Consider the following 60948-nt stretch of genomic DNA (forward strand, 5'->3'; position numbering starts at 1 on the left):
TCCAAGTAATCCCACACACATTCAGTGATGTTGAGGTCTGGTCTCTAGGGTGGTCAGTCCATTGTTCTGAGAACAGCAGCTTCTTTGAGCTCCAATTTTTTTTCTTTTTGTCTGTTTTCTTTTCTCAGTAAGAGCTTCTTGACAGCTTCACATCCTTTCAGACCCATAGTGCTGAGTTGTCTTCTCAAAGTGGAAGGATGGACAGCAACACCTGTGGATTTTTTCCAGATCTGAAGCAGCTTGATTTTCTCCTCTTTCTCAAAGATGAAAGCTTTAACTGTATTTTTTAAATATTTTGTTTAACTCCAGTTTTGGAAAGTCCTGTTTTTTTTCACTTACTTTACTTTGACGTTCTCTTTTGTATGCCAGTGTATTATCTTACATCTAAACTCGTAAAAAATGAATAACTTATGCTTTTGACTGAAAATTATTTAATTATTTCTGTTTTTACAAAGTACTATATATGTACATACTTACATTTGATAATTATATGTTCAATATAGGGGCGGCACGGTGGCGCAGTGGGTAGCGCTGTTGCCTCACAGCAAAAATGGCCTGGGTTCGATTCCCAGTCGGGCGACCAGGGTCCTTTCTGTGTGGAGTTTGCATGTTCTCCCCGTGTCTGCCTGGGTTTCCTCTGGGTACTCTGGTTTCCTCCCACAGTCCAAAAACATGCGGTCAGGCCAATTGGACATGCTGAATTGCCCCTAGGTGTGAGTGTGTGTGAATGTGTATGTCTGTCTGTCTGCCCTGCGATGGACTGGCGACCTGTCCAGGGTGTATCCTGCCTTCCGCCCAACGACAGCTGGGATAGGCTCCAGCACCCCACCGCGACCCAGAAGGATAAGCGGTTTAGATGATGGATGGATGGATGGATGTTCAATATATATATATATATATATAAGCTCCCCAGACACAAAATTAGTTAATAAAACTTGCTTTGCTTCCAGGCAAGAATTGCCTCTAGAAGTCAACACAGGTCCTTCACAACTCTCCTCAGGGAAGCCATTTTTATTCACAAACTATGAAACACGGCATCGGTCCCTGTCTGTCAGTTTCATTTTTCGGCCACAATTCTGAAGAGAACTTCCTGTAGACTGGGATTTTTGCCACTGCTGGTCGACTCGTATGACTATACACTTCCATACACCTGCAAAATCAAATACTTCCTTCACACTATGTCCTTTGGCACAGCCAAATATAATCACTCCTTTTTGCCAGTCATTGACATCCGCTTTGCGACTCATTTTCCACACATTGAACGAGACACCCTACCATACAAGCTGTACCACCTCTTCTCAATCTATGAATCCCATCACACACCCTGCAGGTATTTATAGACCGATCATCCTCGTGCAACGTCATCTGCAGGAGCCTGAAGTTACTACCACCTCAATCACACAAGGTGACTCATTTTTGTCCAGGGAGCTTAAACATACATATGTATATGTATACATACATATATGTAAGCAGTGCTAAACAACATATCATATACACTTGTATACCAGTTTTTGTGTCACACTACAATATGAACTTTTAGCTTTAGCCATGGGTGGCACAACACCTCCAAAAGTGCTGGAGCAAAATGTGTTGATATTTAAAAAAAAAAGAAAATAAAGCAGCTAACTGACAAATGACAAACTTCTCTGACTGGCAAAACACAACTGGCCACTGACTGACCAACTAAACCTTTCACCATCAAATACTACACATACCACGTGCTATGACTAAACCACCACGTCCAATAAACATGACATGTTCATAAACAATGTTACCGTGTGTTTGTGCTGGGTTCCACTAAATCCTTACATTATAAAATAGGAGGAGACAGTTCACTGGTTGAAAAATTAATGAGATCACTCATAATGCTGAACATGGCATCAGTTTATGGGGAAAGTCCTGTGCACTTTAATTAAAAGAGCCAATCAACTTTTTGGTAAAGCTGCTAAATCATCTCACTAGATACAAGCGATTATCTATTTGGGAAATGTCCCATCGCTGAGCTGAACTGCAGATTTTGATTGGTTCTTTCACTGAGATTGAATGTCTGTTTGTTCCTATAGGTCAGTGCTCAATGCAGTTTAGGGAAAGCAGAGGTTTGTTTCCTGATGTAAGTGTCCCAAACTCCCTAGGTGAATGTACACTTATGAAAATACAAAAAAACTACATGAATAATGTGTCTAATTTTTGAAAATGCGCTGTAAAGATATTTCAGAACATTTTTGTCTTTTTTTTGCCTTTGTAGGCTATTTTCAAACTCTTCTCCATTCCTTTAGTTAAATGCTTCTGTGTTCCACATCAACCAAACATTAAATTAAATCCAAAAATGTCAATGGAAGTGAACAGCCAAGTAAGAATAATGAAAATGACTTCATGCAAACTAGTTGCTATTAGCTCGTGTTTACAGGTAATATGATGTCATTTTTGGTAAATCTTTTAAACTCAGGAAGTAAAAGCAAATCTTTGGCCTCATTTCCATTGGCCTCATTTTAATACCAGCTTGTAATGTTATGAGGAGCAGACAAATCTCCCCACAACGTCAAAGTGTTCATCAACTTGGGCTCATTCAGTCCCCACAAAGAGCCTAATACATATACTCTCTCTCTCCAATACCAAAGCTATACTTGCTTAATTAATTGGACGTCCCAGACATTTCTGGAAGGCAGTTTTGGCCTTTTTTTCAGTTTGTGCTGCCGTGTTTGGATGAACCCAGTCTCTCGTTAGTGTAAATAATTCACCATTACCTTTATCCTGATGGAATCTTAATTGTGCTTCTACAGTGCTCTCCTAAAAGCCATTCATCAGTCTTACACACACACCGACACACTAAATGACATTTCCCTGAAATCAAATGTGCATTTGTTGCTTTTATTTTGATTTCCCGGTGTCCTATTGGTATTGATCTTTATGTCAATGCACCCACACAATGCTGGAAATATCACTGCGGTTAAGCCTTACGCAGCACTAGGCCACAATCATTTCAATGCTTATTTGCAAACATGTTGACATTTTATTTGCAGTTGCAGATCTATTTAATAGTACATTCTATTGTGGTGGGTGAGGTTCAACTCTGGTCCTGGAAGGCCAGTGTCCAGCACAGTTGGGTGATTTTTCTCCTCAAACACACTTGATTCAACTCACCTGTTAAAGGCTCCATTCTAGTCTGACTGAGTCAGAACTGTTCACAGTTGTGGTGATAGCAACAAGACATCTGCAGTGCTTGATGTCTCTGAAAGCAAATGTTTATGAATACACTGCCTGATGCCTGACATATTATCTTACGATAGTTTTTAGATCAGATTTTGGCCTGAAACATTTTTTTTGATCTGTACACTGTGAAGAGCTACACACAGGACATTGTAAGGCAAAATAGTCCCCAAAGGAAACTAGTACTAGTAAAATACTTACTCATATTTTAAGCTCCCCAGACAAAAAATTGTCACCTTGCATGTTTAAGGTGGTAGTAACTTCTGGCTCCTGCAGATGGCGTTACACGAGGATGATCGGGCTATAAATACCTGCAGGGTGTGCAACGGGATTCATAGATTGAGAAAAGGTGGTATAGTGCAGAGGATGTCTTGTTCGATGTGTGAAAAATGGGTTGCAAAGCAAAAGATGTTAATGATTGGCAAGAAGGAGTGATTGCATTCATACGGACAGTCATATGAGTCTACCAGCAGTAGCAAAAATCCCAGACTACAGGAAATTCTCATCAGAGTTGTGTCTGGAAGACAAAACTGACAGACAGGGACCGACAGCATGTTTTATGGCTTGTGAAAAAAATCGCTTCACTGCGGAGTGTTCTTTCAGAAATTGGTTGTGAAGGAGCTGCATTGGCTTGACTAGAAGCAATTCTTGCCTGGAATTTTATTCACGATTTAGCGATTTTTATTCATAAGGTGAATTAGTCACGCAAGGTTATATTTGCATTGTAGTCATTAAAACATCCAGTTCCTGTCACCACCACTGTAAAGAAATCTGATCTCATATCAAACCACTGTGAATAACTTTTGTTTACATCTCAAGGAATGAATTATGCAGAAAATTTGACAAATTGGAAGAATTCCCCTCTAATTGCCAGACTTCGGAACATGTCTTTAAGTAGAGGAATTAGCAGACAGTACTGGACGTCGGCCCTCCAGGACCAAAGTTGAACACTGCTGTTCAATAGCACAGCCTATAGGCTTACTTCCTTGCATTATGTAATCTGATTCAATTACACAGTCCTGGAGGAATGTGTGTGAAGCTGACAGAAATGTGTTTGTTGTCGGGTGTCTGTGGCTGAATTCTTTTCAGCTTCCTTGAGCTGATCCCACATGAATGTGTCTTTCAACATGTCTCATTCACATGCACATTACGGCACTAGCCTGGAATTTTAATTCCACCTTATGAGATGAAGAGACAACATGCTGTATTGAGCACTGTGCTGTTGCTAATAGGGGTGTCATGATACAGTTGTTTTCAGATTTGATGTGATTTTTGATACTTTATGTGTTGAATATTCTTTACATTTTTTAATGCTCTAATTATATATTACACATATTGGTTGGTTATTGGTTGGTTGTACCAGCTATCAAACAAAATAAGGGCCAAAAATCACATCCCCTAGAATTTATGAATGACAAGCAAACAAACAAACAAACAAATAAACACATTATTTTTAAGTTCAGTGTATATTTGGATAAGCCATTGGCTAGTACAGGGGTCAGCAACCTGCGGCTCTTTTTCTTCCTCTGCTGATCGTTCCAACACAGTTTTAACTATAATTGGTCTTAAACGCTAGAGTTCGTGTATATCTGCTAATTCACCTTTTAACTCTGAAGGTTGGCGCACAGACTGCTGGTCAAACAGCAACGCAGACAACAGTCTTGCCTAGCTAGTAGCTAATGAAAAGGCAAAGAGAGAAATTTAAGACGAACATTGATAATTAGAGACAAATGGACTTATTTGCATTTATAATCACTCCAGCTCGTTTCCTGATGTGTTTAATCTGCAACGAGAAACTGTCAAACATTAAAAAGTCTCAAAGCTGAAGTCAGCGTTCACCCTCGTTCATTCCAAAATAACAAGCTTCTTGTTCAAATTTTCCCATTCCACCTTAACTGTAATTGCTGCACCATTTAAAGTGGAATGGGAAAATTCGAACAAGAAGCTGGCGAATGAGGAGCTGACTTCAGCCTCATTCAAAATCAAACATTGAGTGACATTTGACAAGAAATTATTCCACTTTTGCTGAAAAGTTTCCTGCCGGAGATGCGAGAAATGCAACTATAGCTGAGCTAAAGCTTAAAGCGGAGCAAAGTAAGTCTGCACTTTCGTTTATATTATATTTTCAGCCTATATTTGTACATCAGCACATACTAAGACATATTTACAACCAAGATGGTAAAATGAACATAAAATGTTGTGACTCCCAATGTGGTTTGAATTTTGTTGAAAGGACAGAATGACTCTTCTTAATATTTGGGTTGCTGAGCTCTGGGGCTATTACAAGTGTTTACTAAGGTTTACACATTACTAAATCAAAACAGGTTGCACTACACAAACAAGTTATGTTTATGTTAATAGTTACAAAATATTTGAAGGGTTTCATTCCATAATGCATTAAAGAGCATATTTTGTTGTCAGTGGGCTTTACACATACAAGAAATATGAATACTATAGTATGATTAATACCACCTTCATTGGGGAAATAAATGTGTTTTCCATTATACATCAGCTGTTATTCTTCTTAAAAACTTGCTATTTCCAAAATTACCAATGGACATACAGTATTATGGAATTATGTCCTTTATTTACACCTCCGCCTGAGCAGATATAAGTTTGGGTTAACCAACAGAAACCCTGTAGACAGTTCAAAGAACACCAGAAACATGACCTGACTTTTTTGGCTAAGATAACTAAGCTAAAAACTGTAAATGCTGTATCTTGTGTTATTACCTACAGGTCTAGTGACCTGCTCCAAGGTTGAGGCTAACTTCCACAGCTACAGCCAGGATGCAGCAGCTGCCGCAACATCCAAACTGATGCTCCTGTCGTGTCAGTTGGCACAAAAAACCCCCTGCACATCTGGTTATCGCAAGGATATATTAAAGAACATACAAACAAACAACGGCTGTAGACACTTGGTTTTATTCTGTTCAAAAAACTTGTATGCATCATTGTCTCTTAACTAAACATATATTAAATGCAACTGAACTTTCATTTAAATTAAATACATTATGTTAATGTAGACACTCCATAATATATATGTATAAATCAATGTATAAAAATGTTTTGTTCATTGTAAAAAATATGGCAAATAGACAAAATGCCTCTAGTAGTAGGCCAGCATTGTTGCACTGTGATGTCTCATGGTAGCAGAGAAGTCAGTTCTATGCAAAATAAGTCAAAACATTTTGAAAATCAACAGTTTGTGCATTGTGATCATCTGTAGATAGACTGTAGGACATTCTTAAAATAACGTGACCCTAAAGCTGAGTCATTTGAGCATGTGTGCATGCATAACATAAACCCCGCCCCCGCCACTTTACTCTAAAACTGTGCAACCAGATGTCTAATTTTGATCACTGACAGTGGTTCTCATGAAAGATAGCACATGAGAGACCCTTGGAAGAGACGCATGAGCGATAGAGCTGTCAGTTTTTTCTGTTTTGAATGTTCATTCTTTCAAACTGCTGCTAAATTTTGTTGTTTACTACAGACATTATTTTAAGACAGGTTTCTGCTCTGAAAAGAAGTGATGCACTGAATTTATTTGCCATTGCTTAAATGTGCACATAATTTCCACATGAAGAAAATCTACTACAGCAACATAATTGCAACATAATTATTACCTTTTGCTTATTATTGTACTATGTATGTAATGTTTATGTATATTTTTACTACCATGTGTACTATTTATTGCACTCCCAGGACTAACATGAGAGTCTGTCTTAGTACACTTTCATATGATGACAGTGAAGTTGAAATCAACACCAGTTCAGACCAGTTTAGATCAGTTCAGCCAAAAGGTTGCCTCAGTTAGCGTTTTGGCCAGTTCCTAGCATAACACGCCACTTCCCTTCTGCAGAAGAGCACTCTCACAGCCACGGCTTTCAGCAGAGGTCATCACACACACACACGCTTTCTGGAAGCAGCTTTCATGTGCAGTACTAACCGCAACTTATGCACCACAACTGCTCATTCAAAGAGCATCATGGCCAGTAAGGCCAAAACATGGCAAGAACTAACACAATTCACTTTTATGTTGAGGCAAAATAAAGGTCATCATCTTTTCTAGGTTATCAGGGCCAGCTGCCCCAGGCATCCTGCAGCTTTTCTCCAGGAGGCCGATAGGGTCACACCAATCAGCTTTGTTAGGTCCTGCTACATATGGCATAAAGCTAACAGAGCTTTTCACAATAAGAACACCATAACAACAGTCAAACATGGTGGTGGTAGTATGATGGCGTGGAGATGCTTTGCTGCTTCAGGGCCTGGGCAGCTTGCCGTAATTGATGGAACCATGAATTCTGCTTTCTAACAGAAAATTCTACCAGTGTTACCAGTCAGTGATCTGAAGCTCTAGCACAACTGGGTTATGCAGCAAGACAATGACCCAAAGCACAAGAGCAAGTCCACCTCAAAAAATGGCTCAAAAAAAGTTCTGGAGTGACCTAGTCAAAGTCCTGACTTGAACCCCACTGAGATGCTGCAACAGAGCAGTTCATGCTTCAACAGCCTCCAATGTAGCCGAACTAAACCACATTTACTATACTTAAAGTGCTCGATTGCAGTTAACAGTGTCACAACCTGTTGTCAAGTTTAAGGGGGCAATTACTTTTTCACATACGTGATATAGGATTTGCAGTGGTTTATTTTTTCTTCAATGAATGAAATGATCATTTAAAACTGTTTTCGGTGTTTCCTCTTGTTCTCCTTTTCTTATGATACATTTTGTATGAGGACCTGAAACCATTTAGTGTGACAAATATGCAAAAACAGGAAATCAGAACAGGCAAATACTTTTCCACAACACTGTATAAGTAAAGAATGTATTTTATTATACTTTATTTTAATACTAAAATACAATAAAAAATGAAATTTTGACCACACTTTGGGCAGCCCTGGGCCAGTTTCACTGTCTTCACTCTCTGAGTTAAAGTTAACTCTTCAAACTGCAATAATTGCAGTTATTGGAATTAAGTTTTAAGCTTTATGAATGAATGATAAGCCTAGACTTTAGCAGGTGTGTTGCCTGGTATTACAGCTGTCTAGCAGCCCCAAGAGCTGTTGTCATTATTGCAAAGCCTCATCCCTTTTTGCCCTCTTTGCTCTTCTCTGCACCCCCTCCCCTTTTCCAGGCACACCTGGTTTGGCCGGCAGCCACTGCATCTCTGGCCCAGGCAGCGACAAGAACAGGAGGCCTTCTGTGTTCTCTCTGTGCTGATAATCATCGCATTACTGACATGCCTCCTGCGGGTCGGGCTGCGCTGCATCTGCTTCTCTGCAGATCAGTGGTGTCACACTCAGGTCCTGGAGGGCCACAGCACTGCAGAGTTTAGCATTCTACCTCATTTAACACACCTGGTGCAACCCATCAACTGATTACAAAGACCTTTATGAGTTTAATTCAGTGCAAAGCCGCACTCGCACTAGACATTCACATCCACTTGTGAAACGGACGTGACCGAGGCTTGTCCAGAAGATTGGCAACATAAAAATCCTGTTAGCAAGCTAGAAAACTTGCTAAACTAAAAAACATGAACACAACTATAGACAGTTATATACTGACAGTATAGTGCTGCACACTATAGCTCAGTGGTCTCTAACCCTGGTCCTACAGAGCTACCTTCCTGCAGAGTTTAGTTCCAACCTATATCCAATAAGCTGCCCTGCCCTTTACTTATAATTACTTCTAATACATCTGATCCAGCCAATCAGGGACTGTGAAAGAGGTTGATTGGCTGGAGCAGGTGTGGCAAATTGTGGTTGGAACTAGCCTTTGTAGGAAGGTAGCTCTCCAGGACCAGGTTTAGAGACCACTGCTATAGCTGATCTGTAGGAAAAATATCTAGATAACCAGGATTTGGCGGCAGTAGGTTGACTGGTGTGCAACTGCAGTTAGCCAAGGAGCTAACATCATAGTCAGCAAGCTGGTTAACTCGCCTATCAAACAAAGGTGAACAGAATTTGAACAGAAACACAGAGTGCTGCACATTGATCTGTAGCAAAAAAGTGTATAACTGGAACGGCTGGTGGCAGTGGGTTGACTTGTGTGCAGCTGATGTTAGCCAAGGAGCTAACCTCACAGTTAGCAAGCTGGATAGCTCGTCTACCACAAACAGTCAAATCATAAAAGTAAGGAAAATAACACTCGCAATGTTAAAGTCCAACGAAGTTTTGCACACAAAATTCACCCCAAAAGCTGAGCTGTAAGACCACTCAACATGTCGAACTGCATTGAAATGAATGTTATTTAGCTTGTGATTGCTAGTATGACAAACAAGACTGGTGATTTTAATCCACAAATTTGCAACGTCCATAGTCTGACCGTAGAAACTGTGGTGTGAATGGCCTTCTGTACTGAATCTGAGCTGCCTCAGTAATAGCAGTCATGTTCCCATCTACCTCACACTAATGGAATAACAAAACCTGCTAATAGACACGGCTGCACAGCATGTTGTTATTGTTACTGTCACGTAATGCTGACATGAATACCTGTGAAATTAAGTTTCAATCTAAGGCATAAATCAGAATTCGGGGAAGTAACTCAATACTTTATTCCATATGAATTGGCCAATCAAATCCCACAAATCACATTACAAACCCTCCTGTAGTAAAACGAATCCTGCTTAATCCTGCACAGCTGTGCTGCTCCAAGGCCTGAGTTTAACACCCTTGCTGTAGATGATCCAGGATGACCTCACCAAATGCTGGTACAGGTGTGCTTTGGACACCCAGCCAAATTTGGAGAGCCATTCACAAGTGTTAGTGTTATCTTCACCCAAGTGAGCCTGACGTAATGACCAATGTGTGAGGGATCTTCTCCAAAATGTTGGAAATTTAGTCACTATAATTAGTGTCTGAGGTACTGCTGCACAGAAACCGCAACCAGCCCCTTTTATTGTGTGCCTTCCTCTGGACCTGAAAGCAACAACAGTCCTAGAAGCAAAAGTGCCATATAGGTTCTATAGACCAGGGGTCAGCAACATGCAACTCGTTTACTGCCCTGTTGCGGCGCCACAGCAGAATTAGATTTCTAGGTACATCCTAGAATAATAAAAATAATAATCCTCCTTTGCAGTAAAATAAAGCTTTACTGATCTTTCTAACACAGATTTAACAATAAATGCTCTTTAAACACTGGAGTTAATGTATAACTGCTAATTCACCCTTTAACCCTGAAGGTTAGCATGCAGACTGCTGGTCACACAGCAATGCAGACAAAAACCTCACCTTGCTAGTAGCTAACGAAAAGGCAAAGAGAAAGATTTAAGACGAACATCCATAATTTGGAGACGCATTTATAATGACTCCAGCTGGTTTCCTGATACGTTTAATCTGCAACGAGAAACTGTCAAACACTAAAAAGTCATGTCAGCTTCTTGTTCGACAGCTTCTTGTTCAAATATTCCTGTTCCACCTTAAATGGCGCAGCAGTTACATTCTGGCGCATCAGGCGCCATTTAAGGTGGAACGGAAAAATTCAAACAAGAAGCTGGTGAATGAGAAGCTGACTTCAGCCTCGTAAAAAGTCGAACACTGAGAAACATTTTCCAAGAAACTGTTCCGCTTTTGCTGAAAAGTTTCCTGCCGGAGATGCGAGAAAAGCGGCTATAACTGAGCTAAAGCTGTAAGCAGAGCAAAGTAAGTTCTGCATTTTTGTTTATATTATGCTTTTTATCCTATACTAGGACATCAGCACACAATCAGACATATTTCTTAACATTTGGGTTGCTGACCCCTGCTATAGACAAATCACTTTTGGTGTCCTAAAGAACCCTTTCAATTCTTTAAGGAACCATTTTGTAAATATGATGGACAAGTGTGAAGAAATGTCCACAGAACCTCCACATACTGTAAAGGTTGTATGCCAATTAAAGTTTTTTCCCTTTTCTTTTCCAAGCCAAGAACCATGTAGGTTACCACGCTCCAGGTACCGTGTACCTTTGTTTTCAGTGAACTGCTCCTAGCCTTCTTCTGCAGGGTATAACTTGTCTGTGCATTAATTCACGCTATCTGGTTTCCTGCTATCTTGTTTTGCAGAAAGCCAGCAAGAGGCAGATGGTTATCAGGGCCAGCTGTCCTGGGCATCCTGCGGCTTCTCTCCGGGAGGCCACAAGGGTTGCAGAGCCAGGCCCACAGCAGATGGACACAGGCCAGGATCAATCTAGCAGTTCAAGAGGCGGCGTCAGACGGAGGAGAAAGGGGAAAGGTGGAGCCTCGGTGATACATGAGCGCAGGTGGTGGGTGAAAAACACTACTTGTGTACTTTCACTCATTTTAATCACACAGCATATTCAAAACAACGTAATCAGTATGACAGTATATAGGAGATTTTGTAGATTTTACGGTTCCCTTCGACTGCAATAAGAGAGATAAAGAAAGGGGGAGAGCAAGAGAGCGAGAGAGAGTGAGAGAGCGGGAGAGAGAGACGGTAGGGGGCATGATGTGTCAAGAATGACATTCACTGAAAATACAGCTTCTCACAATTTAACTATCGGGGCCGTAGTTACCGTCTGTAAAAAGTGATAGTCCGTATTCATAAAGAGATACAGAACTGTATATGAGAAATGAATAATCATCATCTTCTGAAATGATTGTGGCTGTGACTCACCAGGGCGAGCGATGCACTCATATAGAAAGATACCCTCTTGAGAACAGTGACAGTACTGAGTGTATGCTTTTGTTATCTCTATAGTGGTTTGGTTTGGTTTTTTACCGAGCAGCACAAAAGATGGAGTACAAAAGTTAAAATGGAAGCTTATGAAAGCATATAAACCTCATAGCTCCAATTTTACAATGATTTGAAAACATCAGCTGCCCTTTACATGCCTTATACACCGATAGAAATGAACCAAAACTACTCAGATTCTCATTACGCTGTTATACACATTAAAGTTCAGAACGTTTTTCCTTCTGCTACAAAGTCATCGTTCTTGAAATATGTGGCCACATTACGACAGCGACGATATGTGTCAGCCTTCCAATATCTAGTACGCCTTCCTGTCTGAGTCGATTCCTGCTGAGTCAGAACATGTGAAGTGAAACTTTGACAAGGTTTTCACATGCAGGCCTGACCATGACTGGCTACTGTTTACTTCCTGTCACTGTCCGTGTGGTGATGGAACATGGAGCTGAGCTTTTTTCTTTAACTGCGACACCTCCTCGATCTCCAGGATCCTGAATGGGGCTCTAATTCAGTCCCCAGACAGAAGCAAACAGATGATCACCCCCCCCTTATCCCCCACCCTGAAATAAAACAGTTCATGCTGCAGGGCTAATGAGCTTAAAAGCCCATCCGTCTTGCTGGGCGGAGGTGGTGCTTCTTTAAAGCTAAAAAGGCCGGGGTCAGATCTGGAGCTCCTGACACCGGACCCAGGCACTCCATCACCAGCCTTGGACCTGTCCGTCCACCCGCCTGGCCTAGCATCTGCTTTCTGTTAGCCATGTTAGCTGAGACAGTCCAGACTCCATTGTTCCATGGCTAATCTTCATCCTTGCTAGCAAGCTAATCCTTGCTCGGCTTCTGCTGACCCACAGCACAACTGAGACGTTCGTCTGTGTGTTTGGCTGCTTTTATGAGTAAAAAGCTGATGTATATTCAGTGACTTGAAGACGGAAAGTCTATCTGTTGTGGCTATGGCTAATTTGAGCCGAACCGCTTAAATTAGATGATGGTGTTTTGCTTAAAAGCTTAAATTGAAATTGGAGCATAATGCATGGAAAGTACATGAAAATAAAGACACTTGTAAGGCTTGTAAGTGTAACCCGAAGGCATGGGGTGTACCCTGGTGCTCGGGGCTTCCTGTGGGGGCTCCATGTGTCCCCCGTCGCCTACTGGGAGAGGAAGTGGAGTGTAAATAGAGGGATTCCCACCTCGGCTGGGCTGCTGTTGTTATTAAGATGGGAACTGAAATCTCATAATGGCCCCTGGCGAGGGAACCGTGCCCCCTGTGCTGCTGCAGACAGCGTCCGCCTGCTCGAAATCAGCTGAGGCTCTGTCAGCATAGCATGTGGGGAGACTTCCCCATTTAAAAGAGATTTGAAAGCACCTGTTCTAAAATCCAGCCTCTCTTACTAGAATGCAACAGTAAATCAAAATGTGTCCTTAGTGGCCAAAAACTGTTACCTGATGCAAGGCTAGTGATGTGCAAGAGATTCTCTAGAAACCAATCTAGGAACCAGTGTGGTTTCTAGAGGAAAACGAAATCTTGCATCTTTGCAGTGCTTAACAGTGCTTCTAAAGATGTACAAAGATTTGTTCCCTAGAAATCAGTACTGAAACCAGTCTGATTTCTACAGAAAACATCTTGCTTCATTGCGATAAGAACAAAGTTGCAAAAAAATAAATAAATAAATTATGTTGTGGAATCAGACTGGTTCTATGACCTCTTACCAGCCTTGCATCAGCTAATATCTTTTGTTGGAATAATTGTATTTTTTTAGTGGTAAAAGATATAGATAATTCTATTCAAACCATAACGCCACTGAAACTTTACCAAATGCTTCAGCAGTATAAATAATTATGATTTATATCGCTGCTGTCGGAACAAAACCTCGGATCTCCAAAATGAGAATGTTACAGGAGAAGGAAAAAACATACTGTACTTTTAATGTAAGTCAGTGGAACCAAGTAATTCTGAGCCATTTGTTTTGGTCCATTCGTCATGAAATTTACACAAAATGTAAAGATCAACTGCTATTTTCAAATCATGTAAAAAAATGAAAAACGCCAAAAATGGAGAAACGAGGTTTGGTTCTGACAACAACGATCTATCTATCTATCTATCTATCTATCTATCTATCTATCTATCTATCTACTTGAGTTTAATTAAAAAAACGCTGTTTAAATGAAAAATATGATGATTTTATGTGTGTACAACTGCTCAAAGCTGTGTTTGCTAGTCATGTACTGGATAGCATATTTGAGTTCTGCTCAAAATTTGCTAGAATTGTCACTGTCCGAATCAGTCACTACTGAAACATGGTAGTTTTTGAAGTTTCAGTAGCGTTATGGCTGTTTCGGTAGTGACAAATTTGAATGTTCAATCATTTATTTTAAAAAAAATATAATAATAAAAAATAAACACAATTGAGGAATAGAGTCACTCAAAATAACACATACAATAAGGTAAAATCTGAAAGGTGTTTTCAACTCTGACTCTGATCCACACACAATGTCAACAGCAGTCATTTCCAAATCCCTCTATCCTTCATCCAGTTCAAGTCTACCATGATCTGAATGCTAAATAAACACTGTGAGTTACACTGTGAGCTGCTGCTTTGTCACACTGGAAAATCTTCAGATTCCTCCATGTGTTCATACAGTGTTTTTAAATATTTCATGCTAATGTCAAGAAGGCCAGAATGTAACTGACCCAAATCTGGGTTTATCCTGTCAAGCCGCCATTGATTTAATCTTGCGATTTACAGAACCTTTTCCTGCTCCTGGAGGCAAGGAGAAATATCGGCAACGCGAGCAGCGGGCCCAGCTTGCAGTGAGATTTTTCACCCTTTCCACATTTCAGTCGAACTCATCTCATTTGAATGATTTACTCGCGCGCATGAAAGAGTGCCTGGTGGAGGGCTATTGATCGGGCAGATTTAGGACCTGCTGCTTTGGCTAAATGTTATTCCGCGCCTCTCGGATGCGCGTGTGGGAGGTCCGGCCATCTCCGATTCCATCATAAAAATACAATAATCCTCTGTGCTGTAATAAGGTCATACGGGCGTGAAAGCATGCTCTAGTTACTTACCTCTACAAGGCTGGCAAAACAACTGTGTGTCCACTATCATTTATCTTTAGAAAAGCGTGCACACGGGCAATGAAGGAGGCTCAGAGGCCCATACAGTGCATTTCTCATAGGGCACTACAGTGCTCAGCTATTCCTGCAATGTTCTGAGGATAAAGAAGATCAGGAAATCATCCTTTTGTGATGTGACTGCAGTTCGGTTTGAGGGAAGTGGTCTGACGATCATGAGAGTAGCATGTGGAGGTCAAAGGATTGCCCATCCCTCCCCCTCTTCCCTCTCTCCTTCTCTCTGTCTCTCTCTCAGGCCAATGTGCACCAATCAATACATAATATCTTACAAATTGAATTCGACCTAGATCGACCCAAAGGGGCCGGCGCACTGCTCTGTTATTTGTGGCCGACTGCACAGTAAATTCTAATGATTAGCATATTGTGTGTGGTTCAGGATGGGGGTTTCATGCTCGAGTTTGGAGGAAATGGAATGCATGGTTAGCAGCCAAAGTAAAAGCCAAATCTTATGTTGGTCACATGAAGTTCTTGACACATTGATGCTTGATGTTCTTGACGCATTCATAGAAACTCTTACGAAGCTTCGCAACATTTACTGAAGGTTGGATTATATTAATATTGCTCAATAGGTCGGAAACAACAACCACAAATTTAACACTGTGCTATTGTTAACTCGATTACATGACAAAAGGGAAAAACTACACCAGATCTTGTCTAATAGTCGCCAGGTTTCTGGCAACTATTTCACTGAGAATGTGGTATTTTGTATGTTCTTCACAGAAAATGAGCAAAGGCCAAGAAATCTGAGGCTGAAATAATAATAAATCACATCATTTTTTTCTTTTGGTAAACACTGAAAATGGTGTCTGGACATGTTTGTATAAAGTTCTTCACTAGTGAACTGGTACCTGCTGCCTTCTGTCAGGTTAAAGCAGAAACGTTTAAATGTGAGCAGTTAAACAACATTATTTATCCAGCATTTACATTATTTATTAAGCAAATGTTTTTCTTTTTATCTGAAAAAGAATATCCACCTCAAGGGAGCGTGCAAACCCTAGAATAAATTTTGGGGATTTGATATTGTCAAAATACGCATTACAATACGTGAAAGGAAACCAAGCTAGCGTGACCTTTCACACACATACAAAACAAATATGATTTGAGAGAAATGCAGTCTAAATTAAGGTATAAGGTATAACAAAAACATGTTAGAGTTATGTGTCATTTTTTGCCTGTGTTCTGTGAAGCTTGTCCAATTTGGCAAGGGCTGTTACAAAAGAAGATTTTTGGTCGGAGCACGGATCATCAGTCAGAAGTCCATATCTTCAGCAAAACTGTATATTAGCATTGTATTCAACTGTTTCAGTCATGTGACTGTTTTTTCATGCAGCGGCCACATAAATGACCGTCATTAATGACGATGGTGGGGAATTAAGCAACAAGTGTATAACAGCAGTGAGAAAAGGTGTTATACACCATGTACTGTTTGTGTCTCTCAGTCTGTGCAGTGTAATATACTGTCAGGACAAAACCTCATGCCTTCATTTTTGTTGTGTTTCATATTTTGACATCATTTTACATCATCAGATGACACTTTATATTGTGTCAACATTTCATGATGAATGCACCAACAAAAATGGTCCAAAATGACTTAGAATAAATAATTTCTCCATTAACATCCATTAAAAATAAGAATATTTTTTCTTTCTCCTTTAAAGTTACCTTTTCACAAGGTTTTGTTCTGACAGTGATGATATCTTTGATATCTTTTATTATTGCAGGATCACCTGGGAAAGCTTAATGCACTGCAAGGTTAATTATTACATTTATGTATTCTGGTCATATTTGGACATTGTAGGACAAACAAATGTACTAATGTGTTTACTATAGGTTTTTTTTTGGAACTTTGAGAAATTATTTGGAACTTAAAAATTTGGAAATTATAGTTCTTGAAATTATAAATGTCTGTGCTTTTGTAATTTTTGAGATTAAATGTTTCCACCTCACATTACAAAAATATCATTTAAAATACTTTATAACTTATTTATTATATGATAACATTAACATCTCAGTACCTTTAGTCAGGGAACACAACTGGACCATAATCCATTGAAATTATATTGTCTAAGTTGTGTTGACTCCACACACCCCGTCTCGTCTCCAGGCTTTTATTTTATTGTTCTGTTTTAAAACATTAGATTATGAAAAGGTTCAAATATAAACTTTTCACCTGGGAAAACATATTTAAGGTGCACAATTGGACCTAAAAACCACTGTTGTACCTTTGAGGGAACATTGACATTGTTTGTACCTTGATGAACGAAAAATGTACCTGCACAGAACCGTTATTTCTAGCAGTGTAGATGCTTTATAATTGCGCATGGGTCGTTATCAAATTAAAAGATATTATAATGAATAGTGACACTTGGGTTACAACATGTTTAGGAAGCATTATTAGTGTTTATAAACATGCTCACAAAGTATTGTTACCAAGTTACAAAATGTTAACCACATTTATAACGGCTTATGAATACGGGCTTCGTAGAAAGTGTTACCACCTAAAAGTAATGTTTACTCATTTGTAGTTGTAGTTAGCATACAGTCCACCCCCATGCTCTGGTGAACGCCTGTATGTTATTAAACAGAAGCTTCTGGATGGACGAGGAGTAAATTTAATGAAGAAAAACTATGTGACGAGAGAGAATGTGGCAGTGTCTACGAATAAAATTAAAAACTGATATAGTTACTCTGGTTATCTAATATTGAGTAGATGAGTCAGTGAACTGTGTGGACACAGCTATAGAGTTGATGAGTGTGATCAGTTTTGATGGCCTTTGTAAAGTAAACATTAATGTTAGTGATGCTACGGTTCAACAAACATTCGGCCCCATTTACCAAGCGTTCTTAAGAAGAGATTTCTTCTAAAAAGCCACTTGCGCAGTTTTGAGGAAGATTCTGACATTCACCAGTGTTTTCTTATTTGGGATTAGTTTTTAGCTAAGAACAGAATCTACAGACACTCAAGAGCACAAAGGTGCGAACATTTTTGCGGTTTAAGAACACGTCATGAATCTGACGCATATTTTTTTCTTTGAACCTTTCTCAACAACACATTTAAGAAAAAACGTAGGAAGATATTGCTAAATGAGGCCCAGTCTCACGTTAGTTAACTTACACAGGAAAACAGAAAAAAGGTTCATTTCTGTTTTCTGATGGTTGTTCTCACATAATCTGCAGGGCATACAGAATACATTTTGATTCTCCCAGTCATTAAAATGGCAACATCGTAACACACAGTGACGTCACATGAGACACAAATTCAGCACATCAAAATGGAACACGACCACTAGTAATGCATTCGTCATCATAGTATGTTTAGTAGCAGCAGTATGTGATTTTGGACACAAACCTAGTCCCATCTGCTTTGCTGCATTGGACACATTCATCCACAGTCTCCCTCCAAATGGGCCTGCTTCACATTGGTTCCAGTCTGAGGTGGTAACTGAAAGAAAATAATCTCCTAGCAGACTGTTTTGAAACAGCGTTTTGAGTAAATCAATGCGCTCCATTGACTTACTTTTAATTCGCACCAGATCCGTTTTACAATGCACGTTCAAACAAACACAGCTCGATGTCTGTTCAGAAATGAATAAGTGACAGTGATGTGCTGAGAGCGCACTTACGCGTCCCCTCTTATGTTTGTGTATGTGTGTACTTGTGCACTGCGTGCATGCACATATGTAAATGCGTGTGAATGTGAAACTGGGCTCTGCTTCAGCTTCTTGGCTGAAATGACACGACTGATGTTCCTGTGAAGCCTTGTGATGAGATGCTTACCAGAAATGACTTCAAAAACACACCTCCGACCGTACTGCGTACACTGCTTCAGCCAAAAATAAACCACACGCTGATGTCATCGCAATAGCCAGTATGGAGCTATTTGTTTTTACAGAAAGCCTGCCAAATGATTCTCTAAATAAAGCATGCCTGCATCCAAATCATTTCTCATGGTGAAAGTAAATAAATAAAAGGGAAATTGACAAAGCTGGGGCAGTTGGCCTGCACTGGCACAGACAAATACTTGCTTTGCATGAGCTGATTGCGTGCAAGTCTCTATGTGCACCCTTTGGATGGACAGATGCACCAGTGCATTGATTCTGGAATATTAGGATCTTTGTAATCAATTCTAACAATATTCAATTGCATATGTGCTTGTGTTTTTGGTAAAAAAAAATGCTTATGGTCAAACATAAACATTAAACAGCTGTGTTGTATTCCACTGTGTAATACTGTATATTGCATCCAATCACATTTATTTGTTTTGCACACTTTTAAAAAAAAATATTCTGAATCATACCGGTTTCATGTTGCATTGAATCACTTCCTAAAGAACCGTGATCAAATCGAATCATTGGGATTCAGATTTACACCCCTAATGCACACCAAGGTTAAAGGCACATTCGAGGCCATTCTATTGACATTCCCTGATCAATCGGCCAGACAGCCTTTCAGCCGAGCTACGCCAATACGTGCTGATTCTCCTGAGTCCCGAGCGGTATCTGCCACCTCTTTGGTCACACACCAATCACCAATCACCAATGGCCAAAGCCCCTCTCCCCCCATCTGCACCTGCCCCCAAAATCCCTATTACAAAATCCCTATTGATTTAAGCTCTCCATGCACCAGGAGGCTCCAAATTGACGTAAGGACAACTCTCCAGGGTTCTCCACTGATCCCACCATGAACAATTGGATCAAGCTGAGAGGTGTTTACTTCATGTAAAGGCTTTTCTTTTTTCGCCCAGACATGACCTAGAGCACTACGTTTAAAAATAGGTCAAAGAAGTAATAAAAATTGTTAGCGAAAAAAGAGGGAGCCTGAAATAACTTTGTCCAGATCGGTCAACAGATGTCATTTGTTAGTAATGGGTGGTTGCAGGCCCTTCATGACAAAGTGGTTGAAGACCTCTGACCAGAAAGCTAATAAGGAAATAGGAGGACTCTGGTGCATATATATACTTTGCAGTCCTCATAAGATCAGACTGGAGAACAGGTGGATGCAGGCCAAGATATTCTGAGATGCCCTTTAAAAGTGAACCATATACATTGAGGTAGCTGACATTTCAAAGTTCAGAGTCAGAGGACACGCAGCTGAAACATTTTAATCTATTTCACATCTGATTTGCAACTTAACTATCCCTATATTGGTACATATAGTGGCCATCAAACATTTGGGGACATGTTGCATTTCAAATTGTTTATAGTCGATGAGAATGCTCTTTGTTAGTTTAGCTTACATTGAAAATTGTTTAAACATTTGCAAAAATTCCTATCTTAGGAATAATGCCTAAAAGCACACTGTTTAAGAGTATAAACCACCTTCGGACCAAAGCTTTTTGTTTGTGCTTTTAACAATAGTTTGAAAAATAAAACTGAAAAGTCATTGTGTAAACAAAAACTGCTCTTCACACCATGAAAGACACTTTAACATTAAGTTCCATATTGAGGCAAAATAGACCCAAAGTATTAGCATGTAGCTTTGTGTTAAAACAACAAAATCTTTGCAGGTGTTTGACATGCCATTGTTTCGTGTTCTGATGAAGGCCTGAGATGGCCGCAACACGTCGGCACATTTTTATACATATTGCCATGTTTCAATAAAGGCTTTTTATACTTTTTTTCTTTTTTTTATACTATTTTGTCTTTTTTCCGCACGTAATAGAAAAGTAACAGTGAAAAACCATTAAATTCTTAAAAATAAAGGCCAAAACAGCTGAACGACTGACCTGCTAACCTGCTAACATCTGGGTGTCTTTGGTCAGCTAGCATGTTAGCTAGCTAAAAAAAGAGCCTACTTAGCTGCTTCTGTTTGTTATAGAAATGTTAAAACTCTTTATCTGCCTGCTAACAAGATAGCGAGTCGATTTCTTCCACACTGCCAAAAATAAAAATGCCACAAAGTGTTCTTTGGAGAAAAGTTATAGAAGAACCACTTTTGCTTCACCAAAGAACCAAAACTGTTAAACAACCATTTTTTACAAATGAGATGTTTGAATGTGTCTTTAAAGCTTAAAGTTCACAATATACTGTATGTCCATAATAGTATGTCCTTAAAATGCCAACTACATCCAAGCCAAGAGCCACTTAGGTGTCTTTTTTTCAAAAAAAAGAGCACTTGGAAAATTTTAAAAGAAGTCAATACGTCCCCAAACTTTTGACAGGCAGTGAACGTCCAAATAGCCTGTTCAAAAAAGCATGAAACAAAATGTTCTGTTCTGCTGATCAGTTATTTGACAAGCAAATGAACTGAATACAGATATAGTTTCTGCGTACTGGATGTTTATGTATTAACATCCACAGCTAATAACTTGGGTCACAGATGAGCTTAACATATGTCATTAGCTTTAGTGGAGTCACACGTCTGGTCTGATTCCAGTTGGCATATTTGCTCAGTGTTGGATGTCACTTCAGACCCAACTAAACACAGCTACAGGAGCAGCGTCCTCCGCAACCCCCCCACTCCTGACGCCCCAACCCCCAACCGCAACTACAAACACTTGCTGATTGTAATGGCACCTGCCTGCTCTCTCGTAGCCATGTTAAAGAGAGATAGCGGCCAACCTGCCCCCATGATGACGAGGCAGGCTGAATGAAAAGCATTGATCAAAGCAGTGCCAGAATAGTCTCTATATCAAGACTTAACCCCGCTTCTGATGACATATTCTGAAGGAAGGCAGATTGCTAACGTTGCTAAAAAAGGAAACTGTTTTTCTTATTTCAGTCATATAACAGTTATAACTGTCTTCAAATCATAACTACGGTGGAGAGAATGGATTACTCAAATGACATAAATGAGGAGGACAACAAGCTAAAAGCTAAATTTAGCAAGGTAACTACCAGGCTACCTTGCTACCTTACCTCATTTGACTCCTTTTCTCTGGCTAAAATAGTAAAAAAGCTCATCTCCGGTGTCTATTTTGTGCTGAATATAGGTATTATTACTGTTTTTGTTTTTGTTTTTTTTAAGTCTTGTTTAACCACCAGGGTAAGAGTTACACTAATGCTAGCTTGGACGTATTTACTAGCATGTAGATCAGTAGCTAGGCTAGCACTCAGGATTGGTTGACACCACAGGGATTCCCAGTGGTTATGATGCGTATTTAAGTAATGCATGCTGGTTATCTGGGTATTTCACTGGGTAGTGAAAGAACACTGATGAACAAAAACATGAAAACGATATAAAATCATGAATTCTGTCACAGCAATGAGGCTGATACAATGCTGAGCTCCAAAATACTGTAGAACATGACAAATTAAACTCTAGTTGGAACCACTTTATAAGGCCACCTTTATAAAGGGTTTATAAATGGTTTAAAATTAGTTTATTAATGTTTACTAATTAGGCCATAAACACCTTAAAAAGCTTTAATAAGCAGTTATAACACACAAATCAAAAGGGCAACAGTGATCTGTTGTTTAGCTTATAGTGAAACTGCATTCATTTATATACACTTAAAAATGATGGTTCTTCAAGGGTCCTTTAGTAAAGAACATGTTTCTGTATAGAACCATGAACACTTTTTGCATGATTGAAGGCTTCTTTGCATCATGAAAACATTCTTTACATTAATGTGCTGTAGATGGTTCTATACAGAACCTCTTTGACAAGGGTTCTATACAGCACCAAAAAGCGTTCTTCTATTGTTGCGAGGTCAAGCTTGTTACAATAGAAAAACCCTTTTTGGCGCTATATAGAACACTTTTCAAAAAGGTTCTATACAGAACCATCTACAGCACATTCTCCATTTATCTGAAGAACCCTTTCATGATGCAAAGAACCCTTCAATCATGCAAAGGGTACTTTGAGTGTTTACGGTTCTATACAGAAACATTTTCTTTACCAAAGAACCCTTAAAAAAAAACATAATTTTAAGTGTGTAGTTAAACAGCAATTCTTGCTGGTTGCTTATCTTACTTTCCCCCTTTAATAATGTGTTATAACTGTTTACTAATGATTTTTAAGGTGTTTATGACCTAATTAATAACCATTAATAAACTCATTTTAAACCATTAATAAACAGCTTATAAGGGTAGTCTTGTTCTAAAGTGGTATCCTCTAGTTTAACGCCAGAATGCAGCTTTAAGTTTGGATCACCAAACCTTACCCCCACTTTACATATTTACTACCATGCAGGTTCTAAATGATTTACTGCAATTGTCTATGAAATATGAGCCTTTATGGAGTTTAATTTTATTATAACGTTTATCTTGATTTTATACAGCTTTGTGAATTATTATCTAATCATCTACAGCTCTGTTGATTATTCTGATTCATTTTAAATTTCTTTACAGCTTTTTACAGCTTCTTACAATTATTTGCCACCATATAAAGCTGTAAAGTAGCAATATCATATTCAAATCAAAAATTCAGATACCTTCTGTTTTTTTTTGACTTGCAAGTATAAGTCAGAACAAAAACTATGTATTTATAAGCATAAACAAATCTTTGGCAGCATTGTGGTTTAATTTTGGTTTATTCCTCTTGGCAAACAGTCTTTTCAATCAATTTCCCAAGGTTACAAGGGACCCTCTGCAGGGCTCACAATTTCAAAGTCCCCCATAAATTTTCAATGGGATTCAGGTCAGGAGGTTGGCTCTGTCCTGCAAACACCTTCACCTTCTTTTCAGAAATCAGCCTTTAGGTTTTTTTCTTGGTTTGGCTGTCAAATGTCCATCTTCTCCCCAGATTGAATTTCTTGTCTGATGAGATTAAATTCTCCTCTAATATGTCCCAGTACATCACTAAATTAATGTTTCCTTTGATATTATGTAATGCCCCTGTACTGTCTGCAGAGAAGTAGCCCAAATCATAATGCTCCCACCATCATGCTTCACTGTGGGTATGGTGTTCTTAGGATCATACATGGAATTTTTCTTTCTTCAAATATTTCAAATGGTTTTCTTTTTGTTTCATCTGACCAGAGTATATCAAAAAAGTTCTGATTTGTCCAAATGCTTGGGTGAAAAGTTTAGACATGCCTCTCCGTGTTTCCTTTTTAGCAGTGGGGTGCAGGAATGGAGATATTTGTGGTGCAGTTTATTATTTATTGTACTCTGTCTCCTGCAAATCTTTTTGAATGACTGCTGGCTTCTCTCTTACCTTCCTTATCAGAGAGTGTGTTGTGAAATCGTGTGTGGCTCACCTGTCTAGGGAGGATAAGTTGTGGTTCCATGAACTTTCCTATTGCATGTTATCGATGCAGTTGTACCAACAGGGATGTTTAATGTCTTTGCTAGGGCTCTGTTGCTTTTCTGTAGCACTTAATAATGTTGTTCCTGAGAACTTTAGCAAGCTCCTCCACCATGATTGCTACTTGTTGCATAAAATCTTCTCAACTAGTGACAGTGTCCTTTATAATGACAGCAGGTGCAATCTGCACAAGAACAGTTTCTTAGCAGTTTTAATGTCTAGAACTTGGTTTATTACAAAAATAACCAAATCATTATCACCACCTGCCTAATATGGTGTGCCACTAAAACAGCTCTGACCCGCTGAGACATGGACTATAAGACTGCGGTGGTCTCCGGCACCAAGACATTAGCAACAGATCCTTAACCCCTTAAGTGGCCAGAGCCCACCAGCAGGCCCAAAGTTTAATTACACACTTCTATAACCTAAAAATAGCTCAGCCGGTTTGCACTGAAGTCCCTTTACGTTACGAATAATAAGCCTTAGTATGTAATAAGCCTGGGTTTTATGGGGTTAAGTCCTGTAAGCTGCTCCCAATCTGATTTATTGTTCCAGCACATCCCATTTGGAGACCAGGGCAACACCTTGAACTCTTCATCATGTTCCTCAAACCATTCCCAAACAGTGTATACAGTGTAGCAGGGTGCATTCTCCTTAAAGAGACCACTGCCATCAGGGATTACCACTGCCACGAAGAGGTGTACCTGTTTTACAACAATGTGGAGGAAGGTGGCATGTGAACCGATGTCCACATTAATGCTAGACCCAGGTTTTCCCAGCAGAACTTTGCCCAGAGCATCACACTCCGCTCCACTTGTCCTCTTTCCACAGTGCATCCTAGTGCCATCTCTTCCCCAGGTGGATGCCATCCATATGATGTAAAAGAAAGCTGGACTCATCGGCACAGGCACTTCTTCCACTGTGTCAAGGCCTAGTTCCCACTCTCGTGTGCCAATTGTAGTTGCTTTCGTCAGAAGACAGGGTTAGTGTGGACACTCTGACTGGTCTTCTGCTACACAGCCTACACTACTCATACACAGCAGAGTGCAACGCATAGTATGTTGTGACACATTCCTTAGAGTGTTTACTGTAACCATCATTAAAAGTGTCTGGGACTTGTGCCACTGTGTCACTTCAGGGCAGACAGGATTTCCTTCAGTGCCCTTGTGCATCAAGCGTTGGGCACCCATTTCTCTGTTGCTGGCTCGTGGCTTGTACCTCCATGGACCACTTGGTACTCACCTGTGCTGACTAGCCTTGCTTTTTCGGGGCTCTGATCGAGTCATCTGGCCATAATACTTTGGGACTCAGGTCTTCACCCCTGCCCATTTCTTCTGTCAACTGCGAGAACAAATTGTTCACCTAACTTCAAATATATCCCAGACCTTCACACAAGCCATTGTTATGAGATAAACAATGTTTTTTGCTCTTTCTGTCAGTGGTCCTGATGTTTTGCCTAGTCGGTGTATATTGAAATATAGCCTGAATACTTATTTCTATTCTTTTGAACATTAAACACATTATTTGTGTTGGATATATGCACTGACAGTATTTTAAATAAGAAAAACAAGTGTCAAAATAATCATTTCTTCATGCATACATCCACAGTCAAATGACTGTACTTTTGAACAGCAGTTCAAACAGCTGCGTGTGCATGTATGTGTTTGGGGGGGGGATGGAGGGGGTGGCACCAGTGTCGTTTCTTCTTCCCTTCTGTACCTCCTACCAACGACACATGCAAAGTTAAACAGAATGAAAGTCTCCATCCAAAAACGCTGAGAGTGTGAGACTAAACAATTGTTCTGAGAAAGTCATGGCCATAAATGGAAACCACGTCACCTCCCGGCTTCATTCAGCCTCAGCATCATGCACACCAACGACACAAAGCCCGACACCAGGGCTAGTAAACAGCCCCTACCCCACTGAGAATGGCATCTACTACTACTATTATGATCCTGTTGTTCTGCTTAATTAGACTGGACAGCTTATCTGAACTGAACTGAGTTAAATGGTAGGAATCCATGACCTTTTTCTTACACAAAGCACTTGAAATACTTCAGCTTCCTAACTTATCTCCTTATCTGCTGCAGCGCCAGAAGAAAATTATTATGTAAATGTTCCTCCTCATGATGGGGAACCGTGCCTCGCCAAGAAAAAGATTTTTTTTTTTCTGAGAAGACAGCGCCTTTCCAAACATTTGGCCGTCCTCTTCGTGCTGCATTTCTGAGCGAGCGTTTTAAAGTTCATCCTTCTCTTTGTTTATTTTATGTCTTGGGCAGCTGCTCTCTTGCTCTCTCTGAGCGCGAAATGACGTCAAAAGAGAACGATTCGCAGCAGCTCCACCAGGGCTCCTGCTTTCAGTTTGTTACCATAGCAGCAGCCCCACTTCCTGCCCGTGTGAGGTTTCCTGTGTTCATTCACTCTTGCATGTGTGTTCCTCAGCTGGGCTAACTGCTGTTAACTCTACCATAAAAGGACCAGGGCATGCTTTGAGTTCAAGAGTTATGGGTTACATAATGACCACAGACATTTTGACTTGATCGATTGATTTGACTTGATTTATTTATTAATTTATTTAAAATTCTTTTTTGTATTTTTTCTTTTTTTTCTTTTTATTTAATACAAATTTATGTTTATGTTTTTGTAGATTTTTATTTTAATTGATTCATTAATGCATTAAATTGGCTTTTTTTATAAACGTCCTTGTTAGGGATAGAAACTGGATACTGGGTGTTTATACAGGGATGGGGATACGAGGTATTTATTTTTATAGGTTTTCAATTTGTCTTTGTTAAAGAAACAATAGCACAACATAAATGGAAGAAAACCGAGTTGAAAGGAAATTATATTTAAATTGAGTTTTGGGTTGTTGTATTTACTTAAATTAGCTGTAATAATACACAATTACAGTAGGTTGTTGCTGTTGGAACAAAACCTTGAATCTCTGCTTGTGTTGTTTTTTTTTTCGTATATTTGAAAATGCTATTTATCCTTTATTGTGTCAAAATTTCATGATGATCAGGTCACCAGGAATGACTAAAAAAATGGTCTTGTTACATTAATTTACAGTAAAACGTCTGTAAAGTCCCCCCTTCCGTGATGATATGTAAGAAAAAGATTTAAGTTAAACAAGTTAAACTCAAATGAATATAAACTCTTCTGAGTAAACCCAACAAATCAGTAAATCTCTGTACTTTTCACACTCCTAAGTGAAGTTAGATGTTTTGTGTATTTTAAATGAGGGAAATTCTTCAGTTGTATATTTGCTCTTGATACGGATTTGTGTTACAGGAATGTACATTACTGAGCGTAAGCTCATTGTTGGGTTTTTACCTGTTATTCTTTTGGATTGTTGACAATGACCAGAGTCACATGCACAGATACCAGTTTTTTTTATCATACGTTTTGGGTCTTCACCCAGCTTCCTGCTTACCCTCTCATCTTAGGCACTTTTAACTCATTTCAGATAATCACAGCTTTTATGTTGTTCTGGAGGGAAACCCCCCTGACTTGCAGCAATACAAGTCATATCTCACACTTATACAGACGGCGGCACCATTATGGCACCTATATAAATGTGTACAATGAGGAAGGGGTACCAGTAATTGAATTCTGACAGTGCAAGATGACCCCACCATACATATAGAGGGACTGTGTCATCTGACTTCTCTTTCTCTGGCCATTTTTTTTTTTCTCTTGTTTCAAGATGCCAAAGAACATCTCATCAAGTGATCTGTTTCATGTGTGTGGGTTTTTCTGTATTTTCCACTTAATCAAACCTCAACGACCTGTACGCTCTTGCAAATGTGGCTTGCGACTTCAACCACAGCCTATATTGGGCCATACCAAGCTCTCTAATTGACGTGCTCTTGCGACTGTGGACTGACGCTGCTTCTTTGGTCCTTCGGAGGATATCGCCTAAAGCTCAAAACTGGCACCATATCAGATCTTACAGAAGGTGCTTAGGTATGATGTCAGCTGTTTTTTTCGGAAAGTACATGTCACAACTCCTACTGTCAGAGAAAAGTAGCTTCGAAATGGTGATTTGAGATCGGTTCGGCCTTTTGTTCCTGTAAAGGCGGCTCTTGACATTTCGAAGTCCTAGACCGGCGTTTAGCTGAGGCTTCGAGTGAAGTGGAGGCTGCGCTGGAGACGCAAATCAGCCTGCCTTGTTTTCACCTGCTGAGCGAGGAGCTAAAATGATGGCTTGGCCTTTAAGAAGCCCCAATCATTTCTACAGCAGGCCTCTCCAGCCACCACCCCCCCTCTTTGAGCAGCCCCTCACAACACAATTAAGTTCGACAGCTCCTAATTAGACTACATGTCTGGGCCTCTAACTGCGGTGGAGCTTACGGTTCAAGACGCGTAGAGCAACAGGTTAGGTCTTGTTGTCATGATCGGTAAATGAGATGCGATGAGGGGCGTGCGGGCAAAAGGCGGTGATTATTAATTTCTAGGGCATGCTTGTGGCTTGTGGCTGAGAGTGAGAGGAGGGAGGGTGATGAAATACTGTTGCTACACTTGCTAAAGTTCACTAGCATGTGCTTAAGCTTGTGCATGATGACCCTTTCGCTAGAGCGGTAGAGATAAGGATGCCAGACTCATAAGAACACTCTACAAATGTCCCTAAAACACATCTAACAGCAAACAGCGCTGCATTTGTGGCGGGAACTTGGGTGTGGGTGGACGAAACTGCACCATCATACACATTAAGCTCATAAAACCATTTGCATATGAGCAGCTGTCTCTTGGGGGTCTCTCTGGCGCTCCTCCAGCTTTACGAGACTGGTTGCGTATCCCATGGCTTCCTTTTCCAGCTCACAATGATAGGGCAGTGTTCAGTGATATGGTTAGACAGCTGGAACAGCATGAGAGACATCCAGTGCTGTCCTGCGCGATCTGGGACTTCAGTGAAAGACAGAAAAAAAAATGCATTGAAGGTTCATTTAGTTAAAACAGCTGCATAAATAAGGTCCAAGTGACATTTCAAACAGATTACCATTCTTCCTTTGCAACTGCACTGGGAACTGGCAAGGGAGCAACACGCTTTGTCCAAAGACTCCACTTGGTGTCTTGACAGTGAGACCCATTTCATTGTAAAAACTGGGGAATTCCACAGATTTTTTCAGTTTTGTCGTAATTAAATGGTTAAGATGCAAACAAAGTTATTCAGTGTGGTTTGATGTGAAATTCTCTGTTCTAGAGAGTGAGAACTGTTCACAGTGGTGGGAATAGGAACCAGACGTCTGATGCATTTAATAGCACTAAAAGAAAACGCTTTAAAATTTGTTTTGCACTGGATCCACGAGCCTTAGACTTACAGCTTATGCTGCCTAACTAAAAACAATAGTAGCAGCTTAAAGCCTGAATTATATCTTTACTTTTGTCCACTTTATGGACACTTTATGTGCACCCTGCTGCATAATATTGGCATAACCATGCCATAAACACAAGCCCAGATCATCAAGTTATGGGGACCAGGGCATGAATGTTTGGTGGACCTCTATCTGGCTAGCTTTTTTTGGTGGTCAGGGATTTTTTTATGATATTATAGCAGTTTACATGCAGGCTGTGCAGCACCACGACGCCAGCACACTAACCACAGTGTTAGTCACCACTATAAATTTATTTATTTTTTTTATTTATTTGAAGCCAAAAGTTTGAAGAACCAATTTGGTAAAATAAATCAAACTTCGCATTACTAATGCAGACATGTTGCTAATGTTTATATTCACAGCTTGCTGCATGCCAAGTAAGACCTGAGCTAAGTCCGAAACGGTGCTCTATTCACTACATAGTGAGCTATTTTTGCAATTCATTTTGTAATGTTGTCCAAAAACAGTGCAGAAGATCCAGTGTACTGCGATAAGTAGTGCACAACCGGAGGACCCTAGCAGATCGGGGATACCCATAATGCACTGAACTGTTTAAGTGCACTGGACCTTTTGCACTATGTTTTCGGACACCACTACAAAATGGCTGAACCCCAAACACAGTGCCCTATGTAGTGAATAGGGCACTTAAACAATCCCACAGTGCACTGCAATAAGTAGTGCACAACCGATGTACCCTAGCAGATCGGGGATACCCATAATGCACTGTGCTGTTTGAGTGCACCGGATCTTCTGCAGTATGTTTTTGGACACCACTACAAAATGGCCGGACCCCAAAAATAGTGCACTATGTAGTGAATAGGGCATTTAAACGATCTCACAGTGCACTATGATAAGTAGCGTACAACCGATGTACCCTAGCGGATCGGGGATACCCATAATGCACTGTGCTGTTTGACTGCATTGAACCTTTCGCACAGTTTTCGGACACCACTACAAAATGGCCGGACCCCAAAAATAGTGCACTACATAGTAAATAGAGCCTTAAACAATCCCACAGTGCACTGCGATAAGTAGCGTACAACCGATGCACCCTAGCGGAGATACCCATAATGCAATGTGTTGTTTGGTTGTGTAGTGATCCAGATATACTAATATAGGGTACAGTGATTAGGGGATCATGTCGGACACGGCACCGGAATTCTGTAGCTATAACGAAATGAAGAGTAGGTTCATGAACATTTTAGCACGCTTTTAATGCTGTGACAGTTTCTGCTAAAGGAAATGAGGTGAGGCAAGGGGCCCATGCATGAAATGTTCAGGGGCCCCAAAGTTCCTTGCTCGAAGCACTAGGTACAATAAGATATTCAGTGTCATCAGTGACCACACATGAAAAAAGCCAGAACATGAGCCAAATGAGACACCATCTTGTTTGGTCTCGTTTTTCCTACGCACGCCACTCGTATTTTCGTGTGTAGAACAGTCATCGTCACACGAGACACTTCAGCTGTGCATGCTGTGGCCGCTAAAAGAAGGAGAGAGAGGAGGAAAAGGACTATCACCCATGTGAAGAATCGTTGGGCCGTTTTGGAGCACAGCAGTGTGGTGGAGGGCTTTAGCCACAGCCGCGTCTTTCTTCCTCAACGCTCAGTTTCGATTTCAGTGCGCACTCCGCTGCGCCACGCGCACACCGAGCCTTTCTTCTCAGCAGCCGAGTGTGTGGAGGCAGATGCAAAGCTCACCCAATGCAGAACCAGGCCGTGGGTTCTGGGAAACACTCTTAACTGAAATCGTAGTATTACTGGAAACTTGAAAAGGTTGGCCCTTTGACCCCGCCTGCTAAAACAGCAATTATGCGCTGTAGCAGCCGTGTCGGAGAGTGCGGTACGTCCGCGCCGTGTTATCAGAGGCCAGGTCACTGACATAGATATTAAAACCAATCTACGACCAAAAGCAAATGCCAGTTATTTTTTCCTTCCTGTAAAATAGACTAGAAGAAACCACAAGGATGGAGTATCACAATCACTGCCAGAGGATAAGGCCTGCTGATTTGAATTCTATTCAAATTTAAGACATTTGTTGTGCGAAAAGGTGCTGTGCACTGCATGCATAGAGTAGAACTAGAGTGACCTGTAGTAGGAAAAGGGTTAAAGTGATGGTTAGGCAGAAAATCTAATTTACCCAATTTTCTCCTCACCCCAAATACGGTCAATCAACCAAGACATGTCCACTGTCTAAGGTTTGCTTCTTTAGTTTTGCACTTTAGCTACAAGGCTAATGCTAATAGGTAAAGGAGGAAGCCACTCTTGTGCATCATGCAAACTGCATCAATTTAAATGAGATCTTAGGCAAAAAGGTTCTATACTGCCAGAAAAAAACGTTCTGTGTTGTGTAACAATTGCGGAAAATTCGGTGGAATTTAAACATCATAATGTAAACAAAGTCATTGAGAGTGGTTTGGTGCGAAATGCTCCGTTCTGGAGAAAGTTACCAAGTCCTTGGCAACAGTAGTGGACGTCTGAAGAGTTTAATATCTCTAAAAACTCTCTCACAGAAAGCTGTTAACTGAAAAAGTTGGGAATGCAACGCCTGAGGCATGAGACATTGTCTTGTGATAGTTTTGGAACAAGATTTTTGTCTAAAACACAATCCATTCATAGTGGAGATGTACATGCAGGGTGTTCTAAGGCAAAATAGTACCTAAAAAAACACACTTTTTCAGATTTACCACTATTTCACCATTATCAGCATTACATGTTAATACTCAGAAGACACGTAGGTTCACTGGTCATTTTGATTAGTAAATAAAATGGCTATATTTGCTCTGTAGACATTAAGACCTCTGGTTCCTATCACCACCACTGTAAAGTGCTGTAAATAAGTAAGTGGAGTCAGTAAACAAAAAGGCTGCCACTAAGTTTCTCTACAATGCAATTTCACATTAAACCACTCTGACTGACTTTTTGTTCCATCTCAACGATATGCAGACTTTTTGGAAAAAGCTCTTTAAAGAACTGTGCACAACAGGTTCTCCATCATGGACTGCTGTTTTAAACATGCAAAATACCATTTAAATTTTAGTCAAGCTGAAAGCAAAACCGCTGTTTTTTTCTTTGTTAGTTGGTGTCCTTAGTCATATTAAACACGATTCATCTTATCGTTTCATTTAAGAGACAAAGTTCCTCTTTTGCCCATATTTTCCATCAAATGTCATGACTTTTGCACGCCTCCAAACTGTTTCCTAAGTTACGGCTATGCCACCGTGCACCAGTGGGCGGGGAGTAATGTTAAACAGTGATAATATGTTTTACCTCTCTGTCCCCCTACAACCACCTCTCATACACAGAAAACTTTCAGTGAGATCAGAGACCCTCACTAATGCCATGTTTTACGCAGAAATATGTCACAGTACGAAAGGAAAATGCACTGATTTCCAGTTCACATTGACTGTAAGTTCTGACTGCCCTTACTAAAAAAACACTGAAGAACCCTTATTTAACCCCTTAAATGACAAGGACCTGTTGGTGGGCGCAAAGGTTTACTACACACTTCTATAACCTTACAAAAGCTCAGCTAGTTTGCATTTCAGTCTGTGTAGTTACTGAATAATAAGCCTTAGTATGTAATAAGTCAGAGATTTTAAGGGGTTAAATCTCAAATAGACTTGTTTATGTGGTCTCTGACACTGAATGACACACTGTTATCTACTGTGCCGCAAAGCTAAATACAGTATCAACATTCTGTACTTTTGTCCACTAATTGGTGGCTGTCAGCTTCTTATTAGCTTTCTTTCGCTATAGTCATAAACACCAGTGCCCAAGATTTCCACCACGTTTCTCAAGATTTAGTTTTTTTTTTCCCTATTTCTCACTTTTGATTACACGCCCCACTTGTAAATGACTTAATTGCCTCCATGATTTCTGTTCTTTGTACACGCCTGACTTACCGACCAGGTAAAAGGAATCACTGTGTATACAACGTTGTGTAATGGGAAAATTTCTTTCAGAATTCAAACAGAGTCAAAAGATGGGAACATACTGTGCACATCATAGCAAATGTTTTCTTTAGCATGCATTAGCACATTAGCGCTCTGTCTCAGACGTAGGGCGACTCAAAAGGATCGTTTTCCGGCTGAGTGAAATGTTTGCACGATCTGGCTTGTTAGTTAGGATTTACCGTGAGCGCACCGTGTGATTGGCGGCGAAGGCTTCCACCATCTCAAACTTCAACCCCTAATTATCTCTCTTTCCCTGTTATTAGTGCAACATGAGTGTTTTTCTTTAAACTCCCCTACTCCTCTGCCTTCACAGAACTTTTCCCTCTTCTGTCCTGAGCCTCTGAGAAACCTGGAGACTGAAAGTGATGTTTCAGCCAGAAATGAATGAACAAATGTAGGTGATCATTGTTTGAAGTCTTATTTGTGCACTGAAGCTAAGAGGCTAATGTAGCAACTAATGGAAACTTTTAGGCCACAAATTAGCATGTCTGAATCATAACGCCCTTGCCTCAGACTGTGCTGAATTTTAATGTGGTTTGACACTGGATGACATACTGTTTTCTATAAAAATGGACCAAATTACAGTCCAACTTTAAGCTTTAAGGTGACTGCTAATACTGTTTTTAGCTATGCTAACAGAGTTGCCACTGTTTACTGGATCGTCCTTGACCGTGCTTCTCTGAAAAGGATAAAATCTTTCTTTCACACACGCGATGTCTCAGAATCCATTTTTATGTCAGCATTTCTTAGGATTTTTTAATCTAATCAAACAATTTGGTGCTAGGCAGCATTACAGCATGCTAACTGTGAAGATTAGGTTTTGTAGCTGATCTGATATCTATCTACCCCGCTGAAAAAGTTACAAACCATTAACCACACCTAAAGGTTTCTATTGCTTCCTAGTAATTTTGCCATTTCTTGATGGGCTGATATTACAGTGTAAAAGATTCTAATGGTTTAACAGATGTTCTGGGACAGATTCCAGATGCATTTGATGGTTTCCTAATAGAATCAAAAGGTGCCCTACAGGAAACTAGTGGTCTCTAAAGGCAACCAATTTCTGTTAGAAAGCAAAACCATCAGATTTTAAGTCTAATTGTTCTAATGGGCTTTTTAAGCAGGGTACCATGTATAGCAATGTACGCACAGCTAGCCATTCACTAAATTTAGCAAAATCAAGCAGGGGTCCGGGACTTTTGTCAAGGGCTAAGGTGTCAACTCTAGCTGTGTACCTTTGTCCGTTTTTACAGTGTCAGAAACCACACGAGCAAGTCTGAGATTACAAGTTGACGTGGTTTGAGGCAAGTGTGCGATGACGCATGATGCTAATGAGAAGCTATGAGCTTCCATTACTTGTTAGCTACATTAGCTCCAGTACAAAGCTAGAGAAACTCCAGCAACCAAACCAACCGAAGTGTGTTGGCTGTTTGACCACATTTGGATTAAGAAGGAAATTGTGTGAATTTGATTTTTGCTCAAACCATCACTTGAAGTGTTTCTCCAGCTCTGCTAAGCGTGCTTTAAAGCAGCCCTTAGCCCGCTGCACTAACTGGAGCTCAAACCCTGAGCTCATCCCCGATCTGTCAGCTTGTCTTGTGTTTTCTCCTGCAGTGGGAGAGCGGGCGGGCGGGCTGACAGATGGGGGGAGAACGTTGGACTCTCCGTGAGCATCCCCCCCCCCAGAGCCTGGCTCTGATCCGGCCCCCCTGCTGCGGAGCCAGCAGCAGCCACGTCCGCTTTCATACCACCTTTCATCATCTCCATACAGCTGTGCAGCCGCACGGAGATGGCGCAGGGCAGTGTGTGTGACCGCGGCGTCCTGCTCGCTCCCTCTGATCACACACTCCGAAGGGCTTGGTTCAGAAGAATGGATGGAAATGAGGACAACACCGGAGATGTGGAGAACAGCAACATGGTGGTAGATGCATTTGGTCCCAGATTACACAAACAGTGTTGCATTCAGTATAGTGTTTCATTTAAACCCCAAAAAGGGGGGTTCATTAAGGGTTCTTTAGTGAAGCCAGTGATCATAGTAACTCAAAGAAACATTTGAATGCATGAATGGTTCTTTGCATGGTTCAGTATCTAGGGCATGGTTCTTATCTATAATGGAAAATGCTTTTACTTCTAAAAATGGCTCCATAGGATTCCACTATTAGTACAAGTCTAAACAAGAGAATACATGCCGTATATCTCTCTTATCTGCTTACCGCAGGATTCTTTAGGTTTTAGATCATGTTGCTTATAGGTTTCTGCCTAAACATCTAAATATTCCTATTCTAATTCCAACTTCTGTGCCAGCTGAACCCCTTCAGTCTATTATTTGACTTATATGCTTGAGATTTTAAGAAGACTAACAGTAAATGGGAGATTTTTCAAAATATCTATTTAATTCTATCGTTGAGATGTAAACTAAGTCATTCAGAGTGGTTTGATGTGAAGTGGTTCATTGTAGAGAAACGTTCCAACTTTCCTTACAGTGGTGGTGACAGGAACCAGGGGTCATGATATCTTCACCTACACATGTCTTCGGAGTTTTTTATATGTGATGTTGATGATGGTAAGATGGTAAATCTTTTCTATGGGGCCTATTTGCCTTACAACACCCTGCAGGTATCCCTCCACTATGAAGGCATTTTACAAAATATGTTTTTAGGCCAAAACTCTCTGAAAACTAAGGCATCATGCATCGTATTCACAAGCAATTTGCGTAGAAAAACACCTGTGAAGAAGCTAATAGAGACACCAAACTCCTCAGACGTCTGGCTTCCATCTCCACCAGTGTGAACAATGCTGATTTGGTACGTTTCTCTAGAACACAGCATTTCACATCAAACTTCTCTGGAAGTTAATTGTGCAGAAATCTTGAAAAATTTGTGCAATTTCCCTTTAAATGAAACAATTTTTGTTTAATAAAATGGTTTTGCAGCCAGGTTTGCATCTTCAGTTTCCAAATGTATTTATAAGAAAGCTGCCTTCATACTGTGATTAGAAAGATGCTCCAAACACATCGCACACTTACAATGATTAAGATGTTTTAGTTATGAAGAATGACTTAACCAGCTAGTTGTTAACTGTAATCTACATTAAAATAATGTTGCATGGTTACAATATTTCATCACGACAGGATTAATTATATATCATTACTGAATGTAAATATTATACTTGCGTCAATTTTTGAACAGATGAGGTCAAAATAAAATGTTACATTCCGATTTTTTGCTCGTGAAACAAATATTTTTCAAATGTAATTTTATTTGACAGTGACATCATTTCATCACACGTTCATTAACCCTCTGCGATTCCATTAGCCCCCTGCAATGCCAGCACGAAGCCCCAGGTTGGGGTTATATCATAATAATGAATGACACAGACAATAAAGCTGTTTTCTTCCAATTTATTACCTAAAAAAGAAAATGTCCTATCACAAGTCACACTGAAATGTATTGCTTAAGAAAAAAATATATTTAGATATTTTCTTTTGTTTTGTTTTTTTTTTTACTTGGTTATTTCCATTATATTCCACAAAAACAAAAACAGGGGGGCATAGCCATGCCCCTTCTTCGCCTTCTCCCACTTTTTAAAAAAATGCACAAAGAAATACATAATTCACAGTTACCATTTTGGTTTTTTATAAATTAATACAGTCACACATGTGCTACACCGGTCTATAGCTAGAACATTGTATTTTTGACTCTTGTTATTATCTTTAATTGTTGGCTACAAGAAAGAACAGGCAACTCAAATGATGTGAACTTCAACAAACTGTATTGTAAACGCCCCCCTGCCCCACCCCACCCCTTAAAACGTCCCGCTCTCAAACTCATTTTTTTTTTCATTTTTCTTCTTTTTTTTCTCATTTCACATATAGGTGAGGCACACACAGAGTATATTTCATACATATATGGAAATTAAAAAAATGTTTGGGTGGGGGTCAGGGTGGAGATGAGGGGAGGGGTTTGTCCTTTGAAATCTTTTATCGAAGGAGGGAGGAAGTGCATGTAGTAACCTGTCCTTAAAGGACGTTCAGAGTCAGGGCACTTTTTAGCTGTAGCACTACAGCGGAACCTTCCTCACTAATTTTCATTTTATTTCTTTCTTTCTTTACAATTGATTTGTAAATTTGTTGCTTTTCAGCTTCTTGGCGGTAGGACAGATTAGGGTTTAAAGGATTTTACAACAAAGTATGGAGACCTGAAGCCATTCCTCTATATCCAGGTAGTGCTGAATACTTGCAAAAAATATATTATTATTATTATTATTATTCTACCAGAACTCGTATGATACTGAAGAACTTTTTTTTCCTCGATCACTGAAGGGCAATTTTTTAAGGCACAGAAGCCTTGACATATTAGAGCTTCCACCTTTAAGAAATGCAAAGAGTTGCCCAAATAATTGGAGAAAATGATGATGTTTTGGCAAAAAAACAAAAAACAAATCAAGAATATTGACAACAGCAAAAAAATGGAACATCCCTATCTAGTCCCCCAGTCCCCAAGTGTCTCATTGTGAAAGTTAAGGCCACTTGAAAAGAAAAAAAAAAAAAGACTAGGTTCCCCTTTAGGCAAGTAATCTCATTGCAAACTCAGTGAGTGCAATCGTGTTCTTCTTTTCACTTTTCCTTTCGTTCGTTTTTTTTGTTTTTTTTTACAAATTCTTGAGTACAGTTTTAAGTCAGTAGGGGCAGACACTGGTCCAACGTCCTGGGGCATGCTGTTTAGCTCTGTGGACCCCTTTTTGCTGGGTGCAGAAAAAGTTCAGTTGCTCTAAGCTCATCACAGTCCAGGAATGCTCCGTGAACACTGTGTAAAAAAAAACGACCAACACAAACAAAAAAGGCCTGCCACATGGTTTGTTTCGCCACTGATATGTAATGTCATCTCTAATTAGGAAATCCTAGTCAGCTGAGCAACTCTTTTCTTTTTTTTCCTCAGAAATGCATGCATTTTTTTTTTCTTTTAAGCACCGGTTTCTCTCGTTCTGTCGTTTTTTTTTTTTTCCTCCTACAAAAAGGTGAGGCTAATTCACACATTTGCATGCAAAGTAAAGTCCCACTTAGCAGCAGAACTGTCGGGTCTGTGGAAGGCCTAATTGGATGTTAGTGCATCTACCAGTGAGGCACTATCGAGTAGGTGAAGATGGCGACTGCAGGCCTATTGTTCTCTTTCTTGATCTAAGAGACAGGCTGAGGGGCCTAAATAAGGGCAATTTAAGAACAATTTGCAAAAGGTTTGCTCGAGAGACTAGCATCGCGTAGATAAGACAGGGTAGTTATCATGGGGAAGGATGGGGTCCAAAGTTTGTTAATCAGTATCTTCCTGATCGTTTCCGAGAAACGAATAAAAGCCTTGCCAGAATGAGCTATTTTAATGGACTCTATGCTAAAATGTACCTTTTTCTTCACAGATATGAGGACAAACTGAAAGGAACTCTGTGTTTAGATAGCTATACGACTTACACAATTTATTTCAGGGCTTCACCCAAGCCATATTCAGTAACTATTTTTTAAAGTATCATGTTAAAAAGGAAAATATATATATGTATATATATATATTTATATGTATATAAACTGACTGACTTTACAGTTCATCATATTTTGTTTCTTGTTTTTGGTGTTTTTTATTTCTGTTTTCTGAGAATAAATCCAACTTTAAACCTCTGTCACTACACCGAGCTGCATTTAAGAAGCATTTGCGTTGTTGAACATGCATTGTACCATTTCTTAGTTTTGTAAATCAAAAGATATGTGCAAATAAAACCTCCTCGTCCATAAGATCAAAAACCTGAATGCTATGTGGGTAATGCTACATATTTTTTCTTTTTTTTTTTTTCAAAAATAGTAAATTGATTAATAGTAATAAAAAGCATAAACAAAAGAAATAACCCCACCCATTTGAGATCTGCTTCATGGCTCCTAAAATTGTTTTAAATGCCCCTGTGGGAAAGAAAATAAAATTAGGTGGCAGCAAGACCAGTGAAGTTTTCTGGATTCGTGGTAGCTGCGTTTGCCCCGTGTTCTCCTTTGGAAAGGAAAAAGAAAAAAAAAATTAAGAAAAAAACCCCAACACCATTAAAGTCTGCTATGCTCATTTCTTGCGTTTTTTTTTTCTTCTTGTGACAGTGTGCATCTGCGTCCTCCGCGGTTATCAGTCTAATCCAAGTCCACCGCGTAATCAACCTGAAATTCGGTCCATCTCCTTAATGATACGCTGACGGGGACATTACGGTAAAATGTCAGTTTAACTTCCTTTGTGAAACAAGTCTGTGGTTGAAGGGAAGCATACAATGCTTTGAATTTTTCTCAGTCGTCACCAGGCTGAAGTTTCACACGGTTCCCCTTCCTGTACACAACACCCTATACTCTGTCGGCTCGTCTCCCTCCTCCATTAAGACGACGCGCCCTCCGCTTCCGTTTCAGGCCATGATGAACTCCGACTTCATGTCGGCCTTGACGTCCGGCTTCCACACAGAGTCGTCAAAGTCCAGGTCCAGGGAGCCCTCGCTGGACATGCTGCTGTTGCTGTTGCTGCGGCCGGCCTTGCGGTTGGGCAGCCAGGGGTAGGGGGCACGGGAGTCCCTCCTTGCCTTCCTGCGCAGACGCTTCTGCTGCATGAGCAGCTGCAGACGCTCCACCTTGCAGCGCGTGGCCCGGTTCTCCGTCTGCCGCAGCCGGTCACCTGGAAATAGGAAGAAAGAGGTGGAATTAGAGACATGGTCTGCACAAACAACTGTCATGCAACATAAAGGCATCTGAAGCTCTACGAGGTGGACCAAAATGTGGGACCGCTAGAACAATTCTGGACCTGAAACACCAGCATTTCTGCAGTTCTGAATCGCCCACCTGGGCTTGTTCACTTACCAAAAACGTAAATCATACAAAAACATCATTTTACACTCTTTTTTTCTAAACTCTTTTTATCCACTAGAAATATATAGGCTGTTTTTGTTAATACGCCTTCAAGGCTGATACATGTTTACGAGCTCTGTTCTGATTGGTTATCATGTATTGTGCCTCATTTAAAAAGCAGTCCGACCTGAAACACTCCTTATAACTTCAGTGTAAATGGGCATCTGCTGTAGGTTGAAAAGGTGGATATGTATAAATATGTTGTTTTTTTGTGAAGCAATAAATTCAACATAGGCTGTGTTTGCAATTTAGTTTCCATATGGGGAGTGAATGTTTACACACTACAGAATGATCCTTCAGGTAACTACTAAGAATTATCGTATGCTGTTATTTAACATTCAAGTTATGTGCAGCGTGTTGCCCAACCACATTTGAGCCCTTTGAGTTTAAGGGGTGCACTATGCACTATTTTTGTGGCTCTACACCAGTGGTCACCAGCCCTGCTCCTGGACAGCCTTTCTGCAGACTTTAGCTCCACCCTACTCCACCTAACCTGATTCATCTAATTACTGCCTTGTTATATTTGGGTTGAAAGCGAAACCTGCCAGAAGGTTGATCTCCAGCAGAGTTGGTGACCTCAAGGTATCAGATCCCACCTGAACAGCCTCAAGACAAATAACCACTTATTTTTAACTTAAATCTAAACTTATCGCTCCAAATTTGTGTTGGCGGTCTCACTTGGTGTGTCAGCCACCCTGCAGCTTCCTCTCATGGCCCCTCCCCTTCCTCTACATATGACAGCTTGCGACCACTAAGTGCAAACAGCGTGCAATATTCCGCACTTCATTTTTCCAGCGGTTCTAGCGCATCACCCTGTACAAACAGTGCACTAAACCTCTTTAGCATTTCCCAATGTGAGTGTGCAACTTGCTAAAAGTGGCTAGTGCTTTATGAAAGTCCTCAATTTGAGACACAGCCGCAGTGTTTGGGAAGTGAAGCTTCAGCATGTCTCAGCTGAGCCTGTGCAGTGCTAGCTAAGGTGACGGCTCAGAATAAATACACCAGAGCTTGAGCCGTGATGCTGATATGCTTTAAAGAGACAAGCTGTGATCTGTTCCAGAGGCTCTCTCTCTCTCTCTTTCTTTCTCTTTCTCTCTCTCTCTTTCTTTCTCTATCTCTCTCTCTCTGCAGACACATACAGTTGCACATGCTTGCAGTATCTAATATCGGCATAAAGCGTTTCAGGCTGTGGCCCCCCATGTCCTTTCTAACAATGCTTATCGGAGAACACGTTGATCAAAATGTCCTGGCGGATGTGACCTTGAGATCTCCAAGGAGGTCTAGGAGACAACTACCCAGGTTCCACCACAGAGCTATGTTGGTGTTTCTTTCACAGGTTCTTCCATGCTTATCACTGTTGCAATACTAACTGCATTTTTTAGCTGTTGATGTGCCGATTGGAAAAGAGAGAAAAAACCCTCCAGGGTTTTCTCTTCCCTGAGCATCAGACCGCACTATTCTGCCCAACCTTAATTTCATTTATAAATATATTCAGAAGGATGGAAGTGGGGGAAAAAGCAACCACAATCTATTAGCTAGCTCCATTAGGATCTATCCCAGAATTAAATAATGAAATAAAAGGGGTAGAATGTCAATAATCCAAAGCATGGACCATCTTTCATTGGATGCAGTCTGCCTCACACACACACCAGCAGCAGCAGCAGCAGTAGCTTTTAACATGGATCGATGGCAAATTAAAAAGACCTATTGATTAAACCTTAGCTCTAGTGCGGCAATCCATCTCCAGGCGAGGACACGGCTATTGGCTTTCAATAGAAAATGCAAGCGAATGGAAATTGTAAGCGAAGCAAGCCAGGCTTCATCCCCCCACCACCCTTTTCCTGGCCTAAGCTCATTGAACGAGTAATCACCCACCCAACCACCCCCCCCAGATTAAAGAGAGCCCCACAGCACATACACCCCCCCGCTACGTCTGCTTTAAGAGGGGAAGAGAGGTAAAGTATAGGAAGGTCCATGTTGTGGCATTCTACCCCAGTTGGATAGATTCTAAGGGTGGGGATCAGATATGTGTGGCAGAACCCGAATCAATCTCCTGCCCCATCTTGAAAACGGGAGATTGTGTGGGTTCAATTTTCCTTTGTACTTAATTAGTGTCTTTTTTTATCAAGGGGTATGATTCTTCCACGTAAAAAAAAAAAATAAATGCCGCCCTGTCTACTGCTATTGCTCCCCCATCAGCTATTCACTCGAGAGGACAGGCCGTATAAACAAAGGCTTCACTGCATTTTTGCATCGCTTCTCCTTCCAACTAAAACCTGCCATATGTGGCATGAGCACAAACAAAAGAGGGTGCCAGGTAGAGCATGAGTACCTCCCTTCATTCTGCCTGCGTACATACATGAGCGATATGGCCGAAAGTAGTTTGCGGCCTATGCTGAGATGCACTGGGCCTTTGTTCTGCTCCGCCACCCCCCCCACCCCACCCCACCCGACCCTCTGTACCCCCTCGCATGAGCTACCATCAACTTCCCCCTTTTCTAAGAGCAGAGAAAATAAAGCAGCGCTTCTATTTGTTCCCTGGCTCTCTCCTTCACGTGTCCTCCCCAGTAGTCCCAGTGCTGCTGCTGCAGGCGCAAATGTAGGGCAGTCACCCTCACCCTTGAGCATGTCAGGCTTGCCTCTCCGTGATAACTGCAAGAAGCAAGGGGAGGAAATAAATGCACATACTTTGCATGCAAGCTGATGTGCTCCAAGGGACAAAGCTAAAAAAAAAAAGAAAAAGAAAAGGCCAGAGAAGCTCATTAGGAGCACGGAGCACGGAGCACGGCATGCCACTGCAGAGGTATTGTACCGCACTCACAATAGGCTCAAAGAAGCTCAGGGAGACCCCTTCCGACCGAGCCAAGCTTTTTTTGTTTGACTGCGTGCTTTTTTCTTCTTTGTGAGAATTTGCGGCTCTGGACGGTGTCCTTTCCCACACATGGGTGCTAGAGACAGGGATGCCCTCCCAAATGGACTGGCAGTACCTGACAGGGCTGCATGATATATTGGTTATCAGGATATTGGCAACATTACGGTATACTGCGATATTAATAGACAACAATGTTACGGTATTTTTTTAGTTTAGTTTTGTCTACATCTTGCAACTCTGCCACCCGCGGAGGATGGCAGGAGCATACAGCTTGTGCTTTGGGGAAATGAGGACAGGACTTAACCTGCATGTTCACTTGCTCGCTAACATCATTAGTGAGCCTGTGTGCAGAACACTGTGGCCCAAAGGGAGGACTCCAGTCTCTGTTTATGGCGGCAGGGGCTATTATCTGTGGTTGAGCTGGCCTAGCCTGCAGCCTTCTTTTAGTACTGCCCGAACTGACATAAGTGTATAGAAAGAGCGAGAGAGAACAAGATAGGGAAAGAGAGGGAGAGAGAGAGAGAGAGAGAGAGAGAGCCTTGGGGAGAAAGGCCAGGCAGCAAGCGTGGGGGCTGGGCGAAGGGGAAGCGGGGATACACCGTGAACAAAAGCAAGAGCGAGCAGTAAAAATGCTTGCTTTCCCTTTCTGCTTTTCATGCTTTTAAACCTCCTGCCTTTTGCAAAGACTCGGGCACACACGCGCTTGAGGGCAGGACAGGAACAGAGTGATCTTTGCCAGCAGCAAATCATGAGTGAACGCGGTGCAGGTCACCAACAAGAGGCACGAAAAGTCGAGAGAAGAGAATGCCTCCCCCTCCTCCCCTCTCCCCCTCGCTAGCCTCCTCCGCCCTAGCTAAGTCCCTACGCCAACGCTGCATTGTCTCCGCGTGAGCTGTATGCTGCAGTGTCCTCAGTTACACGCAACGCAAACAAACCAAACCCAGAGCACTAAGCGCTAATGCAGACCCCAAAGCTGGTGCCCAAAGCCACGTGCAAGCGGGGGAGGAGCCGTTCAGCTGTTCAGTCTGCACATGACATATACACCTGGCCTTCCTCTCCAACCCCCATTCCTACCCCCGCTACCACCCACACCCCTCCCCCAGAACAGCGCTGCGACAGGGGCCTCCGAGGGACATAAAAAAAGGCAAATGAGAACAAGTCTAGAGAACAAGAGGCTGGAAAAGATTACACTGGAAATCCCTCTGGAATCTCAAAGTAGCAGCCGCTCTCTAACAAAAGCCGCCGCTTGGCTTTTTTCTTACGGCAGAACCGTGTTTTGAAATGGGGACAGACTCCGGCTCGCCTTGTGCATCTGGGCAAGGAGGCTGATGCATGAGAATGTATTGATCGCTGCATTGAAGGAGAAGGATTTACACCAGGCCCTCGTGCTGATCGCCACGTGAGGGAAGAAAATGGAAGGGAGACACGAGGAAAGAGTGGGGGTGGGTGGGGAAGGTGAAAGTGAGCGAGAGAGAGAGAGAGAGAGAGAGAGAAGGACTTTCAAGCAATCAATAAAGCAGCTGGCCCAGCTATAGGCATTGGGTCAGTTACAGAAGACTTGAGGGTAAGCAGTGATCTCAGCCCAGTCAAGCAGCCCACACTACAACAGCTGAGCAGCACCAGTGAGCTCCCCTCCATTGATCCATTAAAGATTAGCTTAATTAACAGTTGTCTTTGACTTGCTTGTTTGTTTTCCTCAAAAAAAAAGTTCTGTGATCTTTTCGAGTCGAGATGTTACAGCTCTCTCATCAAAGGGAGATTTCGCAGCAGCACATCACTGCTACACAGCACATCACTGCTACACAGCACGTCAGAAACTATGTCTACAGCTTTTCACCAAACCCTACTGATCGGACAGACTACAGTAAGGACCATGGCAAGCCAACATGAACAAGGCTACTTTAATGCACAGATAAATAAAAAGTCCTACAGACTTTCCATACATTAACGGACATGCCCAGCTGTGCTCTCAAATCAAAGCACGCTACTATGCCATGATCCAGCTGCAGCATGTTCCTTGAGAGCTGGAAGAGAAGCCAGCTCTGCCTCGGGGGGAAAGGCAAGCTCGGAGCTGCTACACGGCACAGGACAGGCATTGTGCTCAGCCATCTGGAGCTTTAAACCAGGGGAGCTTTTACCAGCCCCGCCATCTCCAGCCCCTCTTGGATGCGATGCCATCAATGACCCCACAGGGAGCCTGCATCTCAAATAACTGTTATTTGCATACTGGGAGCAATAAAGAACATCAGATAGGGGGTTCTGTACAGCCCTGCCCAACAGGAAGGGAGGCAGGTTCAGTTACGGCCCCGCAGCAGCCAACAGGCGGCCTGGGGGGCTTCACACACACACTTACTGATGGCATAGCTGCACCAGGGAATGAATTATTGAACTGCGGCCAGGCATGGGCAGGTCAGAGCTCCATAGCGACAGGGAGAGAGGCCTGGGGCACTCAAGCACAAAGAGATTTACAAAAAGTGGCAAGCTGGGGCTCCAGGAAAGAAACCAATGGTACTGTTTAAACGAGGGGCAGCCAAGGACAAAGAGAGCCGAGATTTTGACATTTCACGTTCCGCAGAATGTACACAGGAGCTGGGAGCATTTGCTTTTGGGTGGATTAAAGGAGTGACTTGAGGAATTTGAGCAGTCCCCACCCCAGTCCCCCCTTACTCTCTCTCTCGCTCTCTCTCTCTCTCATTCTTTCGCTCGTCTGAAACACAACTCCACCCAGGCTCTCTGTTCCCGAGCCCAAACTAAACTAACCTGACCTGACAGATAGTGAGGGGAGAAGAAGGAGGAGGGCATTCCTCCCCCTACCACCTGCCCCCCCAGCCATGTTTCAGACTAAGTTTGGTCCCCCTTTAGTGATTCTCTCGAGCTCTGCAGCCAAAGGACACAAGGACTAAAAGCTCTAGCTAATAGCTAATATTTTAGCCTTCAGGATCTCGTTCTGTCTTTTTGCCTTTCGTTCTCTCTTTATTTCTTTCACCACTTTTCCTTTCTTTCCCTCCCTCCCTCCCTCCCTCCCTGTGGTACTGCAATGGAACAGACTGGTGTTCTGCTGAGCTATTTCCTCACTCTGGTCAAATAAAAGGGCAGGCCCGCACTGGGCAGGGAGTGCTGAGACCCCACTGAGCACAGGACTTTTGCTCCCAGTCGCCAAACCCTCTCCATAGGTGACCTTCCCCCTCCTGAGGCTCATAATCTAGTCTAGTCTTACCCCCTCCCTGGCCTCCTCACGCATGGAGGCCACAGCCAGTCCAAGCCGAAAGTCTGATCAAATCATGGGGTGGGGGTGGGGGGTGTGTGTGTGGGGATCAGTTGCTTTCTTCATTCACAGACTACGCTTACACATACTAGAGGTAGATGAAGAAGTGACGGCCTCATGGAGACAGCGCAAGTATGTGACATTTCCAGGAGCCGGGTTTACCCAGAAGCTGTGGAACATGCTTAGATGTCTGTCTCCCAAGCTATTCCTGTAGTCCAACAGAAGCAGATTTCTGTGAAAACTATAACTGTCATAAAGTCACCAGATGCTGAGAAAATAAAGCCTCTCAAAGCCTGAGTCGGCTTTTTGGTCACCTGCTGCCCACGTCCCCCAAAGCAGACCAAGAAAGCACAAACTAACAGGCCAAAAAAAAGCAACTCTTTGCTGAACTACCCTCCCCCCACTTTCCAAAAGGAAGCACCAATTAATCAGTGAGCAGCCACTGGCCAGCTATAAACACAATTTTTTATGAATGGACTCTTGGTAAGGTTTTTTTTTCCTTTCCTGCAGCCCTCCAAACACAATGAGCATTCTCTTCAAGCTCATGTTTCTTGTATAAATCTCTCTATTTAAAGACCGAAAGGAAAACAAGGCGTCATTGAGGAGGCCTGGCTCGTGGTGCCTGGATGGCTTTTACAGATGGGGCCTGAGTGCTGGCCAGCCAGAGTGGAAACAGTAGGATGGTCCATTGACTGGAAATGTGGGAGTGGAACAAAGGCCGATGATAGAAGCAGGGGGTGAGCGCACCGAGCACACAGATCAACTATGCATTATCACAAAAGCATGGAGGATTCTCCACCCCCTGCAAAACAGATCAAAAATCATTGTATTGTTCAAATAATCAGTGGGGTTCTTTCACTTTTCACATTTTCACAGTGTTAATGAAATCAGCTATGCTTTCAGCAGTAAATAGACAGCATTGTTTCATTATCCGAAAGCACGGCAGCAGCTGTGTTCTCTTCCCCTCATACACTGGAGAAAGGTAATTCAGTTTCTGGAGACAAAGCAGGGTACCTGCCACACGCCCGTGAAAGATCTTAGCTGACTATCTAGCTCGCACCCCCCCCCATTCATTCTCTCCTAGAGGAAAGCTGACACCATCAGCACAGAAACAAAGCCAGACCTGCTGCTGCTGCCAGAACGCAGCCACTGAAGCCTAACAGAACAAGTCTGCCAAGGAAGGTATTGGAATCCCAAGATAGCGGCATCTATTCACTTCACTCTACTTCTCCTTTACCTTCTACAGCACCACAAACACCAGACTTAAGCTGTTCTATCAAATAGTGCCTTTACCCTTACCCTAAGGGCCTGTGTGTAGGCCCATATTTCAGTTGCTCACTCACATAACACACACACACACACACACACACACACACACACACACACATACATATATATATTTATATGAACTTCTTTTTGGCACATTCAAATGCCCATCGACTAAATACATTCCCAAAAGAAAAGAAGCGGATAAACAAATGTTACTCACCAAGAGGCTTGCACATTCGGACCTGGCTCTGGCATTGGACCAGGGGGTGGAGGGAGGGTTGGTTCACCGAGGGCATGGAGGTAGCTTCAGAGGAGATGCCGGCAAGTTCAGACGTTGCTGGAGGGGAAGGCGGGGGTGAGGGTGCTGGAGAGCCTGAACTGCCGCACTGTGTCTGGTAGCGGAGCTGCGTGAGGGATGCGGGCATGCCCTGGTAGTGGCGGGTAGCACTCAGGAGATCATTCAGGATCTGCAGGATGGTGCTGATGTCCCGTCGTGGGCGCCCGCTGCTGTCTTGACAGTTTGGATGCAAAGTGCCTGAAGGAAGAGAAAAGGCACAGACACAAAAAGTCACAACCTGTCCTGAATTCTGATTTTGAACGCAAGGCACTACTTAGACTTCCCGATCTACATCTTGAAGGGCATTCTGATAGGGCCAGAAAGATGTTTCTACAGACAGTCCTTCAACCTTTGATTTGACTTGCATGAAGAAGAAATCTCTTGACACTAAACACTAACTAACGTTGTATTACCTAATTATTACCTGACTAATATTCTATTACTTCACCCTGATAGCAGAACAGCTTAAGTGTCATGGCTATTATCAAGTTTAGTTTGGTTAGCTACCTAACATGTAAACAACTAGGGCGACAGTCTGACTCTGTGTATGCAAGTGTTCAAGTGGGTTATTACATTCGGTGTATCACACCCCACACTTTTTTCAGCAAGTGAGCACTATTATGTCTGTATGACGCAGATACAAAGTTAAGAAGGGTGGAGAGGAAGTCAGTAACAAAAAGAAATGGAACTGGGTTTAGGCCTTCATCATACTGCTCCTTTCCAGCACAGGAAGAAAAGGTAATTTGCTCAGAAATACTAGCTGCTCGGAATACCTGAAAATGTTCCAGAGAAAACTCCCGGAGCGTGGTTGACAAAGCTTTCGATGATAGCACCTGGTTTGCGGGAGCGCGAGGGAGCATTGCAGTTGCTGGCAGTCTTAGCAGTGCAGTTTGCCTGTGGAGGACATCGGCAGATGGTAAAAAGCCTGTCTCTATCTCACAGTCTATTTAATCCTATGATCCATAATAATCTTGCGGGATTTGGACAGAAAGGATTGAGCCTTACCTCTGGACAGGGGGCAGCAGGGCTGGGGCTGCTCGGGGAGCTGGGGCAGGCTGATGGGGGCTGCTGGGAGCGGAGGAGGCCATCCGGTAGAGGTGAGGGACAGGGCGGGGTACTGCAGTGTCTGGAGGCTGAGGTGGGGTACATGAGGGGCACAGAGTGGCCAGAAGGGGAGGGAGTAAAGGCTGCAGGGCTGGGTGGGAGTGTTGTGTGCCGATGGTGGGGGTGAGTGTGTTGATGTGGGTGTGGGTGCAGGTGTGGGTGTGGATGGGGGCTGTGCGAGACTCGAGCAGCAGAACCCACGGCCCCTGCCGAGTGTCCCGTCGTGCCTTCTGAGGTCCCACGTGAAATGAGGTGCTGGTGCTGCAACTGCTGGCTGCCCGAGTGCTGCGCTGCCAACTGCAGCTGGACAAACATCATGTGATCGCCTACTCGAAGGGCCAGGGTCAAAGGAGAACGGCCAGACAGGAAGTCGCTGACCTAAGAGCAGGAAGAGAGGGAAAGGGAGGATTTAGGAATCTCCCCAATGCGCAGCACTCAGTTTGAACAGATCTGTCAAAATAACTGAATGAATGCAAGATTGTGAATGCCGTTGAAGGAATAAGCACGATTATGCAAAAGAGCACACACAGTCACACACAAACACTCCCCCAGCCCTGAACTCTACCATTCAGTACACCCACAAAGGGCTAACTTCTGTCTGGCCTCGGGCCTGAAAAATCCACCATAGAAACAGGATGCAGACCCACTCGCCTTGCAGCCGCATAATAGCCGATTGTTTGAGGGGCTGGGACGGATCTGGAAGGCTTGCCCATTTTAGGAGTGCCCAGAATGGGAAGCAGAGCCAAGCATGGGGGCTCTGACCCCTACAAATCAGGAAGAGAAGCACACAGGGCTTGTCTTGACTTGGCTCCCCAAGCACACTCATAACAACTTCCCTCTTGTCCCGTCTCTGCCTCAGGCTTTCTTTGTAACAGCTGCCACTTACTGGTTTGGTAGGAGGACAGAGACACCTTAAATGGACAGTCTTGGTAAAGATCCCTTATTCTTACTTTTCTGATCTGCTTAGGTTAGCTGGAAAGTCACCTCTAACTACTATAGCAAGATAGATGTTTCAAAATGATGAACACCATGTGCAGCTTTTTAAAGAACCAATGAGTAACCCTGAATCTCCCTGCTTTTGAGAAGAGGTGCCTAACCAGTGCTGAAGGCTTCCTTCATTGGGTTGAGAATAGTGGCTCCAGTGCATTCAAACCTACTGAGAAATCTACTTGATGTTAAATAAAAAGCCACCAGAAAGGACCATACCAAATAGAACACTACAGAGGTTCTAAAAATGTTGATCTCAATTTAAATAAACTGCATTGCTGTTGATATCAAGTGAGAACACAGTTTATGCAGAGGGGCTATATGCACAAATTGTATAAGACAGCTTCTCCAAGAGAACAATTTGGTTTTGCAGTTGGCTTATTGGCTGATCTATTTTTCCACCAACAATTTACTCTCAGCAGCCGAGTGACCTTTACCACAGGAGCCAGGAATTAAGACAGAGAGGCTCTCCTTGCATCTTCATTATCCCTAAAGTCATGGATGTTCAGTAACTGATAATGTGTCCACACTAATCAAAACTTCATCCACATATTTTGAAATAAAGCTTATGTTTTGAACATGAGACTCTATAGGAAATGGGGTCTGTGGGAAACTCCATGCAAAGGTCAACAATGAGTCACCCCACGTGGTGGGCAGAGAGGATCCCTGCACTGATTGACAGCTGTCAGGTAAACTGTAATACTGATTTGCATCAGCCTACACGGTTCAGGCACTGGAGAGAAGTCCCTGCAATAGCTATATGAATAACCTTTTCTGAGGCGAGAGGCAAAGCCTCCGCATCAGAACGTGTGGCTCTGGCGCAAAGCCCCCGAGGAACACCATGCTTTGGGACTGTGAGTCGACGAGTGGGCACAGCAGACCCCGCATTAGCTTCACAGATCAGTCCCCCCCCAAGCCAAAGAGTCACACTGACTCATTCGCAAGGCCCAGACACTACCCACATAATGAGAGAGTGCGCTAACCCCAACCAACCAGTAAAAGTGGCCCTGAGAGGCGAGGACAATCTGCAGTCTGCAGGCGGCAGAGACATTCCCCACAGCAGTCCGCTGCTTGACTCAGAGTCAGACTGTCAATACATCGCCCACCACATGCTTCTCTTATATAAAAAAAACAAAAAAAACAAATGACCGCTGCAGGGCAATGAGTTTATTCTTTAACTGCCTTCTCTTGACTTTGCTGATATTACAGCCACCAGCAACCAAAGACCACAGATTTTATTCAAATGTAGGGTCTTCACCAATGGATGGAAAATAGAAACCAACTAAAATACATTAGAAATCCATCATGGAGAACACGCAGTAGCTGTCCAAGAATGATCTTAGTCAGCTACTAGACCTCAGCATTCTTCCTTTCAGTAAAAAAGACGAGGAAAACACATGTGACCTGTGGCTAGAGTCAGCCCTGACTTCATGGGTGTAAGAGAAGATGTATATGCCCCCGTTGGCCTGTAGCATCTAGAGCGACGGCCTGCAGCACCTGAAATGGGTCAGGCGCTCGAAAGCGACCGCCACAGCTCTGTTTAAACACTTCTCTTTGTTCTAAAGGCCACTGACTTCGGTCCTCTGGCCAGAGATGACAGATCGTGCTCTGATGGAGCGTTCTAAAACGACGGCATGAAAATGTTTTTGAACTCGTCTGACCTTCAAAAAGGGCCCCAACCTGTATCTTCCACCCTCGCTCTCCAAAAGGCCAGAAATAAGGCTGGACTAAAGCTAGACAGTGTTGTGACACAAGGCAGTTTCTAGAAGTGTGAGTACTATGGTTCCATATGTGCTTCTGCTTGGACTATCCTTAACCTCTAAGGACCTACAGCTAACCTCTCCTTACTTGTCATACTGTCTTTCTTGTTTTGTTACAGTGGCATTTTGCTCAGCAGTGGGCTGTGGTTGCTATGCAGTGAAGAGCGAGTGAAGGAGAGAGAAAGGAAGACGGGGGGCAGGCAGGGGGGTGGTGCTCAGTTGCGGGAGAAGGGGGCGGGGGTGGCAGCAGAGTGGAGATGCTGCTGGATGGTGATGAAATATTCAGTGAGAGTATGCCTCTGGCTTCTCATCCCCACCCCCCCAAACTCAGAGGCTAACAGTGTGTATGTATCAGGGTCCCTGCGGTTCAAGGAACTCATTTGCAGCCTTTCCTACTTGCGGCACACTAGGCCAAGAGCTGGAGCTTGGAACAACAGAACAGTGCCATTCGCCCACTGTCCAATGACTTCAATCCCTAATGGAGTGGCCGAAGCGGTCAAATCAGAAGACTAACCCTTTCAAATAAACAGAAAGTGCCCGTCATCGAGTCTTAAGACTAGGTCAGTGCAGAAAGTTCAAAACTACCTTATTAACCTCTAGCATTGACTAGCAGGTTTTGATCGCTTAAGGGGTCTATTGATATAGTCTCCACAGAGAGGCTCAGTGGGTCAGGATGCAATAAAAAGCCCTTGTAAAATAATCAATGGCTTGCATCTTTCTCCGAATCTTGAAAAGAACACCATCTTCAAAGATTTCACTGAAGGGACGCTGACCTACTCAAGGTCTGGCTGAGACAGAGATGGTTAGGAATGGGGAAGGTCCAGCGGGCGATGGCTGGATTTGATCAGCTGAATGATTTCCAAATCCAGAGTGGCATGCCTGATGGGCTGCCTGCTAAAGCTTCTGTCAAAAACAAAACCTTCTTTTCTATATCCGATCTGAACCAAACAATCAAATCGCTTTGAGGTGTTTCAAGGGCTACAAAGAAGCAATCCACTTAGACTTTGCTCTTAACTCCTGCTGGGTCCTCTTTCCCTCCCTGCCTCCCTCCCCCACTCCCTCGCGTTCTGCCTTCTGTGTGATCAGAAACATGAACTGTGAAGGCTCAACACCTTCTTACTCAGCCTGAACTGGCTCAAATAGGCGAGAGACTGTGTTATAAGAGACTTTTATTTCACACATCCATAATAGTGAGGCGCAGCTGTATTTCATAGATATATTTACATGCATTTAAATGCCATGCCATTGCTAGTTCAAATGCTAAAAGGCTATTGTGAGAGAAAACCTTTCCTTGGACAGCAAAACAGTGGTTTTGTTATAAGCCAATATTTTGTGACTACTCCAACCTTATCTGCAAATAAGCCTAGTCACGAAACCACGTCCTTCAGTTAAAGTGGCTGAAAAGGAGGGGGAGACATGCCAGTCACGAATCAGAGTGGTCGCCTGTCTAACCTTTAGGTTTTTGTTTTTTTTTTAGAATAAAAGCTTGCAATTGTACACACCCCTTTTCTCTATTTATTGCCGATCAGGAGAACGCAAACAAATCTCTCTTCCTGTTAACCACGCCATCCCTTGCGCCAGCTGATCATATAACACAAATTTGCATTACGTTCTGATTTCTGATGACAGTCATTTCGTTTTAATTGCTGTACAAGTCATCGCTGTCCAGCGGGGGGCCACGTCACTGAAACCTTTTGTGTCTTCCTCCCTATTTTTATCTCCTGCCAATATAGAGCATTCTGAGTCATCGCTGTCCTTACTGGTAATCTCATATACTCTCCATGAGAACCCAAGTAGGGGCATCAGAAAGGGCAGCTCTCCCTGCTGACAATATCCATCCCATCCGACCCCTCCCCTCGCCTTCCCTCTCACGCTCAGCCAGGGAGGGGGTGGGAATTACGAGAGGGGTGACGGAGAGGTGACTCGTCCTACATTGTTAGATCCCACTATTTGCATCTGTCCGTTTTCAGACACAATGACAAGCCCTGGCTCAGTGTGGACACGCTCTGAAGAGGGACGGTGGTTGTCACTAATGCAGGTGGGGAGTTATGACAGGAATATGTGACTGCGAAGAACAGTGAGACTGGGAAGATGCAGCAGTTTTGAGAGACAAACTGCCTTGTTATTCCCAGAGGACAGAAAGAGTGATGCACCTGCTTTCAGAGGCAGGTTAGCACAGACACTGCCAATTAGGGAACTCTCCAGCTTGGGGGAATGTGACACTGGTCATTATTTCTACCGGAGGGTCATTGAGACTGACGTTAAAACTGTTATGCACTTGCTTTTAGATCTCCTTATTTATCTGCTGATATCTATGGGCTGTGAGGTCATTTAAACTGATACCCAACTTGCAGTGGGGAAGGATGAACAACACTAATTTGAATCCTGTTGGAAGCGCAGTACTACATGCTTCGGTTCGGATTCCCTTTCCTTTGCCTTGGTTCGGATTCCTATTTAACAACGATGGGAGGAAAAAAAAACATGAGACGTCGCTAAGACATGTAAAACCACAGCAGCCTCAAATTACAGAGCTGCAGTAACAAGGGAAAATACTATCCCAATAATTGCCAGTCGTCCTTTTCCATCAAACACTCTCCATCTCATTACATGGAAGTCTAAGATAGATCTTTCTCAGGAAGCTACCCGAGTGCTCCGCGGCTAAAGCCCTTGGAATACTGACACTGCTAAATGGTGGCCTTATCTGCTGTAACTCTATGAGTGTGGTTCCGAGCACATCAACCTGATCTGCTTGCTCTCTGTGACACACGTACACATACAAATCAACCGCATAATCGGGTGGGTGGGTTTGACCCAGCGCTCATCTCGGAACTGAACACTGAGTTCAGTCAAGAGTCATTTTTTGTCAAAAGCTACTCATACCCCTCTATTTATAGCCATTCAGTCCCAAAATAACTAGCATGTTCTAAGAACTGAACTGACACAGCATATTGTAAAGGTATTCCTAGAAAAAAAAGCAACTGAAATGCATCACAACAAATAATAAATGAACCAACAAGTCATTACGACAGCTCAGAAACTGTTTCCGGCTAGCAGTTTGCTGGAAGAAGCCATGGGCCAGAGCAGGGCTGCATTCAGAGCCATATGAAAAGCTTTTCTTTAGGAAACAGACGACACTGCAGCTGCTGTGAGAAAGCGTGCAGCATGAGAAGAATGGTGCACTCCCCTGCCAACCCCCAGCACACACACAAAACCTCCCTCCTCCTCTCGCTCATACACAACCTTATTGCTCTGTCATCACTATAGGCTCTTTTGCTCTCTCTTACATACATACAAAACAAGGATCTCCAGTGTATATACACCTGCTGGAGAGTGACTGAGTTAAATGAGAACAGACAATGAGAAGCTGGCATTCATTTCCACCTAATTTTATTTACAACATGGAATGCCAATAATACTGTCTGCATCCAGAGCCAAAATATTGTCCAGCTAGCACCAAAGCACAATACAGGCCTCAACTGTAAATGAGCAAATCAGAAAAGCTGTATCATTATTAATACTGAAACAGTTAATAAAAGTGAGCTCGCTGGTTGTATTTCACAGCAACCCGACTCTGGGAGCATATGCTTGCCTTCAAAGAGGACTGGGGTCTTATTGAAGTGGGTGCTAGGTGGAGCTTGCCCTAGCTTGTCTCAGCTCAGAGATGTTGCCAGGAAACTGGAGGGTGTTTCTTAAAATATGCATACTAAGAGTGTTGAGGTTTAGCTACACATATACATCCATCTATTCAAGCACAGCTGCCTTATCTTTAGTACATGCATGACTTCTTACCTGCGTTTCTGTCAGACTCTCCAAGGCCTGCATCACTGACTGCTCGGGTCTTGATGCTTGAGACTTAAAGGAAAAGAGAATTGAGACTCAGTTTCTCTGGACAACGCTTTCAGACTGTGCATGCGTCAAAAAAAAGTGTCTGCTGCATGAAGTCAGCGCAATCATTACCATTAGACCTGCTTCAACCGTCGGGACGAGAGTCAACTTGCTCCCGTCTGTAATGCCCAAATCCTGAAGTTTCCCTGAACTCAGGCGCCTGCAGAGACGATGGAAACTCAAATAAGCATTCGGAGAGCGCTGGAAATCTCACGAGGTGAAAATAGATTACTCATTTCTCCAGTTCAATGCCAGTCAAATTCAAAATGTATGAATAAAGTTTATGTTATTACGTGACATTCGCGCATGCACATGATACACTGTAAACATTGTACTTGCTGACAGATAGTGCTATCAAACTATGACTGGCGGCTTATCAGCAACTTGGCCATGCAAATGTATTCACTCTGCCGCCAGACACAGTTTCTGTCACCTTACTTTATGATTATGAAACATAAATGCAGCAGTACCTTACCTTTAAACTGCTATTTTTGATTAAGTTGTAAAACACAGCAAAATGCAACCTTGGATTTATTACAACTATGGAAAACACTTCAAAAACAAGGCTAAGGCTTTTAATGTATCCTCTATTATTAGGCAATGCAGCAAGGCAACCCCCAAACTGCTGATGTACACATACAGACATGTGGCTAGGGCTAAATGTCACCTCCTGCTGAACAAAGGGACTCAGTGCGCTGCCTGGAGGCACCTAAACCAAGAAGAAGACATTAAGCAGGAGCCCCTGGTTTTAGAGGATGATGTAATTTGGTGGTTACTCGCGGAGGTCGTTAAATTGGCCTGATTCAAGGCGAAAACAATGCAACTGTTAGGGGTCATTTGCAAGTGACAAAGAGGCTCTCTCTCGCTCTCCTCCCAGTCCTACCACCTTTGTGCTATTGTTAGGCAGGCAGAAGAGCTCGCTGAAACTAACATTGCCCCCCTTTTCAACATTAGGGAGGAATATTCTAGCACATCATTGTGAGCCTCCATAGGGGCACCTTTATTGTCCTGCTTCCACTTTAAAATGACATCTGCTAAGCCACACTTAGTCTAATTGAGAGATCCATGCAGCCGAATCAGGGCACTATGCAGTATGCAATATGCATACCAATTGCTGGGCCTTAATTCTAGGTCCAGTGCAAAAGAATATACCACAGTATATGCAAGTGGATGATAAATGCAACTGTTTTCATTTAAATTTCACCCTAGTGAGTGGGATTTCAGCCCACTGGGTACAAAGACCAACCTAACTCCCTCAGCAAAACAACATACAATCAGATGATCACTTTTAAGGAGTGCTTTTGTGCTATAAGATACATGCAACTATACTCAGATAGTCTCAAAGGCTCAATACAGTGCATGAACCACATACAGGCTAAACATGCCCACCATAGCGAGCACTGTAAGCCACTTACTATAAGCTTCAAGGCTCCCGTGCTAAATCACATCTGACCTATTTACCTTTAAAAACCGCATGAGATGGAAAAGAAAGAAAAAGATAAAAAGGGAACGTAGGCTCGTGCTTATATACCTACACAACTAAGGGAATGAATACTCACGTCTCTTTGTGCAGCAGAGCGAGTCTCTCTTTGGGCACCTTCAGTCTCTGAGACAGTCTCCTCTTCAGCCCTTCCACCGTCTCCTCGGCCGGAAGGGACAGCTCGAAGCGCGTGCCCGTCGTGGACTGAATGTGCAAACTGATAGGCGGCTCGCCCGGGACGGCCTCGCAAGACGGAGCTCCGCGGCTCGCGCAACTCCGCGCGCTCGGCTGCTGCTCCATTCGGTAGCCTGCGCGTAACGGGAGGGTGGCAAGACGAAAGAGAGAGAGAGAGAGAGAGAGAGACAGAGAGAGAGATCAGGCTCAGTGTCCCTCCAAAAAAGGCTACCGGTCCCGTTGCTTTTCTGACGACACCGTTATGGCTCCCTTTGCCGTTCCAGCGCGCGGATAAAAGGCACCAGTATTCCTCAGAAGCACCTATTCCCGTTCTGCGAGCGCGTCGATGTCCACAGGAGACGATCCGGATTACTTCACCGTTGGCTGCCTTTTTTCCCCTGTTCTTTCTTTTTGCCTATAAAACACGACGAGTGCGCGCGCGTCGCGCAAAACAGACCGTTCATTGCGCGCTCCGGACTCCGCTTTTAACCGCTGTCGGTTTCGATAGACCGTACAGGCAGCTGCACACACAGCCAGAGCCTAAGCACCTCCCGCAAGCCGAGCTCCGCCGAAACGGCATCAAAATGAGCTTTTTTTTCCCTCCCCCACTTTACAATGCACCTCGCTGCCACCGTGTTACGATTCCACCCACGCCCTCCTGCGCCGCCGACCAATCCAAGGAAGCTCGGGCGAAGACGTCATTACCCCAAGCCAATCGGAGCCTTACGTGGACACTCACGTGGAGGATATGCCCCGCCTACACCCCCCCTCCCTCCGACACCTCCCTCTAAACTACGTCTTTTATCCTCATTGAGGACGAATCGCGTCTGAGTGGGCGGGGCTTGAGCGGCTTAGGAACAGCCAAGCTCCGCCCTCCACTGCTACACCATTCATAATGCAAACTGCTACCATAACAAAAGGGAACCCAGCACAAGCTCGACTGTTTCTGTTGTTACATTCAGCAGCATATACAGATGCTGTCGTCGTGCTAAAACTGAAGCCTGCGTAGCCGTAATCCTGACCTGCAGACAGGAGAGCAGTTAAACAGACACAATGCCAATGTAGGATACACCGAACACAATGAGGAGAGCCCTCTGTAGTTATAGTTAGGCTGCAAAGATGGCAGGGATCACGCTGGCGGTTCAAACAGGTCAGTGTAAAGGGCATTTTCAGCATTCGTCACTGAAATGAGGGCAGCAAAATTTCACCCTCACGTCACTGAACAGTGTCGCCTGCCAAGTGTCCTTAGTCCAGTGCTGGCCTGATATGGACTTGGCCACCATATAGTCAAAACAAGCACACACTTGAAAACGAGGGTTCCTGTGTAAAGGCAAAGGTTCTATTAAGAACCAGATCTCATGCCTGAGTTGTTCTTTGCATGGAGAAATGGTTCTTCAGACTGGTGGAGAATGAGAATGTGTTCTATATAGCACCAAAAAGGGTTCTGCTATTGTTACAAGGTTAGCAAAGATAGCTTTTTGGTGATATACAGAACACATTCTCATTCTCCACCAATCTGAAGAACCATTTCACCATGCAAAGAACCTTTTAAGCACGAAATGGTTCTGTATAGAATTCGCAATGCAAAAACCAGCTATTGCCTTTACTAAAGAACCCTTAATGAACCAAGTGTGCAGGATATGAATCTATTCTATCATGTATCACACCTGTACACACCGAACCGGCTACTTAAATGATACAAAGCGCTAAAGAAAGTAATACACTGTATAAATTTAGGCTACATTAAATTGAGAAATGGCTCCAACTGAGTGCTGTAATGAAGCTGGGCTTGAGTCCGATTACCTTGTGGACAAAAAGCAGTTCGTATCCCGAGTTTCACGAAAGCAGAACAGGTACTCGATCGCCCACCAGTGGCCAGAGAAGGTATACGACTCTAATCCTAAAATAAACCCAGTTTATAGCCCCTGTGTTTCTCAGCGGTCAGTCCATCGCTCAGCCCCATCTTTGATGCTCAGTCCAGCAGGAAACTGCGAACAGCGCGGGTCTTATCTGTCGTCTTCGTCATATTTAAATAAGAGTGTTTACGCCACAGTCTTCAGATGGACAGATAGGCAATGGAGACTGGGAAGTCACAGCATGATACACATGATCTAGATCGCCTCTACACTGTACGACTATTCCCCGAAATCAGGATAGATTTGCAGAATAGACTTTATTATTGAAAACAACAGCTTTAAAAACTCTCTGGATTCAGCGGTTATAGTTACATTAAGGGGGGTTTTCTGAAAATGGACTCATGAAGAGGTTATACAGATATGCAAGCCTTAAAGCTGCTGCACAACACAAAGTTTTTTTTCTGAGAAATTCAACTGCGTGTGTGTGTGTGAGCTCGTTAACCTCAGCTGGGTGTGATACAGCCTGTTAACAGCCCAGCCACACCAAAGCAGTTGAAGCCGTTTTATTTAGTTTTTTTCATCCACGTTTGCATTTAAGCACTTTTCCAATCTATCAAGTGTAGCACTGGCAGTCAAACTTACCAATTATAGTGGCGAAAACCTCAAAGTTCCGCGACAAAGTTTCACAATCCTCAAGATTCCCCAGTTTTGGCATGTATTGAGTGGAAATCTGCTAAACTGTAACTCGCACAGATCCAAGACAACAGCCTATATCCACTCTGTCCACAAATGGCTGCAGTGTTATAAATCAGCGTCACGATGCCGATGTGGTTGAGCAGCTTTCCCTCTTATATCAGTCCGTATGAACGCCGGTATTCCGGCTCGTTTCCAGCCTGCTTGCTCGGCTCGCTGTGACTTAACAGACGAGTGTATTCCTAAGGTTAGAGTTGAGGTAAGACAGCTCTCTACTAGGCTCCCTGCAGAGTGGGCGGAGAGAGCGATTACTGCGCTGTCAGCGTGTGACTTAAGGTGGCGAGCTCAAATGCGAGCTGTGTACAGCCACAGTGTACGCCTAGTTAACATGTCCGAGGACCTGTAATAAAACGTGAAGCCTATATCAGCGCGTTATAAGAATGTAATGACGTTTTATTTCCACTTTAGAGTTGAGTGTGAGAGAATTTTGTCATTTGTCATTTCCCTGTCGGGAAACAGGTCCACCTTAACAAGTAGCCTAGTAAAAGAAGAGAACGCCCTTTGGTACGGAAGAGGCGTAACCAGTTATGACGACATATATGAGAGAGAGAGAAAAAAACGACGCTAGGCAACCAGTGCAGCAAAACATATTTCCTGGATACACAAGAACACGGCGATAAACAACGGCTTAATTACTACAGTGACGTCACAATGCAGGTTAACAATATAAATCAAAAGATGTGATGACATCACAAGCGGTGCGAATGAGCTTGAATTTCGCATCATTTTCACTGGAAATGAGGTCAGGCTA

At 42.6% G+C, this 60948-nt stretch overlaps 1 protein-coding gene across 1 annotated transcript; it reads right to left on the reverse strand.

Annotated features, from left to right (window-relative positions):
* Positions 1-36931: 36931 nt before the first annotated feature.
* On the reverse strand, positions 36932-60372 carry midn (midnolin). Its single transcript, XM_036586119.1, has 8 exons — positions 60087-60372; positions 57494-57722; positions 56007-56094; positions 55839-55901; positions 49204-49680; positions 48972-49092; positions 48082-48396; positions 36932-40225 (listed from the first exon to the last, which is right to left on the reverse strand). Exons 1-8 carry the CDS (start codon positions 60157-60159, stop codon positions 39963-39965), a joined length of 1629 nt encoding a protein of 542 aa, XP_036442012.1. The 5' UTR covers positions 60160-60372; the 3' UTR covers positions 36932-39962.
* Positions 60373-60948: the final 576 nt, after the last annotated feature.

Source organism: Colossoma macropomum, unplaced genomic scaffold (assembly GCF_904425465.1).
Source record: "Colossoma macropomum unplaced genomic scaffold, Colossoma_macropomum, whole genome shotgun sequence".
NCBI classification, from domain to species: domain Eukaryota; kingdom Metazoa; phylum Chordata; class Actinopteri; order Characiformes; family Serrasalmidae; genus Colossoma; species Colossoma macropomum.

What these genes read in the sequence shown, in the direction of transcription:
- midn (XM_036586119.1), bottom strand. Translation starts at nt 60,159, where the DNA reads ATGCCAAAACTGGGGAATCTTGAGGATTGTGAAACTTTGTCGCGGAAC. An exon ending in CGGTTGAAGCAGGTCTAATG is followed by an intron (nt 55,902 to 56,006) that starts GTAATGATTGCG and finishes TTTTCCTTTAAG; the next exon opens with TCTCAAGCATCAAGACCCGA. An exon ending in CTGCTGCCCCCTGTCCAGAG is followed by an intron (nt 49,093 to 49,203) that starts GTAAGGCTCAAT and finishes TGTCCTCCACAG; the next exon opens with GCAAACTGCACTGCTAAGAC.